The following is a 72,089-nucleotide window of genomic DNA, read 5'->3' as shown; positions in this document are numbered from 1 at the left end:
GCATTAATATACCCATATCTTATAATAGGTAATGAACCCCTGTATACGCCCATATAACGATATAGGATAATAACACCTCATCAAAGGTGATAAATTAGGTCAAAAGACCAAACACGTGGTTGTACTAAAATTTGGCAATTGTGTACCCATGAAAGGGAACGAGGTGGACCACCAAAATTTATAGTAATTTATATTAGGGTCCTATACTATAATACCAAACATATAAAAGGGACAATTTCCAAAATTAAAGGGGTGGGTCAAAGTACCCCTTCCGGGTGCACAAATGTACCTATGTCTTATGATAGGAAATGAATCCCCATACGTGACCATATAACGTATAAGGTAATAGGACCTCGTCCAATGGAATAGATTAGGTAAAAAAACGAAATACGTGGTACAACGTATTGCTTACATTTATATTTTGGCAATTTTGTACCCCTAAAAGGGAACGAAATTACATTAATATATATTAGGGTCCTATACTATTATACCGAATGTTTAAATTGGGCAATTTCCAAAATTAAAGGGTGGTCCAAGGTACCCCTCCTGGGGGTGCATTAATATACCCATATCTTATAATAGGTAATGAACCCCTGTATACGCCCATATAACGATATAGGATAATAACACCTCATCAAAGGTGATAAATTAGGTCAAAAGACCAAACACGTGGTTGTACTAAAATTTGGCAATTGTGTACCCATGAAAGGGAACGAGGTGGACCACCAAAATTTATAGTAATTTATATTAGGGTCCTATACTATAATACCAAACATATAAAAGGGACAATTTCCAAAATTAAAGGGGTGGGTCAAAGTACCCCTCCCGGGTGCACAAATGTACCTATGTCTTATGATAGGAAATGAATCCCCATACGTGACCATATAACGTATAAGGTAATAGGACCTCGTCCAATGGAATAGATTAGGTAAAAAAACGAAACACGTGGTACAACGTATTGCTTACATTTATATTTTGGCAATTTTGTACCCCTAAAAGGGAACGAAATTACATTAATATATATTAGGGTCCTATACTATTATACCGAATGTTTAAATTGGGCAATTTCCAAAATTAAAGGGTGGTCCAAGGTACCCCTCCTGGGGGTGCATTAATATACCCATATCTTATAAAAGGTAATGAACCCCTGTATACGCCCATATAACGATATAGGATAATAACACCTCATCAAAGGTGATAAATTAGGTCAAAAGACCAAACACGTGGTTGTACTAAAATTTGGCAATTGTGTACCCATGAAAGGGAACAAGGTGGACCACCCAAATTTATAGTAATACATACTAGGGCTCTATACTATTATACCAAATGTTTAAATTGGACAATTTCTAAAATTGAAGGGGTGGGCCAAGGTACCCCTCCCGGGGTGCACAAAATACCCATATCTTATGAAAGGGAATGGAACCCTGTATACGCCCATATAACAATATAAGGTAATAGGACCTCATCCAAGGGGATAACTTAGGTCTAAACCAAACACGTGGTACAACGTATTGCTTACGTTTATATTTTGGCAATTGTGTACCCCTAGAAGGGAACAAGGTGGACCACCCAAATTTATCATGATACATATTAGGGTCCTGTACTATAATACCCAATGTTTAAATTGGGCAATTTCCAAAACTTAAGGGGTGGGCCAAGGTACCCCTCCCAAATTTTTCAAGGGGTGCATTAATATACCCATATGTTATGAAAGCTAATGGACCTCTGTATACGTCCATATAACCATATAGGGTAATAACACTTCATCAAAAGGGGATAAATTAGGTCAAAAACCCCCGAAATTTGAATTTTTGGCAATTTTTTTACACATGAAAGGGAACGACATAGACCCCCAATACTGATAGAGGTACATACTATGGTCCTAGGCTACCACACCCAATTTTTAGATTTGGCAATTTCCAAAATTTAAGGGGTGGGCCAAGGTACCCCTCCCAAATTTTTCAAGGGGCGCATTAATATACCTATGTCTTATGAAAGGAATGGACCCCTATACATAACCATATAATCATATAAGGTAATAGGACGTCATCCAAGGAGATAAATTAGGTCGAAAACCAAACACGTGGTATAACGTATTGCTTACGTTTATATTTTTGGCAATTTTGTACCCCTAGAAGGGGACGTGGTGGACCACCCAAATTTATCATGATACATATTAGGGTCCTGTACTATAATACCCAATGTTGAAATTGGGCAATTTCCAAAATTTAAGGGGTGGGCCAAGGTACCCCTCCCAAATTTTTCAAGGGGTGCATTAATATACCCATGTCTTATGAAAGGTAATGGACACCTGTATACGCCCATATAGCCATATAGGGTAATAACACCTCATCCAAGGAGATAAATTAGGTCAAAAACCCCCGAAATTTGAATTTTTGGCAATTTTTTACCCATAAAAGGGAACGACATAGACACCCAATACCGATAGAGGTACATACTATGGTCCTACCCTACCATACCAAATTTTTAGATTTGGCAATTTCCAAAATTTAAGGGGGGTGGTCCTATGTACCCCTGCCAAAATTTAGGGGGTGGGCCAAGGTACCCCTGCCAAAATTTAGAGGGGGTGGTCCTAGGTACCCCTAGGTCATTGACCCCGGGCCAAGGTCATTGACCTTTGACCTATGACGTCACAAAAATTTTTGCTGACTCTGCGAGATATACGTCGGGGACTACTACTGTGTGTGTGTGTGTGTGTGTGTGTGTGTGTATGTGTGTGTGTGTTTTCCCGGCGTCAAGGTTCTTTCGACTCTGAAGTGGATATATTCCCCCACCCAATTGGAAGTAAATATTTTGATAAGTGTATAGAACCATACCTTCAATTGTAGAAATTGCAACACAAAATGGTTCCTATTGAAGCATATGACCAGGGTAAGTATCTCTGAAAGTTTAAGTAGTCAAACTCATTCCCTTCTATGGATAAACAAAAAGTCCGAAAATTCCAAATTCGGAGGATTTTGACTTTTTTATCCTCTGTGATTAGGCTTTGTTGCATTACATGCGTAGGTACAGGGACCCATTGCTATTCATGTCATGAGTACTTTGATATCGTCTTCAATTTCGGGAAGATACGTAAGACCATCCGTTAAATTTGAAAAATATCTGCCCCAAAAAACTAAACATTAGTATATGTTTTCTAGAATTCGTATATATTTGTAAATTTGGTTGGTTCTGCTTATCACTTTACATGCTTAAAATAATTACTAAAATATACCTAAGTAACACCTGATATTTTGGCGGAAAATTTGAATTAGCCATGTTTCGTTCATCATCGAACCGTAGGTGCCCCTTCCGAAGGAAGGGTGGACTTTTTAACATAGTTGCTACTCTGTCCGGTGGCAGGAAATGTTTTTTGTGACGAAATTTTTTGTTTGTCTTCTTGCGCTTGAGCTGTGTCCCTCGAATGGAAGTAAGTTCTATTGATGAATGTTTGTCTGTTTGAGAGGAGTGTTTTTTTTTAATATATATAATTTAATTTAATCCTCCTAGTGTAGATATAAAATTGTCACAAACATTGTGTGTGTATGTTAGGCGTTAGTGTTTTCTGTATGTTGGGAGCTGTCTTTTGGTGAGTTTGCTGTTCGTGTCCTGTGTTCCTTGTTGGTTGGTGGGTTATTGAGTTTTTGTTTGTGAGAAGGATGTTGCCATTTGTTGTTGTATGTGCAGCTGTTGTTGAAGAATTTGTCTGCTGGCTCTGTTGATAGCTTCATGAAGTCATTTTTGTTGTGGGAGGTCTGTCATCATGGTGAGGATCGGGGCGACCCACTTCATGATAGCTGCTGTTGCTGTTTCTATGGCTTCATTTATTTTCATATCTATGTCTGTGTCTTGTAGCTGTTGATTTTGTTCTTTTTCTTCTTCTTCTTCTGCCTGCTGCTTCTCCTTATCCGCTTCTACTGGTTCTGTGTGGGACTTGTAAGGGCCGGATGCTGTCAGCGATAGAAAATCTTCTTTGTTGAGCACGTTAGGGATTGCTTGTCTGTTTATGTGTGGCGTGGTCTAAGGGGACAGTCACTGCCGCCCGTTCTGTGCCCTTTCTTCTTGCAGGTGGCACAGAACCACCTGTTAATGGGTTTATCGATTGGTTGTTATGGGTCTCCCCACAGCGGTAGCAGACGCGAGGGCGGTTACATGATTGTGTGTTGTGGTCATACAGATAGCAATTGTTGCACGGGTTGGGTCTCCCTGTTGTTCTGCTGGCTTCCACTTTGTGTCTCTTGTCTTGGATGTAAACGCCGACTTCAATGAGTCTGGTTATTTCATTTGGGTTTTGGGAGAAAATACTTAGGAGAGGGAGAGGGCCTGATGCATTCTGTATGCGGATTACATTGGTGAAGTTAATGTTATTAGTTATGAGATCCTGTTCTATCTCTTCTTTGGTCAGCTTCACGTCCACTCCTTTGACCACACAGGTGAAGGTATGCTGTCTATATTTTCCAGTGGCGGGCTTGGTGGGCTGTATTCCGTCTTCTATTTCCACTGCTTCTTTCTTTGTCACACGTGTGCCTCTGGACTTCGGTCCGAAGTCATCTGGTTTAAACTTGTCCATGATTTCTTCGTGAGCTTCTTTTGAGTCGAAGATGTGGAAACCCTCCCCATTACGTGTGGGTCGACCACGCAGGTAGCGCAGATTTGGTTTGGAAATACGTTGTTGGATGAAGGGATAGAAAGCATCTTTTTCATACAAATGAGCTGCACAGTTTTTAACTACGTAGTGGTATGGAGGCTGTTCTGTAGTATTATCTGTGGTAGGGGAAGTGTTCTGCTCTGTTAGTCCAGGTATTTCTGTTTCGTTGGTGATCGTGTTCTTCTCTCTGCTTGCGGGTAAATTTGTGTTTAGTGGCGTTTGTGAGGGAGGTGCTGGTTTGGGGGTAGAAGTGTTCGTCTTTGTGGGAGGTTTTCTTTGTCTGGGTGGTGTTGCTGGAACATCTGCTTCTTTCTTCTCAACCTTCCTGTGACTTCTTCTCACCATCGTTTCTTCGGTTGTCGGCCTGATAAGGGCCGGATGTGTGTGCAGTATTAGGGTTGTGTGACAGTGAGCTGGGCGCTGGAAATCCCAACGGAATAGAAACCAACGCTTCCACCCCTCGACTGTCGCCAAAGACTGTTCACACAGGATGCCAGTGCGAATCTTAGCTATACAGGGGGTCTGCAGGTCGGTATAAGTTAAGTCGGTATGCTTAGTTTTAAAAAGAATGCATTACAAAATTTCTAAAACTATGCCTCAGAATAATATGGTTCGACATCCTTTGAAACCATTGTTTTAGTTTAACGTCCCTTCATCTTAACGGGATATTCGAGCAACCACCCGGGAGTGAACCAGGACCAGAGGTGTGTACGTCAACCATTTAGCTTAGTTTTGAAAAGAATGTATGATAACGCGTGAGAATATTAAATTTCAGAAAAGGGTTGACGTCGACCCCGACGTGGAAAGCAAACCCACCGAGGATTGAACCAGGGCCTTCCACGTTAAAAGCATGTACGCTAACCGCTTAGCCACAATGAAAGAAAAAAAAGAGTGCATGAATATGTGGTTAAAAGTTTACGCTATACAGGTTTTGTTTTGATAATTACGTATGCGTAACGTTAATGTTTAATGAATCTCTTCAACTTGCAAACGCATCATTTTAAAGGTCGTTGTGAGTGGAAAAATGCTTACGCGTACTTTGTCACATCTCAGCACTGATGAAACATTCACTCATGCATTCTTTTTATCACTATAGAATCGTAGGTCAGTTAAATGCTGATGTAATGGTCTCGACTTTGGTTTCCAGTATGACAGCAATAAACCACTCATTTCAGTAACATAATTATTTTTTAAACTTTGATTTCTAGTACGTGAGCTTTAATAATGAGATTCTGAGCGCCACCGCCAGGGAATCAAACTCAGGACCTTTACATGAATTGCTTAGTTAAGAATTTATCATAAACGTTATGATTTCCTGTTTATCAGGTGTTTAAGATTTTTCTTTCTTCTTTTCTTTTGTAGTAAATTCACGCTGCTCAATTCCTTTTTTTCCCATTACATACTTTACCGTAATTGTACCTGTTTGTTTGTTTTCTCCTTTTTTAACCATGGCCGAATCGGGTTTTACTGTTCGTAATGAAACCACTCTTCATTATAGACGATTTAACATTGAGGGCAGAATGCTCGAAATTCAATTTAACGCACCACCCGTAGGAACCGATGTTATCCAATATGTGCATAATAGTTTTCAAGCGATGCTGGACCATTTATTAGCCAATGTCGACGATGATGCGATGGTTGGTTTATCGATAATATCACCACGCAATACCAATAAGCCATTTTGGTTGAGTTTTCGCCAAGCACGAAACCTGACACTGGAAACAATGTGGGTCTCGTTCGAAAGTTTTACAAAGTAACACTGCATTTCTCCTGCACGAACCATTCACCGTTCATTTTCATCGCGTGGATATTCCAAGAGGATACGGATATGGAGATCGTTTAGCCCAAGGAATACTACAAAATGAAGAATTGTTACGTAGCAAGCGAGGGATTGTACGTGTAAAAAGTCAAGATTCAAGGTGTCTGGCGTACGCCCTTGTCATTGCTATCGGTCTGAGAAAATACAAGAATGTAGATATGAAACGATATAAGCAGTATAAAGATCAATCGAAATGTGTTGTGGACGATGAAGTGGATGCGTTATGTTCAAATGCAGGAGTGAATTTGGATCATGGTGCCAGTGTAAATGAAATTCGACAATTCCAGTCATACCTCAAAGAATATAAAATTACAGTGTATACCAGTTTCTCAGGCCATGACATCATGTACGAGGGGCCCAACGACGAAAATCGCATAAATTTGATTTGTTTGGCTGGCCACTTTGACATCATCCAATCTTTAACTGCTTGTTTTGCAACCAAGTTCTACTGTGAAGCGTGCCATAAAAAGTATAGTAAACGTAATGAACATGTGAAAAATTGTCCTGTAACGTGCTCCAAATGTTTACAGAGACCCCTATACGACAAGAATCAAACGCCGATATTGTGCAACGATTGCAATCGTCAATTTTATGGCGAAGAATGTTTTAGCTATCATCGTAATATTGTATATCATCAAGGGGAACCTGTATGTAAAGCAATGTAGTAAATGTTACAGAGTATATTCTTTTGTACGAAGTGGACAACGCATTCATGACTGTAATGAGATCTTTTGTAATATTTGTAAGAAGATTGTTCCAGGATCGCTTCAATGTTTCATGCTTCCTGATCGACAATGCTTGAAACCTGGTGTTCCTTCACTCATGCATGCAAAGAAAGCCTTATTGATTTTCTACGATATAGAATCTATGCAAGACAAGAACATTGACGATAATATGTTTGTCCACGTTCCGAATTTATTGGTTGCACAAGTATGTTACGCATGTGTTGAAAACGATAATATTCAGCAGTCTTGCAGTACGTGTGGTCAGCGCCAGCATATTTTCCAAGGAGACGATCCAGTTTATAATTTTCTCCAGTACTTGCGGGAACGTCGTCCCAATATAAATAGGATTTGGAACATCTGGAGCAAAGTTAAACACACAGTAGACATATAACTTAAAATCTGGAAAATGAACTGTGGAAGCAAGATGCCCCAAAGAGTAAATATTAGAAGGAAATACAACTAAAATAATCTAAGCCGTCCGATATTAGTGTGTAATCCGTAGTTTTCGGAGTCACTGTAGTAAACAGAGACATTGTCAATGTCATTGAAGCCCTCAGTTCAGTCCAATTGACAGAGGCGAAATAAGTGAAAACTAAAATGTCAAAAATATCTCAAACTAGCGTTGAATTCATAGTTTTTGGGATTCATGGAAACGGCTGACATGATTGAAATTACTTTTGAAAAATAGTTAGTGCATGCCTTGGATTTTCAAGTCAAACTTGGATTTTTATCATATCAATTTTATTAAAGGCGTATTTGGTGGGGTAGGATACTGAAATATTTACGCGAAAAGTATAGTATCTTCTATATTTCTGTAATGACGCTTTCATCACTGAAATTAGTATCCCAAGGAAGAAGGGAACTCACTCCAGCTTATTAAGATGGATTGATTGTTGAAAGGGATATCCAAATCTTTAACCCTTTCCAGCCCGAATTTTTCTGTGTTTTGGAAAAACATATGTACACAGTATTTCCTATTGCAATGATGCCACATCATAGATCCTCGGTTTTGCTTCAACGCGAGTAAGTAGAGATACCAAAGTATGAGATTGACCCGAAAGAAAAGTGTTATGATTACATGGGGAAATTCCATGAATTTATATTAGATTTATGATTATAAAAATTTTGTGGTTCCAAAGGGTTAACATTGGGCTGGAAAGGGTTAACAATGGAGAAAATTCTAAATAAAAAATCGGCACGAATTGTTCCCTTCGATAGGTTATGAAGTTCCTTCTCCAAAAATTTCATGTCTCGCGGTTAAAAATTGTAAGAGAAATCATGAATTTTCGTGAAAGGTAAAAGAACATAAGGAAAATACGAAGACTGTAGTGAGAACTATCGGCAAAATTTGTCCCTTTACACCGGCCTTAAGTAATTCACAATTACATTCAGTTTATATCTGACACCCACTTAATGCCCTTTTCGTTACGATTTGCGTCAACACAACGCAAACCTGACCCTTGTGTATGTGACAGTATGCATACCAATTATAAATTATCTTTCCATATTTTGCATTCCATTCCTTTCCACAAGGCTGGTACAGAATAACGCACTGACAGACTAAGACATCATAAGTCTTATACAGAGTTGTTCCGATGTGTGATTAGAGTCATACTAAAGAGATCGACTAACATTTGTTTCCTGCAGTAGTCAGACCTTTAGTATGATGCTAATAATTCTTCAACACGGCTCCATAGTCTTATATTGAAAAATCCAGTCTTTCGTTAATTTTCCAAAATTGGTTAAATATTCAGAGTTTAGAGAAAAATAAGTTTATAGATATATCTCGCTCAACCTCTAAAGTATACTATCAGTGAGACATTTATCCTTCATTTCACTCACTTTTCGATTTTCTATCCTTCTTTATTTTTGCATTTATGAATTTTGATCCATCATTCATTCCGGTTTCCAACTTTACTTTTATTTATCGTTGGTTTTCAATTGATTTTCAGTCAGTGTTGCCAATTTGGGGGAAAAGTCGCTAATTCTAGGGGATTCACCTTCCAGGATAGCGACAAAAAATAATTTTTCCGATTAGCGACTTTATTGGTGATTTTGGAATGACGATTTGGCGACTTACTTACAAATCTAGCGACTTCTGGGCTGCGAACAACTTGTCCTAAAATAAGTACTATTAACTCGAATCAGTTCAGATATACAGATATTTTGCTTATTTGAATCAGTGCATACGTTGACGAGCTCGGAAAGTACGTAATATTTATTTCTATATTCCCACTTTGATTGTTGTTATCTCTTACCTTCCAATGGGGACGAACTAAAGCTTTTAATGTCTTTTAGTTTACAGAGCTTCTGTTTAGAAGCACAAATAATACATTACCGATAGCAAACGGATTATCTGTAGAAGCGTGAGTAGACCTTTTAGACCAAGATTTTTTCTAGACCTTTAATTTTACTCGTTTTTCTAAATTCATTTTTGATTTTGTTGAAGCACAATGGATCATAAAGTTAAAATATATAAAAGTGAAATTATTGTTATATATATATATATATATATATATATATATATATATATATATATGTGTGTGTGTGTGTGTGTGTGTGTGTGTGTGTGTGTGTGTGTGTGTGTGTGTGTGTGTGTGTGTGTGTGTGTGTGTGAAAGAGGCAAAATTACACGATCTTTTTAGCGACTTTTCACACAAAATTGAAATGATTTCATCTCCAATTTAGCGACTTTTTGTATCAACTTGTTGGCAACACTCTTTACAGTCAAGGGAGTATTCTAGTATTGTGATATAGAAACGCAGGGATGCAACTTTTAGTGATTTCGTACTAGATTTAGTGATTTTATTATTGAGCTAGTGATCTAGTACGTACTTCGCTTAAATCTGCACAATCAAGTGCTTTTGGGATTTTATTTCTCCTGTGGATAAATGGCAAGGAAATGATTTTTGAAATGACAAGGAAAAATGTGTTTCGGTTCAGAATCTTTAGTTCTACTCTCATAGCGGCCCCTGCATTGAAATGACCATAGGTAAACAGACAATATATTTGGCCCTCCGCCACTTTATGTTCGCCGATATGGGATGAGAGTGTTACTTATCGTGAGCAGGTAGTTTTCTGAAGTAAGTGAAGAAATAATAATTCTCTGCTTCTACGCTTTGTCACGTATGGAGGCGCTGACAGTATCATTCACTTTGCTTCTTCCCAATGATTTTAAAGGGGGAGAAAACCATACTAATATACATATTAATAAAATATACCAGCAAATAAGCGCAGTACCGATGAAAGTTCTATCTGTGACACACTTGCTGAGCATAAATCTTTTGATATTGCAACGTACAAGCTTTCTAAATTTGTCATATCTTTTCGTATTATCTGTACAGTTTTTAACCTCACTAATTTCTCACGAGAAAATTTTTGGTACATGGAATTTGAATTCCAGACACTCGTACTTTCAGTCGCACTAATGAGTAAACTAATTTAGGTTTGTGGGAAAGACATCAATAAACAGGAAAGTCAATAATGCTAACCGCCGCTGTTTGGTACATTTTCACAAAGTAAGATTGTTTATGTACATCACGGATTTATTTGTAGCCAGGGAAGCCTGGGAATTTCCCCCCTTCTAAGTCTTGACTTCCCTGTCTCTAAGTTTAATTCAGTCTTCCCAGCCTGGAAAGATATTTTCCCCTTTCATAGGCTACATAATCTGTTTTAAAGTACAATAATTCAACTTCATGTTTTAGTAGCAATTCTTTATAAATATTTCCCCCCTTCTACAAAATCCACAAATAAACCACTGATGTACATATACGTACATTTTCAGTATCTTAGCACTTTCAGTATCGTGCAGTTTCAGTGTCAGTATTTTCAGTATACGTACACGTTCGGTATCGTGGGGAGCACGAATCCTTCGTAACTTGTTCTCCTTGTTCATAATATCCATAGTGATTTCCACCAGAACCTTCAGTTTTCTTTTTTCTTTCATAGAAAAAATAGATGGATTTGTCTTCTGCAAGTATGCAGGCTTTATTTACGGTATATTCACTTGATAGACTTACGTATTAATTTTGTAATCAGTTCTTAATTTTGAGAAGTTATTAAAAGTCATATTTCTGCCAATCGTTCAATGTATTTCAAATGATCTGCTTAATAGCATTTCTGTACTAAGAACTACAGGTGTAAAATTAAGTCAAGTAATCCAGAGTCGGCTCTTGAGGGACGTCCCATGGTAAATATTTAAATTTTATCGCTAAACTAAAGGAAGAAACACATAATATATTTATTCTTGTATACATTATAAGGAATTAGCGCATGGGATAAGCTTTCTTTTTTCAACTTGTAGCAACAAAATTATAATTGTTACCAGGGTGACCTCTCGAGAGCCGCCACTGAATAGTTCGCCCGAAATCTTTTAGACCCCTTCCCATTGTCCTGTTCTGGATACGGGAAATTTTAAGGGACACTAGGGAGTAGGAATAGTATCTAGCCATTATAGTTTCATAAAGTTAATTCAGATTCTCTTCCTCTCCATATTATATATATGGTGGTAACATTTAATGATTTTAGTGATTTTCCACTCTCTAATCTAGCACTAAATGTTGATTGTGCGTTGGCAACCATGCGAAACGGTTCTTAACCTAGAGGTTATTTACGTGTGCGAGTGTAAAATATCAACCTTTATACTTTTAATATTGAATTAGACAATTGTTTTAATTTTCGGAACAGTTAGAACCGACTGTAGCTTCAGTCAGTACCTGAAAATTGTACTAAAACGTAGTGCCTTTAGCTTTCCCTGCTCTGATGAAGACTAGGCATAATAGTATATCTCGAAGTAGACGTAGTTGGTGCGTGTTTTTTCGCATTTGTAGACGAAGTTCTATAGTAATGTTAAGCTCGACAGCTATCGATACTGGCCTCTGTCTAATGTGAATTTGAACTGCATCGATACTAAAAGGCACGTTAAATCCTACAGTAATTACTCATAGCAAAATATTACCACTTTCTCGGTCTTTTTATTATGGCTATAAGTATCGTCGACATCTATCGCGATAAATACCCCCATCTAATGAATAGAAGTAACTGATCAAAAACCTCTGATCAGGTAATTAGGTTTTGGGTAATGAGAGGTTACGTTATATTTTGTTTATAGTACTAGGCTATCTTAGAGGCGCACACTTACATGCATGAAATATTATTTTGCCTTAACACGAAATGTTCCCGTACTGCCTTTATAAAATGTTTCTTACGGTAGGTGATGCATTATTCGGACCAGATTGACTTTAAAGAAGCTAAGTATAAAACATGAACTCTAAAACAACAACCAACTTGTGCTAGATTGGCCATTACAAACAAATGCTCTCTGCCGAGTCAGGGCACGAGCGATAGGGGTGCAAAGTTTTAAATGGAGTATGTTTGTAAGGAGCGGGTGCGTCAGTGACGGTTCGTATATGCATGAACGAGGATAGTAAAGAAACATTTCATATACCACAAGAAAACCTGCCTTGCGTATATACAGCTTTGTGACACTCCTATGATAACTCATGTGAGGTACGGATTCTCTTTTAGGTTCCAGCCACGCCAGTTTGCGATTGACAAAATTATGTGCTGAATGTTCTTAGGTTTCTGTTCTTTTCTACCATATTATCATTCTACAGCTTCCTTCTTAATTATTTCATGTCCATAAATTATTATCTTCTTTAGCGTACAGGCCACAAGAAAGGTTGGATGTAAAAGTTTAGTTTCATTTTATGAGTATACCGCTCTCAAACACATGGATTGTAGGTCGGAGACTGAGAAAAGCATGATAAGTGAAAGTCTTAATCTGATTGAAGTGAATGAACTTTCATCTCAGGCTAATGTGTAAGTCTAGTGTTTCTCTTATCTTTTGATGTATATAAAATAATAAAATACAAAGTAGAAAAAACTATTTTAAAAATTCACTACTATTTTCCAGATTAGTGTGTTTCAGAATTTTTTAAAGTATTTTTTCAAATTAAGTTATTTTTCCGGTCTCTTCGCTGGTGTTATTCTGAACCTATGCGCTTTCGTAAAGTTCATATTCTTCGTTACCACCTTGAGTGAGCGGTACTCCTGCGGTGACGGAGTTCTTATGGGATAACTATAAAAAAAAAAAATGTTACTCGTATCTATGTTTACGCAACCGCACATTTTTCCCTTTTCCGTTTCTTGAAGGACTCATCTTATCCTCTCAATTAAAGGCACAACAAAGACTAATCATGTTCTTAGCGATGACTCGAAGCTGCGGACACCTCATCACCACTCGCCATGAAACTACACTAACATTGTCGTCTTGACGATACTGTTGTTTCTCAGGATAACCGACATCCTCACTAGTTCGCAATCCATATTTAATTTAAAATTAATCTTAAATCTAGTGGAACAGGAGCAGATTTGTAGTTGTTGGGCATTAATTTTTTCAAACGAGATAAGAATTGCTCTCGATTTTGAACTTTCACAATATGGCACTTCTTCATTTTTGAGTTTTACTTCCCACAATCAAGCGAGAATTCCAAGGGAGAAAACTCTAATTAAATGAATGGTGGCAGAATGACGAAAGTAAAACGAAATGCAAGAATCCATGCATACGGTATTTGACGCGTCTTCACTGGAATATCAATAATATCTATTATAGGGAGCTAGCTTGTTTACCAGCGGGGGCTGAGGTAGAGGGGGAAAAATTCCAACATTCTTTCTGCCTGACTCTTCCGACACTCCCTTACCCTCCATCTATATGTCAGCGTTACCAGGGGTAGAAAATTGTCACTTGAATGTCATTCTGAAGAGTTCGTGTGAGTTTGTTATTTATTGAGTGCTAGTGAGGTTGTGGTTTTATTGCTTATTAGTCATTTGACAATGGCTTCACAGCGTAAGAGAGAGCAAGCTATACACAGCGAAGCTAGAGAAGTAATAAGGAAGGTCACAGTACAGTGCGACGAAGAAGCGAGGGAGAGAAAACAAGCATTTATTATCAAAACCTAATTTGCGTGTGTCAACGTATACAGGGATCTCTGTGCGAAGTGTGACAAACATACGGAAAGAGGGACTGGACGCTGGTGAATCATCACTCACCACTCCAGGTAAAAAACGACCTAAAGCGGAACAGTATAGGTTTCATTGTGATGAATTTGACAGGTGCGTTATACGTGATGTTATACAGGACTTCTATTTGCGGAAGAAAATTGTTCTAAGTGCACCAAAGTTATTGTCAGTCATCAAACAAAAAGTAGATTTTCCGTGGAAGTTTCAGGCTTTACGGCGGTTGCTTCATAGTATAGGGTTTCAGTGGAAAAGATGAAGGAGTAATATAAAGACTCTCATCGAGCGTCCAAATATTGTGAATTGGAGGGGAAGGTATTTGAGGGCCATTAGAAATTACAGGTCACAAAATAGAAATATCGTTTACGTAGAGACGAAAGTTGGGTAGACAACAATCTGACTTTTGGGAAATGCTGGCAGAGTGAAACTTTACACGGTGTGTCTTCAAATTCTAGTTCTTCGAACAGGTTGATTTTAGTGAATGTTGGAGCAAGTAGTTGGTTTATTGATGGGGCAAGTTTAACTTTTAGAGCAGGAAGAGCTTCTGGGGACTACCACGGACAAATGAACTCACTTAATTTTGAGAAATGGGTTACGGAAAAGCTTGTCCCGAATCTTTCTAAAGAAAGTATCATTGTTCTTGATAATGCTCCCTACCACAACATACAAATTAACAAACCACCATCAAAGTATGCTGTAAAACAGGAGATGAACTGGCTTCAAGACAACAAAGTTCCCTTTTCCCAAAATATGAAGAAGTTTGAACTACATCAGTTGATTGAACAACATAAGCCATAGGAGAAAGTATATCGCATTGATGAATTATCGAAGATCAATGGTCATAACGTACTTCGTCTTCCGCCTTACATGTGTGAACCTAATGCCATTGAACTAGCTTGGGCAGAAATCAAAAGAATTGTTAGGGAAAGTAATCCAACAGGGGATTAGCCTTTGACTAGATTGGAGGAAGTGACCAGAGATGGTCTGACACCGGAGTATTGGGAGGGGTACAACAAACACGTGATTAGAGTGGAGTAGTAGCTCTGCAAGAAAGATGGATTAATAGAGGATACCATAGATAATTTTGTAATTGAACTTGGTGGCATTGACAGCGATGATGATGATGATACAAGCGAAGAGGACGAGAATTCGTCTTCGCATTCTGAACTTGCTCAGCGCATGTCCGATAGTGATGATTAGAGACCGGATGTTAGACAAAATGTGTATTCTTTAATATTAAAAATATAATTAAAAGTAACGTTTTGAAGTTTAAATCGGAGGTTATATTTTGAATTTAAGACAATTTTATTTTGCCTATTTAGCCCGTCCCTGCCTAAATAATTGCTTTAGTGCCTAATATTGCCTATTCAATAAATTTTCTTCCAAACTAGACTTTATTGGGAGAAAGTACATAATTTAGAATTTCAAGAAAGGATTCTGCCTCTTCCGAGAAATGTAAGTGTTGCTTATATTGATAAGATGTAAAACTTTGGACTGCTATGCGTACTGATAAAGTGCTGTAAAATTTTGGACTGCAGTGTGTACTGATAAATATGTAAAATTTGGACTGTTATGTATAGTAAAAAAGTGCAGTAGAGAGTGTATTTACCAAATATACTCGGAATATATGTCAAGCTTCGTTTTCATATATACAGGAAAAGAAGATATTCACAAACAGGTAGCCTATGTTTCTATATTCTTTGAACATTATCTATGACTTGAATTTATTTTTTTAATTGTAGTGAGTATGTATCTTCATTATTTTGAGTTACATTTTAGTGCATATTTTATAAATTTTAAGTGCCTATTTGCCTACCTATTTTCCAGGTTTTTAATGCCTAAACATCTGGTCTCTAGTGATAATGATTAATTGAACGTAAACATAAAACATACCGGTACATTTTTCATTGCACTTGTAAACTGTTACGTGTTAATAGGAATGTATATAATTTATTTATTTCAAGTGTTATATATAAGATCTGTGATTAGGTTGTAAATAGATATATTATACAAAGACAATAATGCCATTTTTAGAGCCAACAAAATATCTTCGAAAGAGCGGAATATTCTTAGATATAATTATTATAAATAAAAGTTAAAATTATTATTATTATTATTAATTATTTATACGAATTAACGCTCTAAACGAGCTTAGAAGCTTCTAAATGTAAAACCTACACTTTTTCTTGCATAAAGTGGGATTTGAACCATTCCATTCAGCTGTCCCCAGCGGAATTGACCCCTTTATGTTGGAATCGGAGACTAAAATGCTAGACCACTCCGCCATGCGGGTGGCCATAAAATATAGAAGTGAATAATATGCATAATGTACCCAAATACGGTAACTGCTTATGCAAATTTGTAAATGACGAGTTAAAAAAATCTTTTGATAGCGGTTGCATGATTTGCATAAACTCTTTGAATTATGTGAGTATTAGGTGAGTTTCTTCTACAACGAACTGGTAACCCTGCCCAGGGCCGTCAAGTGACCGTTTCGTGATGATGTGAGTGGGGCACCTGTCAATCAACTCTGAATTCCTCAGCCTCGCATTAAAGCCAGCTCCCTATATTACAGTGATTTTCAGAATTTTAAGCAACTGTGCTATATAACGGCTATTATCTCGTTCCAAAGCACTCATTTTCAGTAAACATAATCTTTTATCTGGCAAGTTGTACAAAATGGTTAAACATACTTTGACCTGCTTGCGACGTCAATATCCATGTTTCCCGTGTGTTCGATTACAACCATATTAAGTTCATTTGTCATTTACAAGTGGTTCCTTTCCAAGTCATATTTTTTCTTTCCCCGATCATGAAGTTTTCCTTACAGGGTACACTATTTACCATGATACTCCCTTCTAATTTTTAAACTAATGAACAAAAAAGAATAATTTTTTGTACTATGCAAATATTGTCTGGAGGACATTGTTTAGCATGTTGTGTTATACTACGAAGTTAAAAGTATTTGCAGCCAATCATAAAGTTGAACTTTTACAAATAGCAATACGTCCAGTTATTACATGTTTCAAATCTACATATAGAGCAAAAACATAAAATAGCACACTTGTCATGCAATGTTGCAAACTAAGAACACAACAGTATCACATACATAATCAAATTCTCGACCGTACTACAACAGTAATAATACAAGTGAGATGGACGGAACAATGCACATTTTAAGTATTTTAATGTTGAATATTATGGTCATCGTGTGACATGTCAAACAAGTAGAAATCAGGTTACAATGAATTGAAATTTTACCTTTTACAAAGAACTTCTTTACGATAAAATCTTTTGATGTTGCCATATTCAATTTCCAATAAACATAAAGTTTATAATACCGTTTACAGCAATTTGAAATCTCAAACCACTCGGAAGGTATGAAAAAAATGCCTATAGAGTAGTGTAAGGTCTGTCAATAGTCGGCCATAATACTACTCCAAGTGTCCCTGATTTAAAAGTAGGCTGAGTTCTGGAAATAACTACATCCGATAGAGATAGCTAACATTTCGTTCCGATAGCATTCTTCCATCTCTGTGCATTAATCTATTGAATTAAGTTATTTTCGTACTCCATCAGAATCTTTTAATTTTTCGTAGAAATAGTACTGAGCATTACAAAACTCATTCACACTTCTCGAGTTCGGTTCTTCCTTATGGAAGTCCTTAATATTGGTCCAGTAATTATTCTATATCGTACGATATATTGCGCCACTTTTCGCTCTATAGTTAGCTACTAATATTACAGGTGTCCTGTCTGGTTGGAAGACACCTTTCCGCCATCGGTGACGTGAGACTCTGGTCCTTTCGATCTTGAAATCTGAAAATGTTTATGAATGTCACCGACTAGAAACATTACTCATACGCACTGTCTCTGTCAGCTCTTTGAGTGTTTGGTGACTAAGCACCTGGTGTGGCACTTCAAGACAGATTCTCTCTCCTCAAAATTTAATATGGTTTTTGGTCTTTTTGATCTACTGTATACATTCTTTTCCACCAAGAAAGCTAAAATCAAAGTATGTCCTTCAACCGAAATCGTTTTGTTTCAACGTTTGGAAAAGACATGTCACAACGTTGCGTTACGCAATACTGAATCATCTTCAAGAGTGTAGACCTTATGGCTACTATCAATCTAACTGTATTTAACAATGTTATTTCAGGGATCCGTTGCTTGAATCCTCTTCGAACAATTTTTCACAAAAGTGGTGTTCTATAAAGTAATGTTCTTAGCATGATAGTGTTTATAATCTGTCAACTGTGTTCTATCGCAGATCCAGGTTGTATCTCTGGTGTGCTTTACTTTGATAATATTGTCTTCCCTGATGCCTTCGTAATATCACTCGCCAACTTCAGCTAAAATGAAATCATCTTCATTGTTCGAAAGAGATAGTCTTATATTTCACGACGAGAAAACTCATGATCTTTAGTTGCTGTCAACAAATTTTTCATTTTCCTGCACCTCTAGTTTGGATTCACTCGTTTTTTCTGTTTGTTAATACGGTTCGATATCTTGGTTTCACATTTGATTGCCGTTGGATCTGGGCATCCCACATTCGTAATCTCATCTACTGAAGTGTTGTGAATTTCCTTCGAGTGATTTTCAACCGTACCTGAAGTATTGAATTGTATTGTTCTGTTACAATGAAATCAGAGTCTGATTCATCCCAACTTGAGCTGTGGATGTCTTGTTTACCTATCTGATCCTTCCTCTCTTCTGAAGCAACTTGATACTGTTCATCATGTAGAAATTAGGCTGGCTACTAGTACTTTATGCGCTAGTCTTGTTTCTCGTTTTATATGGAAGCAAACAGACATTCTCTAATTGACAGTCATCAGACTTCTCAGAAATTATATACTAAATATGCATTGCATTACTGATCAGCCCTGCAATATTCCTTTGGGTAAAAGACGAATTTCCGACCGATGTCCAGTGGATAGATTACCTTTGTACATTTGTGCCCACGAGTCTCTTATTGCAGAAGAATATTTTCGTGCCATCCCTTTCCTTGACATCTGTTTGTACTGTTTCTGTTGTCGTGAAGACTCGAACTTTTGTTGTTATCACACGCCAAACAAAATGCATGAGAACTATTAGTAAGTGTTCGGAGAGTTATTCGAACAGTACCCCGATTTTAATATCACGAACGAGAACAAATCAGAATTTAATCTGCTTTGCCTGGGTTTAGTTGTGTTTTGCTGAACTAAAGCAGTCAAGCTTGCCTCTAACCGTTTACGTGATCATTCTCTACGTCGAGTGCCTATCCGCACTCATTTAAAAACCGCTTTTGAAATTCTAGAAATATCATCGTGTTATTATTCAGTTCAAAAGTTTTCTCGTCGCGAGTTCCGTCGAGAAATTTGGACTTTAAAATATGCAAAACGATAATCATGCCAGTTATACCGTCTGGTTCCGAAATAAGTCGCTTACTTTGAGAGAAGAATGTAGACTGAAGGCATTTGAGGACAAGATCTTAAGACGAATACTCAGAATCAAGAGTGACGGGAATAGAGAATGGTGGAAACGTCGTGACGAGTAACTGCATAATTTATATTATTTACCAAACATTGTTAGGGTCATCAAGTCTAGTAGGCTCAGGTGACAGGTCATGTAGCTAGAATAAAAGAAAGTAGCAACGTTTTCAAAGTTTTAACTGGAATTCCAATCAGAAAACAACCAGTAGAAACACCCAGGCTCATATAGAATTAAGATAAATCTCGCAAAAATAGGAATACAAACTAGAAACTGCATCCAGTTGGCTAAGGACAGAAATAACTGGAGAGGTTTTGTGAACGCAGTATTGAACCTCCAGATTCCATAGGGCATAGAGTAAGTTAGTTTCAAAATGTCTTCAGTAAACTTTCCCTCGTTCAAGGCGTTTTTGTAAGATACCATCAGCTACAGCAGAGAAGTGAGTGGGTTGCGTGTAGGACGTTCGGGTTGACAAGCGTGTCAGCAGGGCAGCCAACTGCATTGACAGTTGATCCAGCATAGTTTTGTCTCCCGTGAGCCAATTCCTGTAGCTAGTGTCAAACGGATTGGCCTTCACTGGAAATTAGTCGAACTAGATCGACGAAAATGTCTTCAATTTTTGTAACTACTTTGGGCAATACACATATGTCACTAGTTGTAGAGATAAAGTGATCGTGCCATACATGTGTGTAGAACTAACTTGTGTGGCATATTTCTCATGTAATTGTCTGTATGTAAAGCATGTATTGTTCTGCTAATTATTAGGGGAAACTCTTTTATAAATTCTCGCTTTTATTCGTATGTTCGATACAGTTAACATTTCTAAGTATATTATTTTGCACCTTTCATTATTTCGTTCTGTTATTATTGGTATTAATCATTTTTTTCGCTTCTTACTTATCCATTTACTATTCTCACGGATTGTATTCATTCCTTTCTTTTTTTGCATCAGTGTTTCTATAGACCAGAAATCGGACTTGCTTTTTCTGAGTCTTACTTTTGATTGTTATTTATTCCTTTAAAATCTTTTATGAGTAGTATGTGTCTGTTTCTTCAAAATGGAGACAAATAGTCGTAAATCTTGCTGATAGGAGTCATTGTCAGAAAATGTTACGCGTATGTTAAAAGTAAATATTGCTATTTAATGTGTGAAAACAAGATGAATTATTTTAGCGTTATAAAATTGTATGTAGCTGTTACGAAATGTACTCTTGTGTACTGCATTGATTCGAGTAAGTATATTGTTAAGCATTGTGAAAAAAATTTGGGTAATTATATGTACCCCTATGTGGAGTTCAGTGAAAACAGAATGAAGTTTTGTGGAATTCGAATTAGTAGGTGTTGAATGCATTTGTACCAGTAGCTCATTCCTAAGTAAATTTATAGTTCAGAAGGATTACATTAGGTAACAAAGTGATAGTAAGATATGACATTCCTGCTGACGTCCTCATAAAAGATCTCAATTAATTAATCCAACTTTCAAAAATGATCCTTATTGATTTTGGATTTGCCACATTTATAATTTTAGAGATAACTATCGCTTTGCGTTAATATAATACTTGACATATTTTGTATTAATTTACTAACGTAAGACTTGTTCAGTTATCAATATTATGAAAATAAAAATTAGTCTATTTCGGCGTTGTATAAAATAGACTTCTACGTCTATTTTACCAGTTCTTCTTGTACAAGTAAAGAATTCGAATGCCACCATATAAAGAATTCAAATGAAAGCCATCGTATACCGATTACTTCTACTATTAAACTCTTATTATATTATGGTTATATTATTTTTAATGCCTCTGAAATTTTGATTGTGCTTGTGGCTTCCTAATTATACCGCCCATGGTTGCACATATAATGAATATGGGTATAACCATATAATCACATGTCTCTTCCAATTTCCTTACAAATTATATTGGAGGTAGGTATTTGTTTCGTAACTCAATGTAAAGGAAAAGATGGAATCAAGTGAATCGCGGAAGGGATTAGTTTTGCCAAATTTGCAGACACAAAGCTATTTGCAGAAACTCAAACATATATTCTAAATTTTCATACATTCTTCAATAGTTGCTCGAATGTAGTGACTTGTGTACTAATCTCCTTTTATTATGTTGTGTTTTGTGATAATATTTTATATCTTACTCCATGTGTTCAGATGTAAAATATTTGTTAGAATTATCAGACTTGCATGTAAATTAACCAGATTCGTTAACGAAGGTACCAAGAAGTACTGATAGAGGGCACTTAGTGTTCCAATTACCATCAGTCGATCAAAATAAAAGAGTAAATTTGCATATTATTTCAAACATTCACCAATTCGTATCTTTAAATGATTCCGTATAACTTAGTATAAAGATAACATCCATAAAAATAAACAAACGTTTCAGTAACACGTTCCATATATACAATGAACATGAAGAATATGCAATTCATTCAATAATGTTAAAAGCAGTTAATTTCTTCAGAAAATGTAATTGTGATTTTCTTCATATTGGAACGTAATTTTTCAATCTCTCAAGAATACTACGTTATATGTACCGTGCTTGGCAGCTGTTTATTTTGTTCGAATTATGTCCCACGGTAAAAAATTCATGATGCTGCGTCCTAAAAATATAAAATTCAATTATACTTTGTCATTTCATCCGTAATCTAATTCGGATCTACATATAGCACTGTTAAATTTTTGGTTTCAATCTTAAGCGTTTATCATAGTTTAGTTTGTAGTATAGTTGACCAAACATTAGAAACAAAATTTCTCTAATAATCCGACACTTTCAAGGGCAATTATTTGAACTCCTGAAATATTTCCTGGACCATAAAGCATGCACTAGATATATAAACACATTTTCATAGCATAACAAACTTCAATTTTATATTATTACTACAATGAATTGTTGATACTTCAAGTAGAATAAGCGAGAAAATATTACTACTGCTCATGTTCAAGAAAAAATGCAAATTCCTAGAACAGAAATTCCCAATGATCTACAAAATTACCTACCAAATGGCTGTTTTCATTTTAAATGTTTTAATAAATAATACATTAAGCAATTCAATTGCTGACTAGGAACAGATATGATAATTGATATTTTAGAAAGTATAAATGTTGGAAAAGTTAGCTTTCCTCTGCCTAAAATCTTTATGGCTTTCCTTCAATCCACAGCATTTTCTTGTAGAAGCTTTTAAGATGCAGTCCAATTATTGCCCTAAAAAGTGTAACTCGTATATTTAGTACTAATCAATAATCACTGTAAAAGTTTGGTTTTATGATTCTAATGGTTGCAGTTTTACTTACTTTTCGATTTCTTTAAGCCAATAATTCTAAAATTATTCTGTGTTTAATCACTTCTGTTTGTTCCTTCTAGGACCTTAGACATGAATCACATTCTCTTAAGACAGAAACAGGTTCGTTTTCTGGAGACTGATTAGGAGTGCAAAGCTATTGAAGCAAGTTACAAACAACTTGTTCAACACCCCTTTCGTATTTCAACCAATTTGCTCAATATCTTTGATCGTCTTTTATTCTTCATACAATTTAAAGTCAAAATGGAGGATGAATATCAAACAGAGAATAAAGTACAATATATGAACAAAATTTACTTGAAAACGGAAAGCAGCGATTGTTCTATTGAGGAATATCCACTGGAAGAAATTGATGGGGTTTTCAGAGAAATTAAACAAGAGGAATTACTACCGTTCACAGAAGAAAATGAAACAATACCTGAAACTTATTCCTCGTCTTCTAACTCAGAATTTTTAGTGAAACAGGAGCTTGAAATTAAGCAAGAAGAAATACATTTTATTGACTGTGGTGACAATCTAAAGATTGAAAGCTCTACCTTATCTTCCGGATCCTTTGAATCAGAATCAAATAGCACAGCAGAAGATAAAATATGTAATACACATGAAACTGAACTTGAAAGGTAATATTCTATCTTTTATAAATTTAATTGTAGGTGTTTAATCCACGTGTAGATAGATATAATTTGTTCCTGGAAATAATTTACAGATACTCATTTATTTAAATTTCGTTACTCACTCATAGAATAACTTTTAGCCATAATAACGAAATGTACATTCAAACATTGTCATGCTTTTAAATAATTCGTCCAGTTTTTTTAACATTTAGAATAGACCTCTGCAATAGTAGACACTATTTGTAAGTTGTATAATGGTTTTGTTATTTGGTTTACCACTTTCTCTTTGTCTTACGTCCCCTTTTTCTGTTTTAACTCCTTTAATGTTTATCTAAAATTATCTTTTATCGTCAGTTCCTGCATGTAGGATACTCACTTCGATTCTCCTACAAATGAATAAAAACTTTCGCATCAAATGTTAGCAGCGTGACACACAAAATTTCCCAAATGATCAGCTGGTTGTATATGGACGATTCAAGCAAATGATTCATACATCACGGCTTCGTTAACCACAAGAAATCTGGTTGCATGTCCTTCAGCCATGCAAATGTATTTAAACAACTGAGTTGAAATTAATGAACTGACATAGAGGGACGCAAATGGCATTAGGCTTTGTTGCATCCTTTATACAACTTCTTAGATGGTCATAGTCATTTCGGGTGCGCTTTACCGTCAAATCTGATGAAGGATCCGATCAGCTTGAGTGCAGAGCACTTTAGCTAATAGACTGTTATTACAAGTAGCTTTCCCAATTGGACTCACACATGATATACTTTAATGATTAATATATGAAAATAATATAAAGAACTGAAAAAGCTCATAACATTTTTGACTATTAAAACTGCTGCGCAGTTACAGAGTTAACCTCTAGGAGCAACATAAAAAAAATAGCTGACTTACAAACAAGGGCATTTCAGTTCTCTCGATTTTCAAGTCAACCAATGTGTTTTTAGTGTGGTAATTACTGGCGAAGATCCACGGTGTAAGCACACGTTGTAATGCTATTCTGATCTTTACGAAATGAATTGTAGTAAGCGAAAGTTATTCGACCACTAAGTTTAGAACAGCGGAGTATATCTATGCTCCTTTTAGGTGAAATCGACAAAAATGGAGTGTAAAAGGCAGCAAGAAATTACGTATTTCTTAGCTGACTGCATGGAACATTCCCGGCATTATTTCCAATTTCGTCTTTTGAGGGACACTGCAACACAATAGTGTTTCAATGTTTATTTAATTGAAGCTATTACCTTGTATTTAGTTTGTAGCAGATTTCGTTTTATAAATTGGATGTTATAATATGTCTGTGCTTTTTTGTGTGTTAAGTAAAATACATCTTTCGTTAAGCTTTTCTATTAATGGTAAAAGTGCCACATTTTGATCATGATTAGGAAACGTGTCCTAAATTATTTTATCATAGAAAGTTTTGTATAAACTCCAACATTTCAAGAGCCTCTGCACAGCTAACAGAGAAGTTAATATACCCATTATCCAGTAGAGGCTCCAGAGTTCTACAAGACGGACGTCATGTCGACAATGTAGGGTGGGCTTTGTACTCCCCCTACAAAATCGATCTCCGCCTTTGGAGTAAAATTTCACTTTTGAAGGCATTCTTCAAATTCTGACGTGAGGGACAAATATTACAGAAGAAAACGACGAATTTGACTTTCTGTAATATATATCCAGTATTATACTGCAGAATTATTTAATATAATTTTAAATACTTTATCCAGTTCAAAGGAATTAACGTGTTCAAAAACTAGAAATAACTTGGCGTTGCTAACACTGCTCAAATTATATCTTCCGACTGAATTCTGCAGTTGATCGTGAAAAATGATTTGATTATATACCTTAACATAAATATTAAATGCAATATGAAATGGGTACAGAAAACCAAATAATGGTGAACAGTTAACCAGTTTTATTTAAAGTATATTAATAACATTTGTTTACTTGTAAAATACGGACACGATATAATGTTTTCGTAATAAATTGAAGTGTACATTCGGTTTCAGTAATTTCTATAGCAAATGAGAATGCATTCGATGATTTATTTTCAGTCAAGATGTAGACCCACTGTTTAACGTTGAATCTGAATCACCCGTGTTTCTATCGGGAAGCAAACCTTATCCCAATCGGAAGACGTTAACTATTCCTACAAAGAAGCTCCAAAATAGATGAAATTCCTGAAATCTATTGGCAACCGAATTTACTGAACCAACCGTAACTGTTCTCCCGCTTTAAACCTACCCTACATGATTTGCAAATAGCTCCTTATGCTTGGTTTCAGAACAAAATTTTATAAAATCAATTTAAAATGTAGTTCAAGATTACATACTTTCAAAAATTGTACATCTATCACAAACGTTATTAAATTCTGAAATCCTAAAGTGAATTAAAAAAGCATATTATTAATCTTCATAATAATTTATTTATGAGTGTTGTAGAAAAAATACAATCCCTCGTCGAAAACATACTGGGAAGCTGTCTTCTTTGAAACGATATGACTTACTGTTTCTCTAGCTACTACGAGGTCTTTCCTCCTACGCTCACCTTCATTGGATGGAATGAAGACCACAAAACCAGCACAGAGTTGAAGGGCGAAACTCTCGCTTTCCCACTTCTTTCCGTCCGATGGGCACAAGAAGTTAGATAGAAATCGATTTTTCTTCAACTAAAATTGATTGAACTTGTACGTAAATGCAGGCGTTTTAAGGACTGTTCTCTGAAGCAGCTAACGAAAGAAAGTGCCAAACTAGAATACATCGTAGTCGCGCTGATTATGCTACTACCCTTGAATCAAGGTTGCAACCTCCACAGTAAAATAGTTGAAACTATTTCCTGTTGCTCATATCAATACAGGAATAAACATCCTTAATTGTTTGTATTAATTTTTGTTATCTATATATTTTAATTGTTATTTTAGAAAGGCACGTGACTACATTGCAGAACTGCCTCTGCCATTGTGGAAACATAATATGTTCATAATATGTTCATTCATTGCAAAATTTCATTTCAGAGAACAAACATGCAGTCAAACAGACGAAAGACTACAGGGCGGAGCTGCATTTAGTCGGATTTGTACGTCGAAAATCGACTTAAAACCAAATACAGAGGAGGCAAAATATCGTTGCCAGGAGTGTGGTAAGACGTTTGTAAAAAAATTTAACCTAGAACGTCATATGTTAAATCATACGGGAGAAAGACCTTTCTCCTGTGAGATGTGTGATAAGCTTTTCACTTCCAAGTTTTACTTGAGAAATCATATATTAACTCATACAGGTCAGAAGCCGTATTCTTGTCTGGAATGTGGTAAAGCCTTCTCTCAAAAGCTTTATTTACGAAGACACAAACTTACCCACACAGATGAAAGAAAATTCTGTTGTCAGGAATGTGGTAAGGCATTCAGAACAAAATATCACCTGAGATCTCATTTAACAACCCACACTGGTGACAAACCTCATTCTTGTGACACGTGTGGCAAGGCGTACTTTCAGTACTCTCATCTACAAAAGCACAAATTAACTCACACAGATGAATCATCACTGTTGTCACCCATGTGGGAAATCGCTCACGAGGAAAGAGCACCTCAGAAACCACATGTGGAGTCACACAGATGATAGATACTCTTTTCTGCAGTGAAACAGAACTTTCGGGACTTGTAAAGGTAAGAGATATACTCTAGCCTCATACAGGTGAAGACATTTATAATCTCACACCGGTGAGAGATCATGCGGCTTTACAGATGTAATTTATAAGTACCTTATGAACTCATGTAATTTATAAGTAATTTATGACCTCGTGTAATTTATAAGTAACTTATCAACTCATACAAGGGTAAGAGTATAATCCGTAAACAATATAAGGCAATGAAACGCGAAATAAATTAATAAATAGTATATATAACTAACGAGTAAGTATAAGGGTTGTTGGCTTTTCACCTTGTATACACCGTACTAGTATTCACTAAACAATCAGGAGTGACGCTTTTGTTATTAAAATGTTACTAAGTTAGTAAAAGTTTGTTCTAGGCTAAACCTATCATCCGTAACTGTTCAAACTTTCAGTGTAACGGGACACTATTGACAAGCCATGCGATTAGAACATTCATAACTAACTTCTAGTAGAAAGATGAAGAATTAGGACAAGAAATTAAGACCTAAAAGTGCAATATTCAGAAAGCATCTAAACAGCCTTAATTATCAGCATTATAAGATATAAATCGTACACTTTCTGAAGACTTGCAGCTACATGTCTACATGTGAGGAAATGCTAAATCAAGTACCAAGGTGAAAGGGTACTGAATAACCTGTAAATTATGATTTCCTGAAAAACCTTTACATTACATTCTCAGAAAATAACTGCATAATGCATAATGCCCCCATTAAAGTTACTAGCGTCTCTTTAAAATAAGACTATTAATGCAGTGAGTGCTAACGGTGCGCTAGGTCGAAATAATAGATAGTTTCTCACTTCAAACTCGATCGTTTTCCTGGACTTGAAATCACATTATTCCCATACGATCGTACTACGGGTCGTAGGATAAAAATTTCCCTTAATGATCTGATGTTTCACTTCTAGACCTGGGTGATTTCAAAGATTTGAGATAGCAATAAACTATCATCACTATATCCCCATATAGTCATTTCCGAGTTTTACTTCAGGTATACCTGAAAACAGCTCGAGGCAAATTAACCAAGAATCCCAGCATTAAAACAGATAATTGAAAACAAATTTCATTTCTTTCTGAATATTTAGAAGAGCAATGAACAGTTTCATGAAATGAAATTTTCAACTTTTACGTTCCACGCGTATGCCGGCTAGGCTAAAGGAAATGGTGATGATGAGAAATGAAATGATTAAACGAAAAAGTCGGAAGAAACGGTAGAACCCTAGAAAACCAATGCACACGGTGTGTCCGCCGCAAGTCTCACTTGGTGCATGCTGGTATCAAACCAAGGACCCTATACATCAGAGGTGAACGTTCTACCACTGAGTCAATGTGGCTCCACGAAAAGTTTCATGTCCCGAATTGAAAGAAATTTGCGCTTAAATAAGATCAAAGACGCGTTAAAAAGTTGTTCAATGGAGCTCACCTCAAAAATATTTTCAAGACGAGTTGCTTGGTAGGCAGAAAAGAATAGGTGGTTTTCTTGCCATTATCAATAAATTATAAACAAAGTAATGTGTTAATTATTATATTTTCGTGACCTTTTCCCGTTTACTACCTCTAACCTGTAGTTAGAAAAGCGTTTACCAAATGTTACACAATACTTTAAACGAACTTTAAACAATTATGTCATCTTCATTAATAAAGTGAGTCTGAAATCCTAGATTGAAATAAGCCGCAAAATTTACTAATGAAAGATCATAATATATCTGGAATCAATAGATCAAAAATTTATATGGCAAATTTGCACCTAACAAAACGAGTGAAATAGATATATGGTAAGTAGTGGCGTATCATGTGGTTCACGTGCATGCAGTAACACGATGATTTAAAGTATCTCTTAGATATATATATCACACTAACTACAATATTCAACAATTATAAAGTTTTGGTTTCTGCATAATAGACTGAAATCTTACATCATCTTATTTTCGACAGTCTTCTACTGAGCATAGCAAAAATAATCCAAAATTTATTATATGCAATGTAGACACTTCTTCGCTCAAAAGGATATTTTTCCAAACTATTCTGTATATCATTCTTCGTGATCATCCTATTAGTCTGAAACCATAGTACGTCCTACAAATATAGTCTCAACTAATTCTGACTCAGTCATAGAGAAAATTAAGAAGTTAACTTCAAATTACACTGAACTAAAAAATAAACATTTCCCTAGAAAGATAAGTGTTCAACTTTCGTGCACTAGAATTATTCCCACGGACACTCCATCTGTGGGATGAGATATATATCCAAACATTGTAGAAGGTTAATTTCTGTGTGATTTTGTATGTTTTGTACGTGTTGAAATGTCAGCAGTACGTAGGATATAGCTGGATTAACTGTATTTGCTTTTTGCAGATGTTCGAGATTAAAAATTTCTAGAAAACGAATAGGGTATTATACCAAAGGCCGGGGTTATGGTTCAATCAGTCCTCGTTTTTAAGTATCCAAAAAGAAAAAAGAAAGAAAGAAAGAAAGAAGGTGAATCGCGCACTGCCACGGAACTCCACTACCCTAGCACGTGGTAATGGATGCGCAATTCCTTTCTAAATTTTTATACTTATTTTTCTCCATACATTTGCATTACTTATTCTTAATATAGCATTCCTATAGTATTTTGTTAAAATGTACTTACTTATTACTCAGTTTTTTCAAAAGGAACTTTATTTTTAACTTTTTCGTTACTGAAACAGACTGATTTTTTTTAAATACTTCCCCGCAACACACACTATGTACGTTTACGTTAAAATATGTCAGTCTTCTTCGTGAGTAGATTAATCAGGTTAAAATAATAGGCGAGTTTTGATGTTACAATTGATAATTCTAATTACCAAAAATATGTATAGGATTTCGGAAGCAATGACAAAGTCTTTTGCAATATGACTGATATCAAAAAAAAATACTGACAAACATGAGTGCAGAAATGTCTCCATTTAGGCTTAGCACTAGCCGAAAATATGTGAAAGCAGTCGTAACTCCAAGTCGAAATGTAAGGTAGAGAATAAAAGGTAGTATTCATTATTTTTCTCGTAGTTTTCACTTATATACAATTGTATATGGTGCATGGGTACCCTCAAACAAATTTATAAAATGACTTAGATATTCTGCCCAACGTAAAGAAGGAGATAAAAGACGTTTCCAACCATGACCAGTCATATGAGACCCAAGTACTGGATGGAGATGTCTTCACCGAGTCCAGTACATTGAGGTACTGCTGAGAGGACCAAACTTCTACCACCTTTCCTCCTAAGTTTCCAAACCTACCCGTTTTAGACAGACTGGTGAAACCTTAATCCGTATTGGATCAAGGACAGAACGAGACCATAATTCCAGCTTCCACAGATGAGAGATCCTGGGTCACACACTTGATACATACCTTTTCAAATACGCAAATGTATCTGTACTATTCATACAATGGTGGCAAAAGAAACAATAATCAATTATAATTTTCACAGGTAAAATCGAAGTACATTGTTCAACTCAGAAAAAATTCGTTAAAACATGAACAAGCTGCTCCACCATCACGGAAGAAGTTTTGCCTACTCCTGTATACAGGTAAGTTTAAAGTAGATTTGTCTTAAATCCAACGATTATGCTCCGATAAGGAAGACGACAATGATCATAATGAATGAAAGGCGGTATAAAAGAAATGGAGTACCCAGAGGAAACACACGTACACGCTATTTGTAAAACATAAGGCCCATTTGGTTCGGGATACAATCGGAATGCTGCGCACTACTCAGCGCTACGTCATGGAACAATGTAAAGCATTTTAGGTTAATCTTCTAAGACTTCAATAGAAAATAGTATTGAACTACCGTTTCATTTCTATTTTCGTCACATCGTAATCACTACTCTTTGGTTTGTATTTCGAGAAAAATATTTAAATTCGAAAGTAACTAATATAGATTCTCACTCAAAATTTCGTATAGCTGAGAGTATCGCGAACGTACTAGACCAACCACAGTGGAAGAACATCGTGAAGAAAATACGGCCACCGAAGAAGTTAGGGGAACGTTAAAATATAAACAAGAATCTCAGAACAAATAAGATAGAGAGAGCAAGATGTATAACAGATTTTTGTGCATTAATTTAAAAGTGACTCTAAGGATATATTCCACAATACAATATGTATATGCAAAAAAGTTGGAACGGTGCAGTACAATGAGGCAGTAAATAAAAATACGAAAATAAAAAGGTACGCTAGAGATACTATAACAGGATAAGTGCACATTAACAATTACATTTACTAACTGAGAAAAAAGCATTATCCATACACATTTTAATACATCTTGTAAATTGTTAAAATTGCACACTCGAGCCATGTGTCTGTCAGAATTACAATGCCTTCTATTGTGACAAACAAGATTAATTCCTCTACAAGTATATATATATATATATATGTGTGTGTGTGTGTGTGAGAGAGAGAGAGAGAAAGATTTCTAATTTGAAAATTATATTATGATTTGTACCTCCGAATATTAACTTGATTACTGTTTGTTCTCATTGTAATTTTCGTAGAATAGGACAACGGTGTTACTTTGTAAGGTGTCTACCTACCAACTGGATGCTTCAGACGAGAACCCCAGTAAATACGGGATTCACTTTCTCGTTCAACCCTTGTTTCGAAACATGGCAGGGGTTCACCCATCTGTAAAATTTGTACTTTCGAAACTTGGGAATAAAATGATTAAAGCGTAGTGAAAATTCTATCACCTATATGTGTCGAAGTCTACTGAATCTGGAGGCATCTCCACCCAGAACTTGGATCTCATATGGTGTTGTCACAATTGAAGACGCTCTTTGCGTTCATGCCTTTACTTTGGTTAGAATATCCAAGGAATTTCCTAATTTGTTTGGGGCTACCCAGAGGAAATGCACGTACACTCATTTGTGTATTAATGAAATCGACGACAAGAGTACTTTTGAAGCGATTTGGAACCTAAATTTCGTTTTATTTTCAATTTTTGGCTAATCTTTTTGTCTTAAGCCTCTAGTGTCAGAAATTACCTGAATGTGTTCCAACATTCCCTAGAAGCAAATGATTGAAAACTGTCATCATCAACATCATAGTCAGTCCTCTACTGGTTCAAAATCCTTCCAACCCTTCTTCATAATCACTTATCTTGGGGAATTCTAAGTTACTTCGCAGTGTTTCTTGATTTTCTCAGACCACCTTGCACGAGGATGTTTTCTAGGTTGTTTCTTCTCCTTTGGTATCCAATCAAAAATTACTTTTGTCTGTCGATCCGTCATTTCGTTCTGCGATATATCGTCCATTCCCACTTCAATGCCTTTATTTCTATGACAATATCTCATTTCTGTCATGTTTGCGATTCATGTAATTCCTTCATATATATATACATATGCTTGACATCTCATATATACCTCTTCATACTTCCTTGTAAAGTCTAGTATAGTGAATCTCATATTATACTAATGTCCATAACTCCTATCTATATGTCAAAACAAATATAGTTATTTAAAATTTTGTGCTTTAACCACAATGGCGAAGGGGATAACATTTCTGGGCTTTCGGCATCTATGGCCATTTATCCCGTCACGTATGAGGGATAACGTCCCTTGACAAGCACACTATCCTGGAAAAGGGAAGGAAGAAAGCATGGGGGAAAGAAGGAAGCGGCCTGGGACCTATAAGTACCACCTCGGCATTTGCCTGCTGTGAATGAGGAAAATCTCATTCAGGATGGCTCGCCTAAAACAGCTTTTTAAACTTTTTCGACCGAGTGACCCCACCGTACACCCAATGCCATTTGACATTCGAATGTCCACCTGTTTCTTCTGAATGTACTTTAAACAAATTTAATACTTGTGCTAATTCCTCAGTTATGTTGGCATCCATGAGTATCAACATAGGTATTCGCTTTGTCTGTTTTTCTTACTACAATCCTTCATTTCCTTTGAAGTTGTTGAACATCACCCTAGACTTCTCATATTCATTTTCAGCATGATCTGCTTTCGTTTCTATCATATCTTGATATTCTTAGTTGTTATTTGCGAACAGAACGAGAGCATCACGAGAAAGGAAATGGTCACATTTAGATTTATTCTTTACTTTTTTTACTTCAGAGACGGAAACACATACTCAAGCACGTTTGTGAAGAGCACCAGAGAAATAGTATCACTCTGTCGTACATCTTTCTCTATTCTTACGTTCTTGGCATAGCCAAACAGTTGGATATGTGTATAGTATTGTTTCTAGTATTATATGTAACTTATAAATACGTGTCTTTGACATTACTTGATTTAACAGTTTGTGCCTTCACTGAATCGAAAGCTTTTTCAAAGTCCATGAACGCATAAGGGTGCAAAATGAAATGAAATCTTTCAGTTAAGGTATAAGAATGCATATAAATGTAATTCATACTCGCATGACCTCTTCATCAGTTTCCTCACTACATCTATATAATCTACTGTGCTGTAACACTTGTAAATCCAGCCTTTTCTCTTGGTTGACCACTGCCTTTCTGATTTGAGTGTTAATACTTTCTAAGGAAAAATTAAATGGCACACCGTTGAAGGTTATGCCGTTTAGTTTCTGTATCTTCACCTTACTTTCTGAAGCAATGTTTTACCAGAAGTAAGAATGTATTGTTTGATATCACATATTTACTCACACTATACAAATAATCTTTGATGTACTCGTGATTAGTACTCTAATAAAATAAATATATGCAGCAATTGGGACAGAAACCTAACACGACTTGAGTAAGCCGATCATATATGGATTACTTTAGCAGTACTAATTCATTTGTGGTTCTCGTGAATATTTTAAAGTATGTGTAATGTATATTCTAGACGTTAATGAACTGCAGCTCTGGTGATAGCAAGTTTGATAACTGATCGTTAAACTCGTAGTTCATTCTGCTTGTGTGGCTAATTTGCTGTTCAGATCAATCACCATTGATCTTAGTTGCTAAGGAGGGCATGGCGAAATTTGCATGAGCCTGATATCACGAACTCTCTAAACTGCCATAACATCTTATCGTTCTTTTAAACTGGTTCAATCCCATCTCTTGTCACGTCAGCTTTGTGGTGGACAAGCACCGTATACGTTAGTTTTCTCGGGGTTCTCCCGTTTCTTTTCTCTTTATTCATTCCACCATTGCATTCACTTCTTATCAAGACTTTATTTCATTTTTTCTTTCGAGCTGCACATACTTCAAAACCATTCAAAAAACGTTTTTAACGAATGAAGAAATACTGCTACAAAATGCTAAATATATTGCCTTATCAGTTTATACAAGTCTTGATAAATTCTTGTGCCAATCACCGTTAAACCGTTCTTAATTTGATCTCAAGTCAAATCAAGATTATTTGTACAATATATATAGGTCTAAATTCTCTGTCGCATCCTTAGTATGATATATTCTCTTGTGTGAACTAAAATGTGTTTTCTAAAGAACTATTGAAATATTTTTTTACCCAGAAAGAACGTTATATAGAATGTAGAATACCTTTTTGCGTTTCTCTCAAGAGAAATGATCTTAATGTACGAGCAGGTGTTTTATAAGCATAAAATTGAGCTTCGTTTTACGAATTTTTTCTGTTTGGATTTATCATTTTATTTTGTAAAAACATTCCTTATTAGTTTCATTAAAAGAATATGACTCATTTTTTGGAGTAAATTCGAACCTTTCTAATACTTTTGTTTTGTTAAACAGCATGGTTTCTTACGAGCATTTCAGTAACATCATTTAGCATGCGTATTTTGAGGATTCTTTAAGTTCATTCACAATAACAATAGGGTTTCCACGTTTTATGATTTCAAATCCGTTTTCAATGTAAACGCTTTATAGCATTCTTTCTCTCTCCTGAGTAAATTAAAATAACCTTACTTTGTGAAGCCTTTGAATTGTTGAGTTCAATTGTAAATGGCACAATATTCGTTACATTAATATAGCATCCCAAACATTTATTAATCTTCAGACATTTCTGTACATTATTTTAAAGAGTACATGATCTATTCTTCTTAAAACATCTTTACCACCAATTAAGTTGTCATATTTTGAACATTTCTGACAACATTATTTTAAACATTCTCCAAAGCAATGACACACGCTCAAGGCTTCCATCTTCAAGTTCAGTTGAGTTGATTTTCAGTTGAACGTTTCTTTCTGCAGCGAGACTATATGAGACGAAACCTACTGATCAACGTGAAATCTGAACCACATGAAATCTCCCGTCCGGTATCGAACCCGGGTCTCTGACGCCAAAGGTGCGTACGCTAACCGATTAGCCACGAAGGAGCTTATTTCCATCTTCAAGGCTCATATGTGTAGACAAAGTGATTCACTAATTCATCTCTGAAACAAAAAAAAAAATTTAGCTATATTTATGAATGCAAATATAACATATAATAATTATTATCCTTGCCATGAATATACACGAGACAGCTTGCACAAGGATGTTTAATACAACTTAACTAATCCGATATATTACTTTTTATCTCTATAGTAAGGAGGAACTTTAAGATATTTAGAAATATGGAAAAATTGGTTTAGTTTCGCATCTAAGCTTATTACAAATTCTAAAATATGCCCCTCTTTAGGTCTACAATCAACTAAATACATATCCTTACACCTTTTCCTCGACGATAACTTTGTCGCGTAGTTCAACTATATTGTATTGAAACACACAAATACATACCTATAAAATAATGTTAATATCACAAATACAGAAATTTTAAATGGACTCATTTGTATTGCTTTTTCAGAATTAAGACCGTGAGAATATTTTACAATCAAGATCATTAGCAAAATTTACAATAACGAATCAATTCACTAAAGCTGTTTTGTGAGATGTTTAGACACTAATATAGGGAAACTAATTTTTCTTTAAGTTTTCGACGAAACTGGATGAATTTGAATAATTACGATAGACGGTTTCCAATCATATGTATGATTTCTCTATATCTAATAAACATTCTGAAAAATTGTGGACAAAGTGTACACTATTGGGTATATATCGAAAGATACCTTTCGTACGTAAAGTATAGCTATCGCCTGGAGACAACAATGTAACTTTAACTGAAAGCATTCTAACCTTCAATGCAAATCGAAAATCGCTACAATTTTATTCAATACATGTGCACGTGGTGATTTCTGTAATGAATAAAAGAAATTAAATGTTTGGAAAAACTTTTTAGGAGAGGTCTTTTACTTTCAGACCTCTCTGAAGATCTCAACAAGGAAATACAGTATTAATTACAAATTGGACCAGAAAATGGTTTCCAAAATCCTTATTGTTAAAGTGGTACAAACAAATACAATAGGAGATCGTCGGCACCCACCATCAACCAACAATAGAATATTAAATATTGTCCAGTGGCGGACTGGCATTTCACATTGGCAATCAAGATCTCTTTAATTCCTTGATCTCCAACGCAGCGCAAAACAATCGAACATTGGTCAGACACTGAAATATCTTATATTGTATCTTACTGTAGAGAAAACATTCCTGAATGGTTTACTTCACCTGTTATGGCATCTTTAATTAGCTTGTTAATACGTCCAAAATGTGTTTTTACAGTTGTTTTCAACAGCATTGTTATTGTTCCGCCTCCTTATTTGCTGTTGCAGTTGTGACTCTTTTCGCTTTTAACAATTACTTTGTCTAAGTTTTCAATAATGGGTCGAATTTACTCAACAGGATAATTATTTCCAAGAAGACTCCGTCATCAATTTCTTCATTCTGAAGTGTAAACTGCCTCATTGTCTTAGCTTCTATAATTCAAACTTCTTTTGCCAATAAGTATCATTACTTCGATAATACGATGTATAATCTGTTTTCTCTTCTGAAGCATAGGTCGATGTACCTTCGTTCATAGCAACTTGAAACAAGCTCATATTAAGGTTTGTTACGTGAAATGCTTATAAACGCTTCTCAATATCAATTACTAAAATCCGCACTATTAATGTTTTCATATATTCTTCCATTAACGTCTTAATTAGGAATAAGCAATGTTTGCATTGTTTTACAAATCTGTAATAAGAACATAAACATTACAATTGCTATGATGGCAGGGAAGGCAGTACTAAAATATATATGCAACAACGTGTTTTTACATAAAAATTTTTCCTCAACGTTCGCCCATACATTTTTCGGATTGAACAATGTCCCAACATGGTTCCAATGTTTCAGACAATTATACTGCAAAATTCTGTAGTATACAAATGTTGTGAAGTAATAGCCAGTGGCCTAGTATTTTTATGGGCGCCAAAATGTCGTGCCCAGGTAGTTTCATCCGCTCCTGAACAACTGCGAAAGTGGTTATTGTTTTATTTATTCAATTGATTTTGAAGCTATGATGATGATGATTAGTCCCATATTCAGAAAGGGGACTCTTTTGACTCTGCAGTCCCTACGCAAGGTGAACACAAACAGTGTTTTGCCATTGCCTTCTGTCGAATGAGTCCAATGGCAGGATTTTAAAGTATCGAAGGATATTCACATCTAACATAATCATTATTCTCTAATTGCTTGGAGTTTTCTCTTTTCTACGTTCTTCCATTTTTCTCTCCATTTTTTATCGTTACAGGAATTTCCGAGGCAGGGAGGGAAGGAAATATCCTACCTGCCTCCTGTAACTATGTCCCTGATCTCATACAAAACAAGCTGCAATTTTAAGTACTAAGATGTGTTATGCATAAAAAAGCTTTAAAAATGTACCGATCAATTTCAGATGTGATTAATTATTTAGGTTTGAAATATTTTCGTGTAGCACACAAACGTTACCTACTGAAGTACATTTTTCTGAATTACTTTTTTCTTTTCGTACATCCTGAAATTACAACATTCATGAAACACTTCAAGACTGCTGAGTATTAGAATTCATTCCAAGGGCCTTGGCATTCAGAAAGAATTGTAATGATGAATGATCAATTGTTAATTCTGTCGGAAGTTGTCATACCAAATGAAACATGGAAATTAAGGTGGATCACCACATATTTTAGCTCACATGGAAATCTGAACATATTTTAGCTCATTCCCTTAACTACTAAGCAATGAAACGTTACATATTATAAATATTGTACTATAAGATAGAGTTATGTTTCAGCTACAACACAAGACACTGATTCATTTGGCTGTGTATTCTGATGCCGAAAAAGATAACAAATAAAATAAAATATTCGATTCGTTTTACAATGAGCACACAAGATGGGACTTATTGTTAGATCTTACTCGAATTGCTCAGTTTTATTAAATGTTTATTTCTATATGTAAAGTATTTTAAAATAACGATCTCATTATAAGACAGATATATTGTTTGACTGTTTTTCTGTGTTATGTTTAACATTTTATTTAAATATTAATTTACAATTAAGGAAATAGATTTTGAGACGAAGCTTTCGCAGAACGTCATAATGCGTTGTTGCCAAAGTTGTACGTTTACTGTAGTAGTCACAATAAGAAAATTCCTGGATTCTAGCGTTGCAGTTCGAGAAGCGGAATCGCGGTAAGGGGCGAAAATTAAGTTCTCCAGTAAGTATCTAAGCAGAATTTCATGATTACTCCCTTTATTGTCTGGCATCAGTAAACACTCGACACTATCTGGCAATGGCGCACTATTCAAGCAGCGTTTAGCATAGCACCGAGAACACCTAGTGATCCACCTTAAGTACAATATGATTCTACCACTGGGTCTCATTAATTTATTATTGGCAGTGGGCGTACCAGGATTCTCTCGATATCCCGGTAGGCATATCCCCATTGGTAGAAGGGAAGGACTATAATTGGATGCCCATATCTCGAAATTCTTTAAGGTTAGAGATACGAAATTTAGTATTTAGATTTTGAACTTAACCTACAAACATCAGGTTTATACGAAAACACTTAATGTAGGTTTTTACTTTTTTTTTCAAAAATAAAATATTAACCAAGCCAAGCCCAATGATTTCTGTTCGTGTCTTTCAGTCTACTTGGATATGAGATATTGGGTTTGAACTAAGTGTTACGTTATATAAATCCAATAAAATAAGTGCAAACTATTCCAATCCTAAAGAGTTTTCTGCGTTTAAAAACCCTCTTTTTAAGGATTGAAACAATTAAAGACATGTTACAGCGCCTTTTTTATATTTTTTTTCCTACAAGGGAGGAAAAGCACACATAGAAGAATCGAAGTTGCAGTTGTTAAAATAAGATGTTCATATCTCAAAATTACTTGAAGTTGGAGGCTGGAAATTTGTATTTAGGAGACTTTTAATTTAGAATAATTTAAGAGTACTACAGATAATATAACCGCTACTAGATTATAGAAGTATTATTTGTGGACGCTCTGTATATTTCGTAAAGACAGTGATTATTATTTTCGATTTATACTTTATTTTGCGACGCAAATAATTTCTTTCTTCGGTGGGAATTGCTTCCTTCCCACACAACTGGACAAAGAAGTCTCCCATTGTTCTTTCATATATATATTTAAAACATTGCTTTTTAATGAGAACATTTCAGTGAACGACGAACCTTCTCAGTGTTTGTCCCTGACTTATTATATGCACAGTATATATTTTGCAGTTATTTGGAACTGAATTAAGTGCTTTCTTTAATCATTTATGGAAATATTAGCTACCAGATCTTCATACACCAGAGAGACGCCAACTTCATAGCTTTTTTAGTTCCTTATATGTACTCTCTCACGCCCGAGTTATCGCAATGTCTCGTGCATCGTGGCCACTTGACTAAAACTAACAAAAATTATTTTTCGTATTCTCTTTGCATGTGCATACAGATGCTTTAACTGAGTAGTTTTGGAATGAACTGCCAACACTCTTCAGTCAACCATTGCAGCTCGTATCTAGAACTTTTGAGCTTGGGGAGATTGACTCCGGAATTGTGTGTAGCCACCACGAACATTGCGTCGGGAATTAATTATGACTACATGTTAAGGGGCACAAGCTATTAGCCGCCGAAGGACGTTTTCTTACGGCTAGCCCCAACTAGTGAAGTCCCAAGTTTACATACCTTGTGCGTACCTGTCAGTTATAAACGCGCCCTCCAACATCAGCATTCCACTTTGAAGACTGTCATATTTCACTGAAGACTCATCTTAACTCCTCAGGATTGTTTGTCGCAGCAGCTGGATTTCTACGTGGGATTATTCCGGCAACTTTTCCCCCAGTGCTAATTCCCCAAGTGCGTCAATGGTGTGAGAGAAGTATTCATAGTGAAATTTCAGACATAATCTCCTATATATAAGGGCTACAGTGCATTAAAAGGGCAAAGTGTGATTTTAGTAATGAAGATTATTATACATATTTTGTGTTGAGTGTTGTGTTTATTTCTCTTCGCTATTTTATTTTTTTTAAATATAATAGTATTCTAATAAATAAGGATAGTGTTATTTAATCCAGTGTGTATTCGTTGTTTGTGTGAATGATGTTTGTGCGCATTGTGGTCTGGATGACCGTCTGATCGTCCGTGAGGTTTACGGGACGAGACATCCGAACCTCTCGGCGCCTAATGCTCATCTCATCATTGAGAGCGACGAGCGATTTGGAAACAATTTCTAACTCTTTCTTGGAGAGGTCCTTCATCGTCCTACCCAGGTAAGTTCAGGTCTTAGGAGAATACTTATTGGTAGGACAACGAACCACGAACAGCGACACGATTCCCAGGCGGTTACAAGATTTTTTATTTTTTTCTTAGAAGGAAAAGAAAAAGGGAGTAGTAAAAAGGGTTGGTTTTGCAGTTGTTAAAAAAGATGCTCATATTTCGAACTCCCCTAAAATTAGAGACATGTTAATTGAAAATGCTTCTTGATGTTTCATTGAAAAGGAAAAAAAGCGGGAAGAAAAAGGTTTTGGATTGCAAGTGCTATAATAAGATGGCCTTAACTCGAAATCCCTTAAAATTAGAGATGTGTTACGGATTCGAGATATGTGAGGCCGTAGGCCGAGAAAAGCTACGAGGATCGAAAGGGAAAGCCCCAGCTAGCCAAAGGCCAGTTGAAACAACACAAATATGATACCGTTAGTTTATCAGTTATATGGTCTCACCTAGAAATATACAGATGATCAGAAAAATGGAAACACCTGTAGTTGGCAACACGTCAGATGTATGGGTTGGCAGTGGTGTCGTGGCGCCCGCAGCACCGGACCGCTGGTGGTGGTGTGTTAGGTCGGTCTACATACTACGTCAGGCGCAGTGGAATAGCAGTGTCCAGTGGCTGCAGCAGACGGAGGTAGTGTAAAATGGGAGACCTCTCAAATTTTCAAAGAGGCCAAATTGTTGGTGCGCGGATATGTGGAGTGAGTGTGACAGCAGTGGCTACTGTGTTAGGTGTGTCGCGTGGGACAGTGTCTAAGGTGATGACGGCCTACACAACACACGGGAAAACCACATCGGGGAAGCGGAACAGTGGGCGGAAAAAATCATGAGTGACAGGTCACGCCGGGTATTAAAGCGCATTGTCACGCAGAACCGTCGTGCCACTGCGGAGCAAGTGACGGAGGAACTCAATCAGCACCTCCCCCACCCTGTTTCGACAATCACAGTCCGCCGTGAATTACATGACATGAACTTACGGGGTCGTGTTGCACGGGCCAAACCGCTCATCAGGGACCATAACGCTTTCGCACGCCGCAAATGGTGCCGCGACCATGCAACTTGGACCGTTGAGGACTGGAAACGTGTGATATGGTCGGATGAGTCATCCTTCACCCTATTCTCAACCACGGGCCGTGTTTATGTGTGGAGAACGCCCAAAGAAGCTTATGATCTGCAGTGTCTCCGCCCAACTGTTAAACATGGCGGCGGCTCAGTGATGCTGTGGGCCGCCATATCATGGTTTTCATTGGGTCCTGTGGTCACACTTACCGGACAAATCACTGCCAACGATTATGTCGCGATTTTAGGAGACCACTTGAATCCTATGGTCCGTATGCTGTTCCCGGACAATGACGCCATCTTCCAGGATGATAATGCACCCATTCACACAGCTGACGTTGTTGCAGCGTGGTTTGAGGAACATCGGAATGAAGTTCAACACCTCCCCTGGCCCGCCCAATCCCCAGATCTCAACATAATTGAACATCTGTGGTCCTTCGAAACACGACTCCGGCGACGATTTCCACCTCCATCCTCTCTCACAGAACTGGCTGATGCCCTGCACGAGGAATGGTGTAAAATTCCACTTGCTACCATTCACGACCTCTATGCCTCCATCCCACGTCGCATCAAGGCTGTTCTGAAGGTGAAAGGTGGCCCGACACCAAATTAATCTGGTAAGTTGCAATTTTGTTCAGGTGTTTCCATTTTTCTGATCACCATCTGTATATCATACTATAATTAATAATGTCTAAATAAAACACATACCGGTTCTAGCTTTCCTCATTCCTACTTATTGTTTCTATTGTATTTCCTTTTACAGCAATTGAGAACATCACACATTTGTCCTTAGTTTCGTCCAAGTTTACCATTTCCATACCACACGCAGTATCAACTTTAGTTTCATATTCTGATTTAACAATATCAGTTTCTAACTTTACAACAGGGACAGAAGTTATCATTTCGTTTTCAAATAGAGGCTCTTCTTTCAATGTCAGTTCTTTGCTCTCCGTTATCATGGAATACATCCATCCCTTCCCTTCCAAAGGATCTTCTTCGCTGGTGATTCCATCTTCACTTGACATTGTTCGCTCACCTAAAACAAAAATCAGTTAATTATCACTCAGGTACTGTCAATGGATTTTAGTACACAATATTATAGTATATTTTAAAATTCAAAAACTTCTTAACTATCTAATCCAACTTCAAATACACCATCCACTTAATGCCATCAACTGTTTCCAATACTTCGCCATATATTACAACTTACAGAACACTGTTTTGTTTAAGGATTTTTCTTATGCTAATATTGATAAAACTAAGTTTTCGATCAAAGACTCACATAGTCACAGTAAACCCACATTCAGTAAGAACAAAATTACTGACAATTCCACATATTAACGTTAAATTTAATAACACTGAGCAGATCTCAATAGTACATTTGAACAACGCTAACGTGCAATTTCGAATTTCCGAACGCTGACATTTTATTTTGGCCCACAAAACCAGAGAATTCTTTTTCTTTTCATGAATTAACCTTGTTCGGGGCGTGTTGTGAATTTTCCAAAGTTCGACAATCTTATACTTTGTCGCAAAATGTAAATTTCTAAATTTTTACAATTTCTTCGCAGGGCTTAAGATTCGTTTCTCAGCCGAATATTGGCGCGATTTTGAAAACACATATAGCCAAGGATTGTAATTTTCGTTTATTCACGCAGGAATTTATAGTGGTTGGACCTCCTCCAAGTACTCGTTATCTTGAATGGTTAACTACGTGTGAATTCGTAAATCTTGTTTATGGACTTCTATGTCTGTCCTATGGTGTAATCTAAAAATGTAATCAATGCTTTATTTTAGAGAGGTAAAAACTTAAAATGGATCTATCTCATTTTAAGGTATGCCTGCTTGGTCTGTGGTGTCTTCAATATTCGATTAATAATTAAATTCACAATAATTTGTGTATGTTGTTTGCAAGTAAATACTTAGTCCTGTGTGTCTTATATCTGCTCATCGCATTTCTTCAGTTTATTCTATTTATAATCTCTGATTTAATTCTATTAGACCCATGGAGTCTTTTAAAGTTTGGTTCGTACTAACATTTAGGGATGTCTTGTATCTATTTGTTGGATGTTGCTATTTGGATTTTTTCTTACTTTGAGGAAAAATTCACAACGATCCTTACATAAATTTAGACTGTATCGTCCAAATTTTAAAATTAAATTTAGTCATAGAAAATGAAGTAATTGTGGTTCTCCAGCACAATAGGTGGTATTGAAAGGTAGAGAACTCGCGTATGTAGTCCAAGGATAAATTACTGTTCAGCTACAGTTCCAAACTTTGAATAATTGCTTCTTATCAGTCTTTCTGTCCAGGTATATCCTCCTTCTCTTTCCTACCACTGGCACTACTATTATAAATGTAAATAAGTGAATTTAGCCATGATAAAGAAATATCACTTTGTTATCTGTGGTATTTGGTCATTATTTGTACTTTTCATGTTTTACATCTCTCAATCAAAGGTCACCGTGCTCGTGGGTTTTCTCGGGGTTCTCCCGTTTCCTCCCACTTCTTTCATTCCACCATTTCACTCATCTCTCATAATCACCGTCTCCTTTAGCCTAACCGGCATAACCGTGGGACGTAAAACTCAAAGATTTCATTTCATTTCAATCAAAGGTCGAGTACGAGCAGCTTTGAGCTTTACTTGTCCAACACCTGAAAAGAGTTGAGCAAGCATTCAAAATGAAATGCAGTTTGACTTTTGATTGTTGTTGGGATACCTAGTAAATTATTTTTTTAAAAAAATCGACTTTGTTCTCTTCCCAGCAGAAGCACTGCTTGGGGAAGACAGTGAAAATCGCTTGCGGGAGCTGTTTACTAAATTACCTATATCCGTGGAACAGTAAGATATAGTAAGGTAATTCCAACGCCATTCGATTTTTGCAATTAAGTAGTAATTAATTTTTCAAAAAGTCCAATACTATATTTCAATTACAAAAATGTCAATTATTAGTTTATGTCCTACGTCGAAATTGAATTTAAGCACGAACTTCATAGTCTATCTCAGAAAAGGTTATTTTTAAATATTAGTTTATACACATATGAGTAGCTATTGTAGGTACAAGTCAAAAAGCATCTTATCGCGCACAATTGAAAACTGAACTGTAGTATGCATTGAATTTTCCTAATACACTTTCACAATGTGTAAATTCGTCACAGAGGAAAACAATTCTGAAGTATTAAATTTTAATTGAAAATACTGCTTTAAGAACATTTAAAAGAAAATCTAAAGCTACACGAACGAGCTTTCATCCATTAGGAAAAGAAACGGCACAATTTGGCTACAATAACACAGTTGTCAATAGTACTGAGAGTTCGAATTTCGAGGCAGAAATGCGAAGCTAACAAAACTCCCATAATTGCAGTAATATTCGTTCCATATGACCGAAAAAAAAATGAAATGAAATCTTTAAGTTTTACGTCCCACGGTTATGCCGGTTAGACTAAAGGAGACGGTGATAATGAGAGATGAGTGAAATGGTGGAATGAAGAAAGTGGGAGGAAACGGGAGAACCCCGAGAAAACCCACGAGCACGATGTTTGTCCACCACAAAGTTCACGCGGCGCGAGCTGGGATCGAACCAGGGACCCCAAGCACCGGAGGTGAACGCTCTACCACTGAGCCACCGCCCCCCCCCCCCCCATATGACCGAAAATCCGGCTCAAACTACTTGCCGTCTGTCGAAAGCTAATGCTGTGCACGTGCGACTTTGTTCGATTTAGGCTCGACTGTAAAATTAGCCGTTCTTTAATTTTCTACATGCAACTTTCGACAACTTTCAGACAGTTTCATTTTGATTAATTGCTTAGTAATATTCTTGATGTCCCTCAACTCTTATGTACCCGTAGCTCTGTAAGAAAGTGTCCACCAGTAAAGTGTTAGGTAAACATCCCTGTTTTGACAAGAGGATTATGTGTGCAGAGTTTGTCTAATTATACGAGATAAATGTAAGAAAATACTGAATTTATATCACCAATTACTCTGTAAGTATGAATTCAAATATATTTGCTGTAAGATGTCAAAATTATATTAATTAACATCAAGAGGTGATCACTTACAGCACTTTTGAGTTTCAAAATTTCTCCAAAGCAAAAATGATAGTTATAAACTTCAAAAAATTAACAAAATACGTTCCACAGGTGTTGTTAAAACCTATGGATCTGTACTACGCAGTTCGAGAACTTATATAAGAATTAATATAAATTCTTCTTAATACACTATGTTTGCGACTCTTGGCCTATATAAAAACGGATGTTCGAACAGTAAATTGAATACTGTTAGAAATCCTCTTGATACTCTACTTTACCTTTTAAAATGCGTTCTGCAAGCACAACAGAAGTTACAACAGATTAAAACACGAAACAGAATTTACCAGTTGCATTTGCCACACTAATTAAATAGCTGACAAGTTTCTTTCTTGCTCTTCTTATAGGCGCCATCCTTTGCCTCTTATTGTGGGAACTTCTATTTGGTTGACAGTCAAAAATATGGGGGACAATTTCCTTTTTTAGTCTTAACCGTGTATTGATCGTTTTATTGATCGTATTAACCGAATTCTCCATGTCCGCTTCCATCTATGAAAAAAGAGAAAGAAGTCACTAGTTCAGTATTTTAAATACACTCAGTGAAAGCAGCAGGAAAGAACTCGTACAAGACTTTTAAGTGTTTTTTTTTTTTTTTTCAGAGTAGGTAATTCAATTTTTCAACTCTCCTTTTTAGAAGGAACAATGAATCTGATATGCATATGTTACATACCATTTTCTTGTTCTAGTAGATCAAATCGAATTCCTTGTTCAGAATAGTAGTGAATTGTTCGAACTAACATGCACAAATGTACAATAAAACTGGCCGTAATATTATGAACATAACCTTTCCCAAGTTAATTTATCGCCGATTGTAGACGTTAGAGCTAAACCTGAAAACATTATTAAATAATATCCTTATATGATTACTTCAAATATAATGTGAACATTCTAATACACCTTCACCAATACAATTGGCTAATATCCATAACAGTACTCAATTTACGAATTCGTAACTTAAACGGCATCGCCTTCAAGAATAAAAAGGTGTGAGTGCTAGTTGTATATCAGAATGCTAATTACAAACCCGAACTCAATTATTTATAATTCAGTTAGCTTTTGCTTTTTAAATTATAATAACGGGTGATAAGGGGTACTAGACTTGAAGCGACATTTAATTTTAACGGAACAATATGTGATACTGGGTCAGAATTATGTGAACTCATATTTCTCTCTCCTTTCTTTCTTTTCATTTGTACATTTCAGTTATCAAATCAACTTTCCTCTTTGATATTGTACTTATTCATTATGATTATAGCGCTAGCGGTCCCGGGTTCGATTCCCGGTGGGAACACACGGTCGATAAAAGTCTAACAGCTTTTTCCAGGCCAGCCACCTTGAGTGAGGTTTTTCCTGGGGTTCCCTCATTCACACCAGGCAAATATCGGGATGGTACCTAACACAAGTCCTCGGCCGCCTCCTTCCCCTTCCTTGGATAGTGTGCTCGCCGAGGGACTTCATCCCTCATATACGTGACGGGCTAAATAGTCTTAGATGCCGACAGCCCACAAATCTAATTCCTAATTAATTATGATGGTACTACCAGAAATTTATTAAGCACTACCTCTGGAAATGATTCAATTTTCTTAACACGCGAACTTTACAGCGCCAGATGATTAATCATGTGCGTTAATTACGGTTCACGTTAGTTTAAAAGGTTAAATTTCGTACTCTTTTCCACTTTTATCATCTGCGAAGCTTCCCGTTTACAGACTAACATAATCGCTGCCTGTTGTAATACATGGAATAGATATTGCACAAAATCATGACTTTATACAGTATAAGTTTTAACCATTGCCAGATTCAAACGCTGATAGATATTGAAGCATGTTGACTTCCCATCGCAATACAGTTCTAAATTTATCAAAACTTGAAATACGCAACCTATAAAATAATAATAGAAAAGCTAAAGCAAGAATCACCATGTTTCTAGTATACTATAAAGGGTACACAACAAACAATGTGAATCCTGAAAGCTAAAATTAAAAAAAAAAAAAAAGACAAAAGAGAATGAATCAAAAATATGAAACACATGTTAGATAATATATATGAAAATGGCAAGCCCTCTAAACAACAATTAATTTTTTAAAAAAAAAAAGACTAAAAGTACTACAAACATCTCACAAAACTATATACTTGAAAGGGAACACACCCCCGACCAGAACCAACTATATATTAAAATGATAAAAAATTAGAAACAAATACCGGAAATTTTAATATGGTAATTATAGTTTGACAGTATGATTGGTAAATATTTCTACCCCAATACTATAACTGGAACAAGATCTTCTCCATAAATAATAGCCGAACTGCCTCACCATTCCTTCTTCACCATGTGTACAGCTCAAATTACCTTTCGAATGGCATAAAACGTTATCAGTATTTTGTGAATATTCCCCACTAATAGGATTGACAAAATTAGAGGAATGGTTCATAGTTAAATGTCTCCACTAACCACTAAGTACGAATAGCCAGTGAAAAAGAGTGTTTACTTCATTGACAAATACGAATATTGACAACCAATATAAAGGAACATCCACCACATTAGACATGTGTCGCTAGGAAACAAATTTAATACACACAAAGTAGCACAACACGTGCAAAATGCATCTCCAGCAACGAAGCAAAGCACATTGTCCAATCATAAGCAAGACCACATGAAGAATACTATCATGACATCAAGTATTATCCACGCTACCGCGCACTACCAGAAATAGTAAGTCACCATGAGATTCGATACAAATAAGGAACCTAGAAGATACGTTCTCAAAACCAGAACCAAAATATCCAAATTCTCTTTTGTCATTTCTTACTTTATCTTTCGAGATTCATATTGTCTGTTGTATGCCCCTTATAGTATACTAGAAATACGGTAATTCTTGCTTTAGCTTTTCTATAATTATCTTATAGGTTGCATATTTCAGGTTTTGATAAATTTAGAATTGTGTTGTGATGGGAAGTCAACATAGCTCAATATCTATCAGAGTTTGAATCTGGCAATAAGATATGGTTAAAACTTATACCGCCTTATGCAGAGTAGTTTTGACGTCTGATCAGCGTCATACTAAAGGCCTGACTACTGCAGGAAAGATGTTAGTCAAACTCTTTAGTATGGCACTAATCACGCGTCAGAACGACTCTGCATAAGGCCCATACTGTATAAGGTCATGATTTTGTACAATACCTATTCCATGTATTACAACATGCAGCGATTATATTAGTTCAACGGTAAGATTCCACAGATGATAAAAGTGGAAGAGAGTACGAAATTTAACCTTATAAACTAATGTGAACCGTAATTAACGCACATGATTAATTATTTGGCACTGTAAAGTTCGCGTGTTACGGAAATTGAATCATTTTCAGAGGTAGTGCGTAATAAATTTCTAGTAGTACCATCATAATTAATTAGGAATTAGATTTGTGGGCTTTTGGAATCTAAGGCTATTTAGCCCGTCACGTATATGAGGGATGGCGTCCCTCCGCCAGCACACTATCCAACGAAGAAGGAAGGAGGCGGCCTGGGACCTGTGTTAGGTACCATCCCGAAATTTGCCTGATGTGAATGAGAGAAACCCAGGAAAAATCTCACTCAAGGTGGCTGGCCTGAAAAAGCTGTAACACTTTTTTCGGCCGAGTGTCCCCACCGGGAATCCAATAAAATGAATGAAATGGCCAAAATAAAAGTTGCCCAATATACTACCGTAATAAAAGAAATAATTCTGGAGTATATTTTCTTCGTTGAAATAGTTCCTAAATTAATCAAACTTAGAAATTGGTTATATGAATGGTAACATAGTGACGAAATAATTGTATTTCTGATAATAAATCACCAAAATTGAAAGCAGAAAGAAAAAAATATAAAAATGGAAGGAATTAATTCCAAATTGTAAAGTAAAAGCCAACGCACATGGCTTTAGTGCCGCAATCTTATAATAGTTCCTACATTAATTTTTACCTATTTTCTTTTAATAAATATTATGAAACAACCAACAACTCAATATTCCATCTCTACACACGTGCATTAAAAATAAGTACGTACAAAATCAATATATTCGCAAATCTCGGAAATCTTCCTCCAGCCAACAACACAATAATATTTGCTCTGAACGCCAATTGTGAAAACTTATGTACAAATAAGAGGCTCATACGAGTACCATAGCAGAAAACCGCGCACATCGTTCACGGACATCATGTCACCAACCAATGACAAAGTACAAACCCATGAATCTCTAGGGAAGCATGTTAAAAACACTAACTCAATATCATCCAAAACAAAACATTCTATCGCAAGGTATAAGTTAACTGGTGATCAAAACATTCTCATTAGAGTGCGACAAATAGTCAAAGGCAAAGCAATACCCATTTCGGGCATTCAACGTATTGTACAGGCTTAATTTCTAGAACCAGTGAAACAACACAATAAATAAACAATACACAAAATTGCAAGAAAAATAGCAACACGATATACCACCATAATTCCCAAGTTATTAAACGATTAAGGTTATAACACCATAACTAATCGTTATATTGAATTCATTTTAACACGTGCAAGTCGACGAAATAACTACTAAAAAAAACAGTAAAATTATATATAATGTAAAGTACGAATTACAAATTACTGTACACGGAGCTCCTTCGTGGCTAAGCGATTATCGTATGCGCCTTTGGTGTGGGAGACCCAGATTCAATTCCCGGCGGTAGCTCATATGGTTCGGATTCCACGTTAATCAGTAGGTCTACATCTCGCATAGCCTCGCTGCTGAAAAAGATGTCAAACTCAAAATCAACCCAACTCAAATTACTGTAGACAATTAAGGGGATAAATCCCCAAACAAACGTGTATCTTATATGCTACTATTACTAAAAGCATTACTATTCTACGAATTTAACAATCTAAAATGGTGAACTTCGTATATTAAACTCATGTGACAACTTTTGTAAATCTGTCAAAACCATATTAATCACGGAACAAAATCGAAAGCTGCAATATTTTGTAGTACGAACTGCGCTATTGAGACTTAGAGACAACACTTAATAGAAGGTATAACTGAGTGCTACTCTTTCAAAAGTTGTATCCTATGGCATCCGGAGAACTCACTGGCACTATTCTACTGCAAAACCTTTGCGCATATACTACAAAATTTCTAAAATACTTTAAGAGGCAGGTACGACAACGTGCTAGTACTATTTTCGGCATTTACTCCGAAGTTGGCCATCCACATGGTTTTCCACAAAAAAAAATCAGCTACAAAAGTTTAGAAATCATCAATTTTTAGGACCGCTTTAAAAGGGTATACTAAAGAAGGGTAGGGTAGAGTCAGGTAGAGATAAGTAGGATGGAGTAGGATTGGGTTAACTTAGGGTTAGGCAAGGGTGTAGCCAAGGGGGGGGCCATCGGGGCCGGGCCCCCCCAAATGACCAACTTTTAAAACATCATAGTAAAATTATCTCGCTTCATTCATTTAAAAGTAACAAAGTTTATTGACAATTAATAATTTATGGTAAAATAGTATGGAGAAATATTGTTTTTCCATACCGATCGTAAAATAGTATACTATCTCTTCCTTATACCGATCGAAAAATAGGATACTTTTTGTGACAGCAGATTACACAATTTACTGCGATTTAAATTTGAGAGTTTGAAGACAAACGTTTTAACAAGGTACTACAAATACAGCCATAAAACAAAGGTATTAAACTGATTTGTAAGTACAGTATATCTTTATATGCTTTAACAAGTGTTTTAAAAAACATAGAGGATGGAAAATTTGGCGAGAAACAATGTTTTTATTCAATTTGGATTTCATTCGCTCTCTCTTTTATTTTTACCTAGTGTAATAAAATAATTATGTTTTTTTTTTATTCACGAATAATAAATAAGTATATTTGTCAGGAAACCGTAAAGAAATTAAGTGAAATTTTAAAGAAAATCAATCTTGTGTTGATAGGTTCTGTATACAAGGTCTTGAATTTAAATATAAAGGTAAACAAGAAACGTTTTGTTGCTTCTTCACCCACCACCTTCGAACATCGATATGTCACCTAACATGGAAAATGAAAAATAGTCCCCATCAGCATCGACGACCTTCTGAAAACGTTCTGGAAGGCCATGGAATCCATCGCGGTAGAACGTGGTGGGCCGTGAAACGAAGAAAGTATCAGGTGCATTTTGGACTTTTACTAGGGATTTGAAATGGCGTCCTCTAATGTGATTGTCCAAAGAGTGGAACAGATGATAATCGGACGGTGCAATACGCGGTGAATATAGTGGTTGCAATATTGTTTCCCATCCAAGGCGAAAAATGGTGTCCTGAGTCATCCTAGTCACGTGGGACTTAGCGTTGTCCCGTTAACGAGAACACATTTGCAATTCAGAAGTGATGGCTCCAGAGTTTTGAGTTTTTGTTGAGCACAGCTCAACTGCTGACATTACACAGTTGCATTGATACTCTGACCAGCTGGTAGCAGTCCCTGATGCACGATGCACCAAACACACAGAAGGACCTTCTTCTGGTACAATGCTGGTTTCGGTTGTTTTGAAATCGGTTCATGGAATACTAACCAATGATGACGACGCCGTGAAGCTTCGTATAGAACACACTTTTTATCACATGTTAACGCCCTGTCCAGAAATGGCTCCGAAAGAGTAAATAAACACAGGCGACTGCCGCGTTGCCTTCTGGCCCGGAGTCAAAATATGAGAGACCCATCGACCCAACTTGTAGTGCTACACAAGTTGATGAATGTGCTGCCGAATTGTTTCTCCACACACTGAATTGTAGTCCCAGTTCCTCTTTGTATTATCTGTCAGGAAAGTAAATGTACACGTATTTTTCGATTCTGGCATTCCTGCGCTCCATCCGTGGAGAGTATGAGAATGAAATCAGTCAAATGTTTACAGAGGGGCAAAGAGAAAAGTTTAATCTGAATAAGACATTGCAGAGAGGCACAAGCTGTGAATACGAATAGTGCATAGTGTAAATAAAGTACAACACCGAAAGAGAAAGCCAGAATCAGCTGTTAAACGCAGAAAAAAGAGAAACAATTGTCGAAGTGGGAACATCAAACACATATACAATAAATACGCCGACAACTAAACTTTCACCACGTCCTGATCTTGGTGTAGTGGTTAAGGTGCTGGCTCACAAATGCAAAGGACGCCAGTTCGAATCTCTGGCAAGGTAGTTTTAAAATTTTTTTCTTAATAATACATACAGCTCATGAGAGATGGTAAAAGAGGTCGTATTTAGTCTTTCGTGGCAATTAATATTGGTAATGTTTAGTACTGATAATACTTTTTGTCTTTGCGTATTGCTTTTATTCTTTTCTTCATTTCCAAAGAGAAGAATATCCGAACAAATGCCATCAAAATTCCTCTTATTTTGAATGTAAACGCCATTTGCAATTAGTGAAGAATAAAAATTGAACGTTTCAACGTAGCTGTAAAAAGTAAAAAGAAAAACATGGAACTGGAGGGGTTCGAATCCATACTCATGGTTATTAAAATACAATTTCTACATGTCTTACACTTCTCGACCACGTTTCTACGTTAGCAAGTAAAAGGCTTGTGTTTAGGTTAGGCTGGTCAATACATTTTGCAAAGTGGTCCGGTTTAGTTCTGACGCAGCACAGGTGCGAGAAGGGAGCAAAACACTTTTTCTCTCTCCCTCTGTGTCTATTTATCTATCTATCTGTATACGTATATAACGCTGTTTGTGAATGCCATAACCATCCTAATTTTCAGCGGATTGAGACGAAACTTGGCACAAACATTAATTGTTGAAATATCTTGATGAGTTCGTTAACCAGAATAATCAGATGAAAATGTTCAAAATGGCGGCCCTTCAAACTCTTAAAAAGTTCCAAGGGAACCAAATTTCGCCCATAAATAGGTATTCAGAAAGTTTGAGTAACTTTTCCTCTTTTACTGAAATATTTGTGTGCAGGGACTTATCCTCTTTCATTGAAATATTGGACCCGACTTATCGCTTAAAAAAGGTTCACGCCCTTTCGCTACGGTCAGGCTTTATTTATTTATTTATTTATTTTTATTTTTTTGCAGGAGGCCAGAAACCAGAAATTGCATGTATCTAGCTACTGGAAGCTAAGGTATGAAGAATTGTATTGTGCCTTATCTTTTTGTGTCTTATACAACCCTGAAAACCACTGAATATCTAAACGGCTTTCGTTAAATCCAAGTTGTAGTACTCACAACTACATCCATTTGTGTCTATATGATCGTGTTACTAAAGCTTACTATATGACAGCGTTAGTTAGTAAGTCTTTCACTGCTCTCCCGTAAAGTTGTGATACAATCTACTACAGGATACAGAACCAATTATCAATTTAACCAAGTTGTTGTATTACTACACATCTGCTTCCGCCTCGGTCAACTCTGGTCCATCTCGTTGACGCGACATATTTGCTTTTTTATACCCCTTCCTTCGTTTACTGAACTAAACAGTAACTATTCTGAAATATACTACTGCGCATGCCCCGTAGATAAATATTTCTGATGCCAATAGTTTCCGTTTTGTCCAAGGAATGTTCTTTTTCTTATTCCCAGCATGGCCCTTTTATTACATTATATGAACATGTAGGTCTAAATACCTCATGTATTACATAGAATGTAGGTTTAACTCTTCCAGCAAAGAAGGAACATGTGATCATAGTATACAACCCACAGAAGTGATAGCTGGCAATACAGTGGTCGTAATCCCTAACGACATAGGTGGTGAGCGTTGCCCTCCCCGCTGGTCTAGTGGATAGCACGGGCGAATTTGGTGTATGGTGTCCCGAGTTCGATTCTCGGCGGGAGAGTATTTATGATTTTTAACTGTCCTTGATGTTTCTGTGTTCGTGTCCCGTTCGTTATAAGTTATTAGAAAAAGCAAGTTAAAGCACAAGCAAGTAAAATTAGCAATAAGTAAGTTACTGAAACACGTTCGGTGAGTCAGTTAAAAAAAATAGTGGACAAAGCAATGGCTTTTCGCGCCGTCCATGCGAGTTCGAATTTATCTCGCCTTGATATTTTATCCATTTGAAAGAAAGTATTGTTTCTTTTCGCTACACTCTTTTCGTATTTTTCGTCGTCCTTCACAGTTAAAGTAACTGGCTATTCTTATTCTTTTTACGAATGATGGATCTTCTCTTTGGTTTCATGTCAAACATGCACACGTAATGAAAAGACGCTGTTAATAATAATAATAATAATAATAATAATAATAATAATAATAATAATAATAATAATAATAATAATAATAATAATAATATGAAATATTACTAGCTAACTCGCGTGTGTATTTGGACAATATAATTTTATATTATTATGTAAAAATAAGTAAGGCTAGCTGGCGCCCCCCCCCTAATTTTTTCGATGTGCCTAATGGGTGTACGGTGTCCAAAGTTGGTCCCATCCTACGATCACCTCCTGTTCTCTCGATATAAGTTATCGACATTTTTCCTAAAGAGGGCTCTGCCGTGGCCCCATCACTCCCCATGACAATGACTCTTCGTTCATTTTGCATTGAAATCGCTTACTTTTCTGAGTACTATGAGTGCATACTGTCCAACGTTGCTCCCATCACTCCACAATTTCCCGTTCACTCGATATAAATTGCTAATATTTTGTTTGTAAGGGAGATATGGAGATTACAATCATTACGTTTGAAGAAGAATTAAGGAAGATATTGCCTTGCCACAAACAACACCTATTATTATTATTATTATTATTATTTTATTATTATTATTATTATTATTATTGTTGTTGTTGTTGTTGTTGTTGTTGTTGTTGTTGTTTTACTTACCATTAATGTTGCCTACCTTTATTTGCAATGCAATGTGTTACTAAAAAGCAAATCAAATAACACTCCTCGCCATCCACGCTCCCGAACGCGAAATACATGATTTACAGTTCTCTGTGTTAGGGAAAAGCACATTTATTATATTATTCTTGCAAATAACACGTTTCACTAGTTACTTCACTTTCAACGTGTAATTTCATATCATCACTAACAATCATCTTCTTCCGATACGAAAATAACCCTCCTCCTACAAGAAAAAAAAAGCCTGACCGTAGCGAAAGGGCGTGAATCTTCTTTAGGTGGTTAATCGGGTCTAATATTTCAATAAGAGAGGATAAGTCCCTGCACACAAATATTTCAGTAAAAGAGGAAAAGTTACTCAAACTTTCTGAATACCTATTTATGGGCGAAATTTGGTTCCCTTGGAACTTTTTAAGAGTTTGAAGGGCCGCCATTTTGAACATTTTCATCTGATTATTCTGGTTAACGAACTCATCAAGATATTTCAACAATTAATGTTTGTGCCAAGTTTCGTCTCAATCCGCTGAAAATTAGGATGGTTATGGCATTCACAAACAGCGTTATATACGTATACAGATAGATAGATAAATAGACACAGAGGGAGAGAGAAAAAGTGTTTTGCTCCCTTCTCGCACCTGTGCTGCGTCAGAACTAAACCGGGCCTCTTTGCAAACTGTATTGACCAGCCTAACCTAAACACAAGCCTTTTACTTGCTAACGTAGAAACGTGGTCGAGAAGTGTAAGACATGTAGAAATTGTATTTTAATAACCATGAGTATGGATTCGAACCCCTCCAGTTCCATGTTTTTCTTTTTACTTTTTACAGCTACGTTGAAACGTTCAATTTTTATTCTTCACTAATTGCAAATGGCGTTTACATTCAAAATAAGAGGAATTTTGATGGCATTTGTTCGGATATTCTTCTCTTTGGAAATGAAGAAAAGAATAAAAGCAATACGCAAAGACAAAAAGTATTATCAGTACTAAACATTACCAATAATAATTGCCACGAAAGACTAAATACAACCTCTTTTACTATCTCTCATGAGTTGTATGTATTATTAAGAAAAAAAAATTAGAAACTACCTTGCCGGAGATTTGAACTGGCGTCATTCGCATTTGTGAGCCAGCACCTTAACCACTACACCAAGATCAGGAAGTGGTGAAATTTTAGTTGTCGGCGTATTTATTGTATTTGTGTTTTATGTTCCCACTTCGACAGTTCTTTCTCTTTTTTCTGCGTTTAACAGCTGATTCTGGCTTTCTCTTTCGGTGCCGTACTTTATTTACACTATGCACTATTCGTATTCACAGCTTGTGCCTCTCTGCAATGTCTTATTCAGATTAAACTTTTCTCTTTGCCCCTCTGTAAACATTTGATTGATTTAATTCTCATACTCTCCACGGATGGAGCGCAGGAATGCCAGACTCGAAAAATAGGTGTACATTTACTTTCCTGACAGATAATACATGTGTTGGTTGGTCTTCTGGCACGTGGTGTTTTCGGGTGATTCGTCATCGTCTTTAAACTTGTTAAACCATCGCTGCAATGTCCGCGTTATCACGACACCCTCACCAAAGGCCTGGCATATCTTCTGTCCCGCTACAGCGGCGTTTGACCTCGAATTGAACTCGTTCAGCATACATGCTCTTATGACGCTCTGTGGAAGTCCCATGTTCCCTCTGTCTTTACGCAAGTTCACGGTGTGTCTGAATTGCCACAACCAAATAGTATGTTGGATGTACCGACAACAACAACTGACTTTTGCCTTATCTCCACTCGCATTCAACTCACGATGTGAGGTCCAATTGAACACAGACCTCCACGAAAAGGGACAGAACTTTCTTGGTTACCTTTATAGTTATGCACAAAAGTATAGCATTTGGTCCCGGGCAGTAGTTCTTGAATAAGCATAATAAAAATTATATTGAATATAATTTATGGATAATAATAATAAGAAGAAGAAGCTAAAATAGTATTTTTAGTTTTGCAGACTAGCAGCAACACATTTTTTTTTTTGGCTTTGTACATTGTAGCTGCCCCCCCCCCTCTAAAACGACGGGCCCCCTACACAAACCTGCTGGCTACACCCCTGGGGTTAGGGAAGTTTGGGCCATTTCGTTCAAATTAATCGTGTAATTTCTCATCTCTGCGTAACGATACCAACTGGAACGTATCTGTACACCTGCAGTCATGTTCAGAGTACAAATTCTCGTTATTTTTCCAAAATCCAACCAACCGGTAACCTTCCGCTAAAAAGTTTAATCCGCTTGCAAATAGTTCCACGTTTATAACCGCTTACAAAGGAAAATAAACACAACTTCCGCTTTCCGTACATATTATATAGCAAACAAACGAACAAATTATCCATTCCTTCCCGGTAAATTTTCAAAATTTTGCTAGAAACACACAAGCAAATTCGGAAATTAACCCCTTTTTTTACTTCAAGTTACCCATTTCATTAGTACTCTCACTCACTAAAACATCAATTTTACATTTAGTAAATTAACTTTTGGTACTATCCTAGCTTAGACATCCACATATGAATTCATGATCTATGTAGTTCTTGTAATCAGGAACTGCATTCTGTAACATTTACTTGTTACAAGTATGTTACAAGTCTTTTTTTACATATTTATTATCTTTTTTGGAATAGTTTTTGGTTAAAAGAAATTATTGTTTTTATATATATACAGGGTAGTAAGAAACTATCTGAACGAACTTCGGAAGCTGATTCCCGACACCGACCAAAGTTCCAGAGAAGCTGTTTCTTTGACGAAAGTTCCACAGAGCTTTTTTGCTAGTCTCGGAGTCGGGAATCAGCTAACGAAATTTGTTTAGTTTCTTACCACCCTGTATATATAGCAGGAAAATTCGGTGTACGGAAAACTCGGTATGGGGAATGTTAAATGTAAAGAAAGATTCGTTGTAGGGCCATTCCATCGTCACGGGCAGGGCATTTACACTACATTTTTGATGCTTTAATGTTGTATATTTCTAAAAATACAACACAAATCCTGCTAATTGTATGATACATGAGCAGTACAGACTTAGGAGTATATGTAGCTGATGTTTTCAGTATTTTTTTCTGTTTAGAGTAGAAAATGTTAATTCCTAAACGTCTGTCACGGGTGGGGACAAAAAAGAGAAGTGGCTTTCGACACACCAAGTGAATGTTAAAAAACTCTGTGAATTCTTAGCTCAAGATGTTTTTATTTAAACGGAAAAATATAAATGATGAAATTTTTTACCAAACTTTACTTAAGAGAAATTTGCCAAATATTTATATTAATGAAAAAACTCAACTTTACTGTGTCACGGGCGGGACACATGGTTGTTACGGGCAGGACACCGTGTGAATCAACACACAAAATCTCAATAAGAATGATTTGAAAACTGAAATAAAATCGAAAATAGGTCAATTTCTGCTGTTCTGTTATATCATTGTACACAAATACTTCTATTTACTTTACTTGGGACTCGCTTTTATCACATAATATAAAAATATGTAGTACACTTATTTCTCACCACCTACACTTTAGGAAATGGTTTTATTTGCCCATTTACACGCACCTTGTAGAGAACTTCGTACAACACACTATCTAACAGTATATAAAATAGGTGCTGTATCCAGTGCCCGTGCCGTGGAAAATCAGCGCCCGGGGCGAGAGTATACGACGGCGCCCCCGTAAATATGAGTGAGGTCGACAGACCAGCCGCAAAGCGTCACGATGGTTGGTGCCATGCCTAAGAAAATTTTCAAAAATAAACCCTGCTTTTCGTTGATTTTGAACACTATTTAATACTTTTTCCTTCCATTTTTATATATCTTTTATTTTTTCCTCCTGAATTTTGCGCCCCCATACTTTGACGCCCGGGGCCGTCGCCCCGCTCGTCCCTTCCCCCCAACGCCACGGCACTGCTGGTATCATAGGTTTGATTGAAATGCATGTAAGACACTTCAACAGTCTTGAAAATTTTACCGCAATCGCTTACGGTCTTCATACGAATTTCCTTGACTTCTTCGTCCTCTTCCACTGGGCTATGTGAGATAGTTGCATGCAAGGATCTTATAAAATATATCTAATATTTTATAACATCTTTGGTTGCATGTCTATGCTTTCTTTTTCTGTCCACTAGGGAAAAATTCCATCAACAAAAATGTTCCTTGTGTTATATCTTCAACAGCTGGCCTAACACAAGCCTTGTTAACATGCAAACCTAAGTCGTCGCTCAGGATAGCTTCATGTCTTTCGGAATCATCATTTTCAGAATCTGAATAAAAGTCTGTTAGGAGTTAAAGATTTTACATGGGATGAAGCTCTGATTTAAAAGTTCGACGAACTACCAAATTTTCGCTGTCAAATTGTAGGAAAAACTGTTTTGATTGGGGACATTCAATTGGCAAGAGCATTTTCCCGTCTTTTATTGAAAGCGTCTTTTTTTTTTTTTTTTTCAATTTCTGCTGATGATAGTAGTAAAACAGATATATTTTGAAACGAAGAGCTTAGAACTGCTACGAAATCAGCAGTACATTCTAAAATTACTTTCTTTTGTTTCACAAAGTTCCATACTGGCCGTTTTGTACGTACTCCAATCCCAACTACTGCTCCCTTGAAACGAACAGAAAGGTGACGCTAATGATAATATTTATATGGCACTTATTTTAAGTTAAAACATCATACTGACAGTAATAGATAATCCTCTATTTAAGTAAATAATGTTCATGCTTAGAAAACTTTATTTTAGTACACATGGAATCAATTTCTATCGTGAATAACCGTACACAAACTTTCCCAAATGGCATGCCCACTGTCACGGGCAGGACAAGTTTTCAAATTGAAATAAATCGAAATATATTATTAGCATTAGTCCAAAATTTGGTAAATGTGAAGTACGCATGCAAATTGTTACTTCTACTAAGTACGAACCACATTCTCAAATTTAATAATTCAGTACAATAACTTTTGGTAGTTTTCTGTCACGGGCAGGACACGCAAGTTGACGTTTATATCTTCAATGATATTATAAACAATTTTTATCCTGTAAACACCTTTTCAACTGCAGCTTGTAGCAAAAAGAAGCATCTTGAATAGCTAGAAGTTACTTCAGCCAAACATGCACAAATTTCCGTAAAATCTTGCCGATAACAAGAATAAAAAATTTCCTCGCAGCTGTCATGTTACAAATTCACAATTTAGATTTAAAATTTTACGTGAATTCTAAGTATAAATAATTTTTATTTGTGAAAAAGTAAATTTCGTTCTATTTACTTCATATATATGTAAAAATGCATTGGTTTTGACAGTTTTCGAAAATTTGGGTTCAGGCTCACTTTCGCGTGGAATGGCCCTGTAGTAGACCGTAGGATTTATTAAAAACTCAACTTTGAGGATAAATGAGCGTATTAGTTTTAAGTTCAAACTGTAGTCGACCGTAGGCTCTTTTAGCCAATTATCAGCAGTAGTTGAGCAATGGTTTCCATTTATTGACCATATGAGTACCGGTAATTGACCAACATTAAATAATTACTTAATAGTGCGAAAAAATATTTATTTTTTGCTTATAAACTTAAATATTTGTTAAACCCAATTCGTAATTAAACACAACTGATTTAAACCTTAATATTATCTAAGTTATTGAGGTATACCTATGTTAGTTTGAGTATAGGAGGCTATTTATTAACCATGTACGGATAACCATACACTTTAAGAGTCCAAGGTTACTGTAAGTAAAAAACAGATTTCGTTGCATAAATAAATCTTCAGAGTTCTTTGCACTGATTAGAAATATGGAACTTAGGCAATATTGTATTTAAATGATACGAACAAACGTGCATGGGACATGACCTGACAATAGATTTGTCTCACGGTTGTTTTCAAGCTAAACGCGACGACAGAAATGATAAATGTTGATGGAATACTTTATTTGGGTGGTATGAGAAAGCGGGAGGAAACTGGGTTATCTGGTTGAAAACAAACGCACGCGGTAGCTACATGTCTACCGCGAGACATACTTGGTCTGTCCTGGAATCGAACAAAAGTCGTTTCGCAAAAAAATTCAACGCTCTATCGACTGAGCTAACGCCACTTCTGTGTTAGTGTAATTGTCACTTTTAGCCTCGAATCGTAACCGTGCGACATTAAACCAATAATTAATCTTACCACGGACACTAAACTTACGCCTCCAAAAGAGCATATTCACCTTCATTCTGCACATCTCTTAACATTAGAGAACCACCTATACATGGATGTTTCGAAGATTTCAGACTACAAAGTTGGCTTGTACATCTTTGTAATGCTCAAACTTTTAGTAGTCTAAGTTTCACTGGTTGTCTAATCTTAAGGAATAAACAATATAAGGGTGGATATGCTTTTTTGAGGTTTGTGTGCATTATAGTGTACGTTCCTTAAAACGATTAGCACCAAATATTTGGCTCACCCCAGACGTTCTCTTCCTTGTTTCCGCCGAAACTTGCCATTAATCTCGCCTGCATGTTTAGTAAAGTCATTATAATACATAAACCAGAATACTTCTTAAACGTTAAGTGAGGTTGATTCCCACCTGAACGGTTTGCCTTTCTTTTTCATTTTTATAAGAACAAAGTAAAGCCTACTAAAACTTTGTCTCACTGAATTTCAAAAGTGCCATAACATATAAATGTTTTACTGTAAAACATATTTTCATACAAAAGAAACTGATAGGAAACTGTTTTGGTTTGATCATTCGTAAGAAACTTCTTGCAGCCTTTCCTTGTTCCAACAAATTTGCGGGATCCGACAGAGAATTATATAGGAATTAATGTGATTCTATAGGCCTGGTCCAATTAATAGTAATAAAAAAAATAATAAAATAAAAAACACACACACTAAGAAAATACTCATGCAGTCTTTAATGCTCCGAAAGAAGCTCTTCGCGAGACTGTTTAATCATCTGACATTTCATCAGAGCTCTCTGTAACCTCGTAACATTCATCACACACAAATTGAATATCTTCGTCATCCGAAACTTCGTCTAACGCTAACTGTTCACGGATCCTTTTGGGAACACAAGCAACATAGAATTGTTTACACACTGATCACAAGACACCCAGGTTTTTCTTTATGCCTTGCTTGTCTGCTCTGTACCAACTTCTTTTACATGTGAAACAAGTGCAGTCGTCATCATCTGTAGTTTCTCTCTTGTTTTCTCGATCTTTTTGCCTTTTCTTTGTCTTGTCAATACTCTAACCACCTTCTTGAAGCTGCTGCATGTGGAAGTTTTTCCTTTGTTCTGCATCTTTTTCTCTTTATCGGTGATTCGGTTGGCCAAAGTATTGAATTGACAAAAGCAGGACTTATTGAAGGGTCACCGATTTTTGTTCGGCTGGTGCCATGGTTGCTACTGCCAAGTTGAGGTGAAGAAAATTTGTCTGGTCCGGCTGTTTTCTTAACATTAGTTTGTCGTGCGGAAGTACTTGGCTCGTCAACACGATGTTCATTTGTTGATACAGTTTCTGTCTCTTCCAAATCATCCTCACATTATACATTCTCTTGTAGATCTTCTTGGTCTTCCACATCAGACTGGTCTGGATCACTGTTCTCAGTTGGTGCTACTGGCACACATCGTTTTCTTAATTTTAACCAAACATCAAACAGTTCTTTGGCACTTTCATCCCCATCCCACTCACCACGAGATTCCGCAGCTCGGAATTCGGCCGCTCTATCATCCATCACGGATTCCAGGTACAAAGTATGTTCAATTCTAAATTCGTTTGGTTTTGTACCTGCTCCTGGTGTAGTCTCGCTATATCGAGAAGGATGATTCATACAGCGTGTAAAATCTACTGACCGAGGATCAAAAGGATACAGTCCACATTTTCTAAACCCATTTCTGACGATTTTGAGAGTTGCTTTTTCTTGTAGCACTTGTTCGAGAAGAGGTGCAAACAACACTCTTCTCACGCTCCTGTTATTTGTTCTCCTTCTCCACTCATCTACGAGATTGGCCCATCCAGATTGAATGGCTTTAAATACGGACACATCCGCTGGCTGCAGTAGATGCGTCGTGTTCGGTAATAAGGCAAACAGGTGGATACCATTTTCAGAGCATAATTTACTCACATTATACGCGATATGTGATCTATGACCGTCAATCAGCAGCAAAATCGGTAGTTTTATGTTCTGTAATCGAAGCTACGGTAAGAAAACGTTGGCAATGTATTCATAAAATGATTGACCAGTCATCCAAACTGAGGGTGATCTGCCAGCACACCATTCAGGATTCATGTTTTGTACTATGTCCCTGGGTATTCGTTCGTATAGGTACAAAATCATAGGAGTTACTGATTTCCTGTCAGCGCGAAAGTTAACGAGAACAGTTAACGCTTCTTTCTCTTTGCCAACGTTTATATTATAGAAGTTTTTGAAACCCTTGGGTCCAAGAACAAGGCCGGTTTTGGGAGATGTTTGAAAGCTAGACGAGATTCTAACTAGAAAGAACTCTCTGAAAGCTAGAGAGACGTCTGCATTGAAGATTCTGGTTGGATCTTCCAAAATATCACTACAGTTTTGTTCGACCAAAAAGTCTTCCAATTCTCTGAAGCATTCTTCGATTTTCTCTTTGGTAACAGCTGCTCGACCTCAATTTATAGCTTCCGCGTGTCGTAATGTTAGATTTTTATGTCTATTTATAAATAGAGTAAACCACTTTCTTCCAGGTAAATGGGCAGCGACGGTTATCACCTCCTACTATTTCTCGCACGGTTTCTAGGACAACACTACGTTTTACAGGAAATCCCTTCTTAGCATTGGCCATAATCCAACTGCACAGTAAATTTTCTTCACTTGGTGTTAAGACAGTTGCTGGACCCATCTTTCTACCTTCAGGAACCCGTCCTTTCAATTTGTTGATTAGAGTCGAGTGAGGAACCCCAAATGTTCTTGCAGTTGCGCGAATTTGAGCCCCATTTCTCGCAGCTTCAATGGCTTGCTTCATATTTTCCTCCGAATATTGGTGGAACTTTTTCCGAGATGGCGCCATTCTGGGGATAGAAAGGAAGGTGAAATTAGCACTGAGCTTTCTCTAAAAGGATGTAACAATTATATTTACCACTACTAAGCCTGGTCAACTACTGGGTTTGGTTTTTAAGCATTCAGGGCAAGATTTTACTTTGTATAAAACACTATGTATAACGTTAATAATTATACTGTAATCTTAAGTACAACGGGCATGTTAGTTTGTTTTGAAAACGAGGAATGCTATTTAGTAACATTTTGGCCCATGTACTGAAAATTATACTATAATTCTTAAAGTTATACACATTGTTCTATACAAAGTAAAGTTTTGCCAGTGTTCTGCGTTCTTCTTTAGCAGCGGGGCTGTTAGTTACGCACCTGACGGGACCTATAGCTTAAAGTGGAATTCGAACCACTCTTCAGGTTTGTTTTCGTGGCGTTGGATTCGCAGGAGGGTTTGAACTTTCGACATCGTGTACCAATGGCGAATGCTTTAGACATGAGGCTACTGGGAAGCCCTGATCAACTGCTGAGATACTACCTATACCACTAATTGACCAGGGTGGTCAATTATTAGTCCATACCTAAAAAGGCAGTACCAATGGTTAACCACCCTCTAAACCATGTGACACCTTCTTTTCTTAATGTTCTTTAATTATTTCAATGTTCGTACCATACTATAACACAAGCTATTGTAGTTTTATACTGTACCTGTAGCTGGTTACGACTTTATTCCATACACCGCCGAATTTTCTGCCTTTATTGTGCGCCCGCAAACTCGACACTACGAACCACACTTTCGCCTGTTTTGGAGGAAAAACCTACTTCCTATTCCGTCATTCATCACGAAAGGCATAAACGAATAACATTTGTGCGTAGCAGAACGTCATCCTTCAGTGCAAGGATCATATAACGCCTATAAAATGCCTCAAATAATGCATTTGGTCAATTACTGGTACCTGGTTCACTACTGGTACATATACCCTAACTTATTACGCATATCAAAAGTCATATTTTTATATACTTAAAAAAAAACTTTCATATGCTTGTTAAAATATATATATTTCTTCCGAAAATTTTACAAATCTTTCGATGCGCAAATTAAAGTAAACCAATTATTCTTTGAAAACATTGATTCACACTTACATTAAAATGATCTTCACATACAAATATTGCTGACGTCGTGCTGTATTTTTTTTTTTTTTTTTTTTTTTTTTTTTTTTTTGTCCTGCGAATAGCTTTAATCCACAAATTTCTTTTCTTAAATTCCGTAGGAACTCTAACAAACACTTTGTCAGGGGTATCAACATTGCTGCTTGTACAAAGAGGAACAATGCAGTGTTTATATCTCTCTTTCCTTAACTTATCCTCCTTGTTAATCTCATTTATCTTTCTAAGTTCCCTATCTTTGTCGCAGGCAAGCCGTTCATATAAGCTCTGTAAGCGGTACATACTATTTAAAATTACAGAAATAGTAAAGTTTGTTGCAAAATTAAAAAAAAAAAAAAAAACTTTCGAGATAAAAGTAGAAGCTTTCCTTGTTAGTCTTGTCTTGTCTTGTCTTGTCTTGTCGTAGACCATTACCAGTCAAATAGGTAGGTGCACCAGCTCGCTAGTCATGTTTGCTACGATTGCAAAATTATCAAATGTGTACCTCACAGGGAGGATTTATGTTTCAGGAACAAAATTGAATAAAATACAGGACACAAATAGGAATAAAGGACACAATCGGGAAAAAGGTCAAAGTCAGGAAAAGGTCAACAGCGGGAACGAAGTTCAGACAGTGAAAGAGGGCCGAAAGCCAAGTTGAACAGGGCAAAAGTTAGAGGAAAGTGGGAAGTGTAAAATGAAAAAAGAACAAAGAGTATTAAAAAGAAGGGGATGTATGTACGTGTAAATGTAAAAGAAAATGTAAAGGTAGTGTAGGTGGATAGGAAATCCCACTCCACTCTCTTCCTCACAGAGCACCAACACGCGAGGCACTCGCCGTAACGGCCACTGTCGAACTCCCTTGTTAGTCTTTAAGGTAGAAGACTTTTCCCGTAACAGTCACAGGAGTTTACTTCTTCCTCTTCTGCGACGCGCTCCACGCAGAATGATTCCTTTGTTTCCGGAGCAAGAACAAGACCCATCGGCAATTTACGGAGACAAAACTAGATGGGAGAAAGATGTAACTGGGTAGGAGATAAACTCTGAGAAAATTAAGAGAAAAGCATCATACAAGAAAGAGAACTATGAACTACAGGGAAACATGGAATTTACAGAAAGAAAAAACAAAAAATTGAGGAGAGAAATCGGGGCTGTGAAAAGAATAGAATTTCAGTTGAAAGGTCCAAGCCCATAAGTGCATACAAGAGAGAGTAGAACTGGGAATGTTAGAGGGAACAATATTTCTTCCAGACATGCTTTTGGAGGGCACTGCCCGCCAGAGCTCGGAGAGTGCTTCCCCCCCCCACACACACACACACACACACTGAGGAGACCAAAATAATGCATCTATAATGTAATAATAAATTGAATAGAACCAGCAGTGCCCTCGAAACATTGTTTCTGAAAGAGACACAAAGGGAGTAATGAGGATATGCAAAAACCAAGTGATTACCTGTACCGAGGTCAGCTCCACAATCACAGCGGTGAGAAGAACGTTGATGGAAGAGATAAAATTGAACTGGAGTGGGTGCGACATGAAGGCAAAGTACGAATAATAAAAGGATTTGAAGCGTAGAGAGGGAGGTGGAAAAAGCCAAGAAGAAGTAAGAGGGGAAGGGTGGTTCCAGTACCAAGTAGCTGTAGAACTTTGAGTGTTATAATCAGTAGCGAAGCGTACTATGAGTCTCTGAGGCCGGGCATACCCTGCTTTCCACAGTACATTTTCTTCGTCTTTGGTTTTTTATAAAATAAAGTTAATACTTCAAATATTTCGTTTTTTTCGATAACAAAATAGTAGGTTGGAAACACTTGGAGACCCTTCCGTTTGAGCCTCACAAGCTTGCTACACAGGCTATGCTGCTCAAGAAGCGAAGCTATTATTTATTTATTTACCTTCAACGGAGAAAAATATCCATTTACAGAAGGCACTTACAATCTATTATATACACTAAAGGAACAATTACTAGATTAGTAAGTGATAAAAATTAAAAAAGAAAAGAGATAGTATTAAAAAGAAAAAATGAAAATAAAAATGCAAAAAAAAGACAAACACAAAAATGGCAAGAAACATTCTGCTCAGATACACAAAGTTAGATAATAGATATCGCTATAAACAACAGGTATGATTTATGCTTCTGAATATTTCCAGATACTCATATTGAAGTACATACCCTACAGGTATATAGGTTTTATATGAATACATACACATATAAGTACACGCACATATACTTGCAAGCAAGAAGACATCAATACATAGGTAAAGTCCATAATTACGCCTATATTTATTTTATCCTGTACCATTATTCATTAAAAAATTATTTTTGATTAATTTTATAAACGCTTGCTGGTTAAGATTAAGGTCAAATTCTTCTACACTTTGTGCTATATTATTATACAGCTTACACATTCTGACCAATGGTGAATTATTGTATGTATTTGTTTTGGATGTTTTATACCACAACAGATTTCTTGTTCTTGTTCTTTCTCTGATATTAAATTTAATGTATTGTAAAAATTCACTATTATCAAATATGTCATTTAATATTTTGTGTAGACATATTTCTTGTGCAATTATACATCTAGAAGAAAGTTTAATATAATTAAATTCACTTAACAAATTAGAGTAAGATATTCTATTTACCAGAGCAGACTGTTCTGTTTTCTTATAATATAAGTACCTTAGGAATCAGTTTTGTATTGCTTCCATATGATTTTCTTAAGTTTTACATTTAGCTGCCCAGATCACTGACGCATATTCCAATTTTGGCAGTACTAGACTTTTAAAAAGAGTTCCAATAACATTTACGTTCGTAAACATTTTAGTGCTTCTGATTACAAACCCCAATTGCTTGAAGGCATCTTGTGTGATCAATGAAATGTGTTCATTAAATGACATTTCGCTGCTAAATAACTCTCAAGTCCCTATACGTAAATATACGCTCCAGATATTGATTTCCTATTCAATATGGCAGAGTTTCAGTTACAGTTCTTTGTTTTGTAAATATCATAAACTTACATTTTTTAATGTTAAAATTTAATTTATTTATTATACTCCATGTACAGTGTATATATGTTATTTAAATCTTCTTGCAGTTTTAATATATCAGAATTCGTTTGTATTTCTTTATACAACTTAACATCATCTGCATACAATATACATTTTGAGTTCTTAACATACCTTGGCAGATCATTTATAAAAAGTAGGAATAATAAGGGCCCCAATTTTGAGCCTTGTGGTACTCCGGAATTCATATTAAATCTAAATGATTTTGATTGTTGAAAACTTACATATTGCTTTCTTTTACTCAAGTATGATATAAATAATTTGAGTAACTCTGATGAAAATCCTAAGATTGAAAGTTTTGTAAGAAGTATATCATGATTAATCGTGTCAAAGGCCTTTGCAAAATCAATATATATTACATCTACACGATTACGATTACGAATAGCTTCGTGAACAAATTGGGTAAAATTAAGTAAATTTGTTACTGTTGAGCGACCAGGATAGAATCCATGTTGATTTTCACAAATGTAGCTTTTTATGTGATTGAAAATACGATCATATAATATTTGTTCAAGAAGTTTCACCGGTGCACAAACTATGGATATTGGTCGATAATTTTCTACTTCACTATTATCCCCACTTTTAAAAATTGGTGATACCCTAGTTGTTTCCCAAATATTGGGAAATGTTTGTGTTTTAAGTACTAAGTTAAATATTGTAATCAATGGCTCATGTATAATTTCGGAACATGCTTTTATCAGATATGGAGGAATTCCGTCCGGTCCACATGCTCTCTTGGGTTTTAATTTTTAGTGGCTCTTTTATATTCCTCATCTGAGATTTTATCCATTATCAAAGTATTACTTCCTTCCATCTGCATTGGGTCAGAACAGTTATATGATGCTACATTTTTATCATATACCGATCGAAAATAATTTGCGAAACCATCAGCTACTTGCTTGTTTGTATCCAGTACAGCACCATTCAACGTCATAACATTATTACTAGAATTACTGCTATTTCTTTTACCTTTTATAAAAGACCAAAATGGCCTTATATTTTCTTTAATTTCCTTCTCACTTTCTTTACCATAGTATTCATACGCTTTACGTATCATTTTCTTTAAATCCCTTCTCATTATTTTATACATATCGCTATTATATGCAGAGCCTTTCATTTGTTTTCTATAATACTCCTTTAATTTTAACATACCGATTATCTCTTTAGCAAACCAACATGGATACTTTTTAACACCACATTCTCGTTTCTTAGGTACTGTATTAGTAATTATTTCACGCATTATCGTATAAAAAGTTTCTGTTGCATCTTCAATGTTGTCAAATTCTGTTAAGATAGTCCAATCTTTATCTCGAATTATTTTATACGTTCTTAAAAAATCAGCTTTATGAAAATTGAAAATAAAGTTTACTTCATTTTTCAGCATACGGCCGTGATCTCTGAATGGAATAATTATTTCTAGTGCAGAATGATGCAAACCTTCTTTTATAAGTGGTAATTCGCATCTTTGCACGAAAATATCATTTCCAATATTACTAACGACTAAATCTAATGTTCTAGAATTACAGTTTTTTTATATTATTTAAAGAGAACATATTATGTAAACTTATAAAATTAGCAAAAGAACTACAGTACATATCCCCATTCAAAAGATCATAATCCGTACCACTAATTAATGGCATATTAAAATCACCGGCTACCAAGATATTATTTTCCGTTAAAGAACAATTTTCTTCAAATATTTTATAAAAATCTGAATAGTGGCTTAAAAGTGAACCAGGCGTAATATATACAGTTACTATATAAAGAGTTTTGCCATATGCATTGACCTTAACACATAAGTTCTCAAGATCATTTTCTATTTTTATATTGGTTGTAACCAAATGATTTTTAACTGCTATAAGTACTCCAACACCTCTTTTGCCTACCCTATCCTTTCTAAATGTTTTATAATTACTGTGAAATATTTCAGAATCAATAATGTCACTTTGAAGCCAAGTTTCTGCCATAATAATTACATCAAAATCACACTCTATAGTACTTAAATATAAATCATAAGTTTTCGTTCTTAAACTCCTAACATTTTGATAATATATATTTATTTATCCTATCCGTATACATGACTTTAACATATTTTCAAAGATTTTCTCAGTTCCATGGCTTACGACAATGCTACAACATCTTCCATAGTTTTTAATTGAATTACAGGACCCGCTTGAATTTTTTCTGAGAAGGATTCGCCCAATATTGTCAACCCATAAATAAGCATAATTCTTTTCCTGTTTCACTTTCCTAGCATGTCCAAAAATCTTTTTACGATAGGTAGTTAGACTTTGATTAATATAAACTATACCTTCGCTCATATAACCCAGTTGATTTATATTCAAGTTACGTTTTACTTTTCTCCTCGCAAGGAATTTATCTTTATCTTCCCTTCTTATAAACTTGACAATAATACCTCCAGCTGTTTGATGAGGGAATTTTTAAGCCTATGGCAGACATCAATTCATTCACGCTTAATATTTACATCTAATACCCTACCAATATGCTTTACAATTTCATACGTGTCTTCATTCTGCTTTTCCGGAATACCGTATATTTCAATTACATTTCTTCTACCGTATTGTTTATATTGTTCTACTTCACTTTGAGTATCTTTTAGTTGTTTTTTAAGCTGCAAATTCTCATCTTTCAATTGTTCTATTACTTTAGTACACTCACTTATTTTCTCACATTGCTTTTTGATTGTCACCATGGTCTCATCAAGCTTTTCGTGCGCGAGATCCAAAGATTTCCCTAGCTCTTTTTCCCTTTCACTATTATTTTTCTTTAATTCCCCAATTTCAGTTTTCAAACTTTGAAGAAGTGAATAGATTTCAGCGAGAGATGGAGACACTGACTCGGATATATCACTATACATACTAGAACGCCTTTTCTTTTGACAAACTTGACAAAACCATAACTGTTTTTCATTTTTAAAATACTCAACATCCGTTTCTTTTAAATTAACACATTTAGATTGCCAGAAGTTAAAGCATATTCCGCACTGAATTTTACTTAATGCTTCTTGCCGAGGGACAGGTTTCTGACATTCTCCACAACTCATGTCGAAACTTC

The 72,089-nt window shown here is 36.0% G+C and overlaps 2 protein-coding genes across 10 annotated transcripts; one reads left to right on the top strand and one right to left on the bottom strand.

Annotated features, from left to right (window-relative positions):
• The first annotated feature begins 11,762 nt into the window (after positions 1–11,762).
• LOC145675850 (uncharacterized) lies at positions 11,763–30,264 on the top strand. Of its 9 annotated transcripts, none has more exons than XM_081746597.1 (5): positions 11,763–11,997; positions 12,854–13,012; positions 15,532–15,887; positions 23,047–23,604; positions 26,615–30,264. In XM_081746597.1, exons 4-5 carry the CDS (start codon positions 23,228–23,230, stop codon positions 27,213–27,215), a joined length of 978 nt encoding a protein of 325 aa, XP_081602723.1. In that variant the 5' UTR covers positions 11,763–11,997; positions 12,854–13,012; positions 15,532–15,887; positions 23,047–23,227; the 3' UTR covers positions 27,216–30,264. The 9 variants fall into 9 exon arrangements, with proteins under 9 accessions (XP_081602723.1, XP_081602720.1, XP_081602721.1 ...); XM_081746594.1 differs by having other exon boundaries at positions 11,763–12,254; XM_081746595.1 differs by lacking the exon at positions 12,854–13,012 and having other exon boundaries at positions 11,763–12,254; positions 15,601–15,887.
• Positions 30,265–33,981: 3,717 nt separating this feature from the next.
• On the bottom strand, positions 33,982–66,367 carry LOC145676049 (uncharacterized). The gene is made up of 4 exons (XM_081746903.1): positions 65,948–66,367; positions 46,267–46,468; positions 42,602–42,929; positions 33,982–35,592 (listed from the first exon to the last, which is right to left on the bottom strand). Exons 1-3 carry the CDS (start codon positions 66,251–66,253, stop codon positions 42,607–42,609), a joined length of 831 nt encoding a protein of 276 aa, XP_081603029.1. The 5' UTR covers positions 66,254–66,367; the 3' UTR covers positions 33,982–35,592; positions 42,602–42,606.
• Between the last annotated feature and the right edge of the window lie 5,722 nt (positions 66,368–72,089).

Source organism: Thermobia domestica, chromosome 18, assembly GCF_964235325.1.
Source record: "Thermobia domestica chromosome 18, izTheDome1.hap1.1, whole genome shotgun sequence".
Classification (NCBI taxonomy): domain Eukaryota; kingdom Metazoa; phylum Arthropoda; class Insecta; order Zygentoma; family Lepismatidae; genus Thermobia; species Thermobia domestica.
The sequence above is the reverse complement of the archived record's forward strand: the minus strand, read 5'-3'. Positions and strand labels throughout refer to the sequence as shown.

What these genes read in the sequence shown, in the direction of transcription:
- LOC145675850 (XM_081746599.1), top strand. Translation starts at nt 23,228, where the DNA reads ATGGAGGATGAATATCAAACAGAGAATAAAGTACAATATATGAACAAA. An exon ending in CATGAAACTGAACTTGAAAG is followed by an intron (nt 23,605 to 26,614) that starts GTAATATTCTAT and finishes ATTTCATTTCAG; the next exon opens with AGAACAAACATGCAGTCAAA.
- LOC145676049 (XM_081746903.1), bottom strand. Translation starts at nt 66,253, where the DNA reads ATGTACCGCTTACAGAGCTTATATGAACGGCTTGCCTGCGACAAAGAT. An exon ending in TATGTGAAGATCATTTTAAT is followed by an intron (nt 46,469 to 65,947) that starts GTAAGTGTGAAT and finishes CTTTTTTCATAG; the next exon opens with ATGGAAGCGGACATGGAGAA. An exon ending in TAGTGTGGCAAATGCAACTG is followed by an intron (nt 42,930 to 46,266) that starts GTAAATTCTGTT and finishes TTTTTGTTTTAG; the next exon opens with GTGAGCGAACAATGTCAAGT.